Genomic DNA, 68541 nt, shown 5'->3' with positions numbered 1-68541 from the left:
CTTGCCTCAATGCAGATCAGGACTATAGTGTGGGGGGAGAGAGAGAGAGAGAAGGAGCATTTGCTCCTGCTATAATCCCAATTCATATGAAGTGTGGTGGCCTCACAGCTACTATTCACTGAGTAAAATACAAACCTGAACGCTTAATCCAATGGGTAGTTTGGCCTTGAGAGTAGTCCTATAAGGTAGGACAGTATCTTATTCACATATACCAGGTGGATAATCACTTTACAACCGAGAAAATCTTGAACTGGAGAGTTCACAGTTTATGTCCTTATTCGCTGCATATAGCAACAACTTTCAGTTTTTGTACATCACAGAATTGTTCCATAGATGAGCGACGTAAGATTTGGGAGGGATTTCCCGTATTAAATATGCAAAAGAAACAGTAAATAGCAATTGATGATTATATAAGCCTGTTTTTTTTTAAAAAAAAATGTGGACACACTTCTGCAGCTAAGCCTAAGAAGTCATTTTTGCTCCTTTCTCTTCCAAAGGCACTTAAAGCTAAGAGCCCTACTTGTAAACCGGCAATGATCAGCCTCTCCTAAGGAGGGGGGCACAGCTGTGTTTACTGGAAAGGAATACAAAGTGTTTCTAGAAGGGATCCAGCAAGCGGAACAAGAATCTGAAATCTGTTTTCCTTCTGATAAGTCTCTTCTGGACCTATTAATAGGCCTTCTGGGCTCTGAAGCCTGGGAAAGGGGGGTAATATTTGTAGTCAAAAAGAAGCGCTGTGGTTGCCAGGTAACCATGCTTCCAATGGTACCATAGCACTAGGGATGAAAGCTGGCTTTAGGAAATGGCTCACTGTGTGGCTTTGATTGCTGACTCACAGAGAAGGAAACAGTCATACGAGGGAGGCAAGGCCAACATGGAAGGAAAGACATCCATGTTTTTTAAGGGTGGGAAAGGCAATTAGTTTCCCCCAAAGTGTATAAACAATTCAAACTGAGGGAAAGAGATGACAATCTGGTCCTGAAACTGTCTGAATTGTGTTCCTTCCTAAGAGCATCCCTTACTCCCATATCCCAAGATTCCACACTGCTTATCTGTATGTCTGGAGACTAGATATTGCACTCCTTGCTCATCCCTCTGTGCATCTGACACTCATGAGTTCATTGGAACATAGGAATAGTGGTCTGTGCATGTAGATCTCAAATGCGTGTAGACTCCAATTATGCAATTTGTACCTGGTAACATTGCTGGATACAGATTGTACAATTCATGCCTGTATACATCAGAGTCCCCATGCAGACATTACAAGCAAACACAGATGTTGAGCATGCAGAGAATGTGCTGCCAAGTCATGCAACTGTGAGCCCCCTTTTGATGGATTCAGTGAATATCTGTATAGGACTTGTACAGGTTGGTTCTGGGGCTTTGGGGAGGTAACATTTTGCCTGTTGTGGCTATGCCTGGTCTTCTGCGGTTGACATCATTAGGATTAGAGATTGGAGTCTAAAGGGTGGTGCCTGGCAGATCTGGTGTAGAGCACAGTGAGGTAGGAATGTGGAGCCTAGTGGCACAGACCAGAGCCAAGAGTCACTGGGTAAGATGGCAGGTCAAAGGAAGAGCCTGGCTATGCCTTGTGCCTTGGAATGCCTCATTATCAGCATACACTTTCCACCCTGCTTTAAGTGATGAGACAGTCTGGGTCGTTGTAGAATCGAGTCGCCCCATTGTGGGGCTACTTGCTTTACCCAGGGGGGAAGGGGACAAAAGTCTCCTTCTCCCAAGGAGGTGGCGACGGCTGCCTGGGGCGCGCTGGATGCAGTGGCAGCCATTTCAGCACTGCTGCAGCCCCACGTGCCAGGCAGCTCAGGATTGGATTGCCTCAGACTCAAGGCGGTTCATTTAGGTAGGACATATTAAACTCATTTTTACAAATAAATTTTACAATAATTGTTCTATGAGTGCCCTGTAGAAACCTTCATTTCCAGACAGAAGCCTTCACGGTGTGGTCATCATATCTGGCATCTGGATATCGTTTCTGAGCTTCTGGTAGGAGCAGCTCCAGGCCAGCCAAGTTGTTAATCATTCTTTCTTGGAAGCTGACTTTTCACTCTTCCACATTCCTGCAGCATCATTTGTGAGTCCATCCCTCTCTCACAGTCAGGTCACAATAGCAACTCCTCCTTAGCTCTGTCCACTCATGAAAGCTTTGTCGGCTTCAATTGTCTATCCAGAAATGAAGCAGGACCGCTCCTGCTTAGCATTCTTAGGGCAATCTTCTGCTCAACCACCAGAACACACTTCCTGCCTCCTGTAGACAGTTAATCAAAACAGGAAATTTAAGTGACTATTCAAAGTTTGAATGTTACCTTGTGACGGTGCAATACAAACACAACAATATAAAAGTTGTGGTTTTATAAAACACAACTCCTAAACCATTTGGACTGGGTGTATATTGCACTCAAAATGTTACAGTTTTTGCAACATGATTCTTCAAAAACTGTGTTAAGAAAATGTGGAATCTTATGCAGCCTGCATAGTTTTGTTTTGGTAGTTATTATATTTGATGTTATTTTTACATCCTGATGGTTGTTGGCCATTTTGGGCCTCCCATAACTACAATGAAAAAATATGTGTGTGGTGTGGGGGGGGGGGGGAATAGTTTGAAACAAATAAATGTTTCCTTATTTTGCATAATTATTTTGCTTGTCATAAAGAGTAGCAAATAAGGGCTACTTATATTAATGAAGGCCAATCCCTGACCACTAGAAATTATTTGTTGTAAATACTGAGAAAATTTATATATTGTTTTTCAGCAAAAAGTAACTTACATTGCAAAATAAATGAAAAGATTGATCCCTGTCTCAAAAGGGCTCACAATCTGAAAAAAGATGCAGAAGAGCCATTGGAAAAGAAGCTCTGATAAGAATGAACAGGAACAGTTGCTCTCCCCTTCCCAAATAAAACATAATTGCCCCTTCAAATGTCATTTTTGTCCAGTTCGCAGGGGACACACCAGATTCAAGTCGATATTGCAAATAGAGATCTGGAATCTCGGAGGGGAGGGGGAATAGCGGGAGGTGGGTTATCAGGTGAATAAGACTTCCTCCTGAGCTTCCCCTGGCTTTGAAGAGGTCATTAGACAATGCTTACACACACTGATATTTGAGGATTTCCTACGCAGGGTTGAACTACACACGACATAGAGCTGTATTTAACAATAGCTGCTAGCCCCTTTACTTTCATAAAGCAGGTTCAGAAGGAGGCCCTTTGTAGCAGGGAAGAGGGTGCTTAACCCTTCTGCTGCCAACCATTTTTGCACAAGACGTCTTCCAAAGTATTTCCACTTCTGGAATTCTAGTCCCATTTGTGAACTAAACATGGGTCTGGGGCCCTAGTGGAGAGCTCAGTACAGGACTCAGTGCAAGGCTACTGAATTCCCCATCCTAATTCTGGCTTTTTATGGACAGATAATTATAAGAGTGTCTCCTACAAATACAGGAAAGCAAGGCTATCCGAATAGGAATACGGTGTAGGGCAACCCAATCTTTGATTTCTAAACTTCTGGGGCTGACTTACATTTCTAGTATTACATGCCCCTCCAGAGAGAAGGATGTTTGAATGCTAACTAGTCTGTGTACTTCTTCAACATGAGGCACCAATGGAGGCTTCTGCAAAGGGCATCCCCAGATCCTTTAACATCTTTGGTTAGCATCCGTGATAAAAATTCTACATATAGTGATGCCCACAACAGCTCCCCATGTCCTTAGCAGCAGCCTTTCTTTCTTCTTTGAGCTGCTGAGCATTCTTGTGACAGTGTCTGCATCACAATCTGGTCAAATATGCAATAGCAAATAAAATTAAACTGGAAAACACGCAGGGAGAAAGTGTTTCCCTTTATAGATAAGGCTGTTTGGTTGGACATCAAAGGAGAAGTGAGAGTCATACCGGGCTGAAGTCATGCTTCTTTTTGCGGTTTGCTTCTGACGAAAGAGATGCATAATGAGCTTGTCCTTGCATGAACAAAAAATGCTGCTCAATGCCAATATAAAAAAAATGTAAGGCTGTGCCGATAGGCAGAGGAAACAAGGACCTCAAAAGGTGCTCGGAAACTGTTAATTACAAAGGAAGACTGTAACCTGCCACACTGCAGGTATAAATCTTCCTTTAAGGAGCAACTCAATTCTACTGCAAAGCAACGTTACTTCTGCTGCATCTTAGAAGAGCTTTTATTTGAAATGCTTCCTGGCAATAAACTGTTCTCAGTCCTACAGACTCCTGCCTCTTAGCTTCAGCAGCTCAGGATAGTCAGGCACAGAGATAATAGTGTTGCAGTTGCTGCAGAAGGTGATCTTTCTGGAGGGTGAATTTAAGTGATCTGAGAAATGTGGTTGTCGAGTTGCGAGAAAAGTGTTGCAAGCAAACAGCCTGGATGCGACTTTTGCTTCCAGAAGTGTTTAATAAAGAGTTTCTGACACCTGAACCATCCACTCCATGGGGCATTCATACAGCACTTTTAGAAATATAAAAGACATCCTCTCAATCTTGACAGTAACTCACAAGCAATATTAGGGCTGCACCATATGTTCACCCATTCTGATTTTCTTATCAAAAGTAATGTGTTGGGAGGGACAGAAGCATTTTGTCCCCTGTTTTTAGGAGGCCCTTACACAAAAGCCCTGCGAGAGTCCTGCAGTGGTGCATTCCACCTCCCGTCTGTTTGAAAGCCTTTGTGCACACCAGCTTCAGTGGGTGAAGAATAGCACTTTGTCACCACAGCCACTATAGCTATGAGTGGCAGTGTGAAGGAGGACTCATGTCCACTTCTGTTGTTTGTTCACCTTCTGGTTCTGAGCTCCCGAGCTGGCTTACTGGTGGGGAATGGCAATGGTGGAGAATGGCATCAACAGGTTTTCTGCAGTAATGCTGGGGGTAGAAGAGGTCAGCGCACCTCTACCACTGCTCCCCAGTGTCTCCTAGTAAGTCAGCCAGGACTCAGAGCCCAGTGAGGAGGCTAACTGAAAGGCAGCGGGGAGCAGGCTGCAGAAGCCCACTATACTCTATCTTTCCCTGCTGTTTTTAACAATTCCAGGATGCCTGAGCTCTTCACACAGCATCAGAGAACAGTTGAACCTGCTTTCCCAATAAGGAATCTTTGCCTCACTAGTAGAGAGGTTGTCTTTTTGTGTAACAGGAACATAAGAACATAAGAACATAAGAACAGCCCCACTGGATCAGGCCATAGGCCCATCTAGTCCAGCTTCCTGTATCTCACAGCGGCCCACCAAATGCCCCAGGGAGCACACCAGATAACAAGAGACCTCGTCCTGGTGCTCTCCCCTACATCTGGCATTCTGATTTAACCCATTCCTAAAATCAGGAGGTTGCGCATACACATCATGGCTTGTACCCCATAATGGATTTTTCCTCCAGAAACTCGTCCAATCCCCTTTTAAAGGCGTCTAGGCTAGACGCCAGCACCACATCCTGTGGCAAGGAGTTCCACAGACCGACCACGCGCTGAGTAAAGAAATATTTTCTTTTGTCTGTCCTAACCCGCCCAACACTCAATTTTAGTGGATGTCCCCTGGTTCTGGTATTATGTGAGAGTGTAAAGAGCATCTCCCTATCCACTCTGTCCATCCCCTGCATAATTTTGTATGTCTCAATCATGTCCCCCCTCAAGCGTCTCTTTTCTAGGCTGAAGAGGCCCAAACGCTGTAGCCTTTCCTCATAAGGAAGGTGCCCCAGCCCCGTAATCATCTTAGTCGCTCTCTTTTGCACCTTTTCCATTTCCACTATGTCTTTTTTGAGATGCGGCGACCAGAACTGGACACAATACTCCAGGTGTGGCCTTACCATCGATTTGTACAACGGCATTATAATATTAGCTGTTTTGTTCTCAATACCCTTCCTAATGATCCCAAGCATAGAATTGGCCTTCTTCACTGCCGCCGCACATTGGGTCGACACTTTCATCGACCTGTCCACCACCACCCCAAGATCTCTCTCCTGATCTGTCACAGACAGCTCAGGACCCATCAGCCTATATCTAAAGGGTTCACACCCAGCAATTATGACAAGATTCCCACTGCATGAATCCTTGATGAGGAGAGGATATGACCTTTGTCTCCAGTTGTGAGTTGATTGTAAAGAAAGGTTGTGTGACACGATTTGCTATTAATTAGCAACAGCCTTTAACACAGCCTTTAACTAGCAGAGAAACTAAAGACCATGCAGAGAGAGAGAGAGCGAGCGAGCGAGCCCTTGGCTATTTCTTTGGTTTTGAGCTTTGTATGTCAGCCATTATGTAAATAATTAACATTGAGAAGGTTGGTTGACTTTGGTCCAGGGAAGTGGATGCATAAAATAAAAGGGTTAGTTCTTACTGTGCAACAAGACTTTTTGGTGGCTTTGCTGAAAGAGGTTAAGGGCCCAATCCTATCCTACTTTCCAGCACCGTGCAACTGCAATGCAGCCCTGAGGTAAGGGAACAAATGTTCCCATACCTTGAGGAGGCCTCTGTCACTGCCTCCCCACCACAATATGCAGTGCATGCCCCATTGGCACAGCTATACCGGCACTGGAAAATTGGATAGGATTTGGCCCTAACATGGCTATCCCTACCCCCTAGATGTTGTTACAATTATATAGGTACCCAAAGCTCTTGGGCAGAGGTTGGAGTTATTGTCAGCGCCATGGAGAGCAGAATGATCTCCTTCACAAGGAGAATGCTGTCAGAGATTACAAGACTATGAAAAACTCCACAGCGGGGTGCAAGCCAATGACAAAGCTGGGAGGCTCAGGGTGAAGATACGGGAAGGGTAGAATGCCATAGGTTAAGTGTAGATATCCTCTTGAGAAGGAGAGGTACAGTATTATCATTGCCTTTAGCGGGGCCAGCCACCTCCCTGTTTAGATAGTGTCTCTCCCAGGGGAGAAACTATCAGGAAAGAATGTGGCAAAGAATTTCCAAAATCTGATCCGGTTTCTATCCCTCCTCTGTGCCCACTGCCTTTTATTCCAACCTGGACAAAGTGATATTTTTGCTGTGTTAACTTCAGTTAGTGAATTCAAAGATTTGGGGAGCTTAGATAAAGATATTTTAATTTCAGATTTTAAAGACTACTAAAGGGTTAGGGCAACATGATAAAGTTTCATAAAATTAGAAATGGTGTGAAAAAATGAATAGAGATAATTTTGTTTTTAGAGTGGCAGTTTTGCTAGCTATCAAACTGTCTCTGCCCCTCTTTAGTGGCTCAATCCTATGCACCACTTAAGATGGCAGAACTCCCATGCTGCTATCCTAAGTGGCATAGCATTGTTGCAAATTGTGTGGTGCCTTTGCATGTTGTAGGACCGCCTGTACAAATATCCAGAGGTCCCGTGCACACACCAGAACCACCCAGACATTGCGTTAGAGCAGGTAGATTGGCAGCGTGAATGATCTATGGGTGGTTCAGGGGAGGTTTGGGATGGGAAGGGGGAGGGCAGGGAGTGGCTTGGTGGGTTGGAAGGGGTGGAATATAGTGGCGGCAGCACGTACAGGGATATTATCCCCTTTTTTTCCTGCCTGACATGCCCTGCCTCTCCTCAGACTTACACCAGCAAAAGTCTTGGACCCATCGTAAGTGACCAGGTGGCCTAGCAGGAGGTAAGTAAAGACATTTTTTGCTTGTGTCTCTCTGGCCGAATGGTCCTCCCCTCCAAGATAGCATGTAGTGTGTGCTCAGTTGGCCCAGCTGCATGCTACAGACCAGCAGAGGATAGGACTGGGCTATGAATGTTACATACATCTTCACCACTTGAGGGACAATAGGATTAGACACACAGCTATTGCATATGCAGGTAACAAGCACAGAAGGGAATGGGACTGTGGCAGCAAGTTACCCCCTCCCCCCCTTGACCTACATGTGTTCACTTGATGGTCTGAATGGTCCCTAATGCACAGTCAGGGATCTGGCACAAAGCAGGATCCCTTACAGATCTTATTCTATACAAATAAATCCATCAGAACAGTTGAGTGGATGCGTACAAGTGAGGGTGGGTGCTTGCTATTGTAATCCTTCCATGTGCACATGCCATAGTGCAGAAGTTGTCTGAATGGTGCTAGTAGTACCTGGACTGTGCACAATAACAGAGTAATAACTGCACACTTCTTATGTGGAAAGTTCTTAAGAAGAAGGTCACATCAGAAAGGATTTCCTACACATGTGTCTTCTCACCATTAGGAGGCAGGGGATGCTGCAGAAAAGCAGTCAATTTTGACCCTGAGTGAAGCAAACCTCAGATTAATAAGAAATTGTCTCCAACAATTTTTGGAGAAGTGACAGCATGGTTTGACTCATCCACCAAACTGAAACTGTAAAAGTCTAATGTTTTGGAAACCAGAGGCAAACTAACAAGAAGCATTATACAAGAAGCAACCCAGAAGCACTGCCAATGCTCTCCCCCCTCCCTGGCTGTGCTGTTAGAAGGCATTTTGCCTCAGAGGCATTTCCCCAGAAGACTTTGCTTCAGAAGATTTGTTATCAAGGGAAATCTTCCATAGAGGCAGTTATCAAAAGTAGCATCATTTATTATGTGAAATCAGGTTTTCAATTTAAAGCTGACAGTGCATTTTAAAGTTGGCTAGTTTTTGCATGAACTGTTTAGTATGCATGTTCAATGAATTATAAACTGGTGTGTGAAACATTTATGATGCTCATCATTTTTTTTTTTGGTTCGTAATTAATTAATCAATCCTTAACACCCTTATTACGGCCTGCTGAATTGGATTCCCTCTAATCTGTTTGCAGCCTTCTCAAAACTTGTTCCAGCAAAACTGTTATTTATTTTTCAAAATACACTGAATATACTGCATATTTTAATCTAGATTTTGGAGAGCCCTAAAGCAGCCTATAAAATTTAAAAACATAAGAAAAACAATATAAAACAAATTGTATAACACAACATATATACAAGCCAAAACAAAATCAATATAAATAAATTTTATTATTTAAGCAATATTACGTTGATTGGTACTGGTGCCCTCTGTATCCGGCCTCTCTGGTTGCACACAAGCTGTTATATTTTCCTGTTTTTATCATGGGAAAGAGGAAACTGGGAGAATGAAAGCCTGTTTACAAAAATATATGGCATTGCTTGTGCATGCGCTTTTGAAAGTTGAGCAAGCTCATCTTGATGGACCTTTGGATCAATGTAAACAATAGGAGTGGGAGCAGGGGAGGTCTAGCCTTTCCCCCTGCCTTTCCCTGTTGTCAATTCACACACACACACACACACACACACACACACACTCCAGCTAATATTAGTCAAGGAGGGGAAAACATACCAGCACTCATATTTGGCCTGTAAGTTTTCCCTTCCTGGTGACTAACAACTTCAGGGGGCAATCAGGATCAGGAAAATGGTTAGACATCCCTCCTTCCCCAGCACTATGGCCCATAGCCCTCCACTACTGTGCCACTCCCTACTGCTGTTTTTAGCAAGAGAAAAAGACATTAAGAGATCTATTCACAGACGTTCCATGTCACATCTAGTTTGACCCAAAGTAGCTACTGGCAAAGACATAGCACACAGGGCAAAGCAAGTTGGATACACTGAACTGACATGACTTACTGCAGCAAGGTTCAGCACTCTGTGTGTGTGTGTGTGTGTGTGTGTGTGTGTGTGTGTGTGTGTGTGAGAGAGAGAGAGAGAGAGAGAGAGAGATCATTTTCCCCTTTAAAGGCAGGAAAGTTCTAAATGCAACAAATATCAATAGCACAATCCTATACATATTTAGTCAGAAGTAAGTCCCATTATATTCAGTGGGTTCATTCTCAGAAAAGTGTGTATAGGATTGCACTTCAATAAATAACACTGAATTAACTGAATGATAATTATCAATATACTGTATAGATCACACAATCTTTTTAATATGATTTCCAAACAATACAGCAACCATCATCTATAGCTATAAAAACTAATTCCCAGGAATCCTTCACTCTCACAAGTCCATGGAATGGAACCCAAGATAAGGCCTGTAGTAGACTGGGATCTTGTGGTTCCAGTTCCACTTGCGAGGAAGGCCCAGACCATTTTGAGCTTCCGAATCACTAAACCTCAGTCAGGAGAACTGTCCTCCTCTCCTTTCTTGTGTGTGTGTGTGTGTGTGTGTGGAGGGAGAGAGAGAAAGAGAGAGAGAGAGAGAACTTTTCCCCCTTTAAATGCAGAAGTGTCTAATGCCTTCTTGGCTCAATTTCCTAACACCATGTGTCCTTTCCACACTTCAGATGTACAGTCCCCCAGATCAAAGAGCATCCATCCATCACCACATTCAATTTAAGTTTCTAACATATCCAGAGCATGATTCCCACACAGTGTCACTGATGGGCTGAGATGTGCCTTGACAAATTAAGCTGCCCCACAGATACATCCATCACTGTATACTTTTTGGAGTGGGGAGACTTCATTGCAGCATTGATCTCCACTTTCTGTGCAAATATATGAGCAATGACTTCATCTCAAGAGAAGGCATAACAACATACCAGCACTCCATACCATGGGATATAGCCGATGGTGTCACTGACAAGAAAGACGGAATCCCAGAAGCGTTATCATTATCCATAAAACATAGTTCTATCCCTGAGCTCCAAATGCCTGGGCAAAGGGGAGGAATGAACAAGTGCTGGCACCAGGTATTGGGGGGCCCTGGGGCAAAATCCTGCACTGGACTACCCATGGCACTCCAACCCACCCCCTGATGGCACATTAGGCCATGGCCAGCCTAGTAATGAGGCAAACTGTAGTGTCAGAAGCAAGTTGACCAGAGCAGCAAACTGATGAGTACCCTGCCTTCTGCTCCTACCCAGTGCTTGCCTCCGGCCCACTGTCCATGGAACCACTTCAGCCAGGCTTCATTCCTCTGAGAGGGAAAAGGACTGAGGCCATGGCAGCCCACGTCTTCCTCCACAGCCGCTACTGTGAGTGATTACAGTGGCAAGAGCTGCAAGCAGAGCGGCAGAGTGATCTTGTTGATTGCTCGGTTTCACAAGCACTTGAACAGGCTCCCTCAGCTCCATCTCCTTCTCTTTTTGCCCCCTCAGTAAGAAGTCCAGGTAGATGAGAAAGAGAAGAAGGTGTGTCTCCCATGCATCCTTCCTCTTACCTGAAGTTCCAGTGCTACCTCCACCTGTCTGGGAAAAAAAACACACCAGGATGAGCAGAACATTCTATTCTGCTTGGGGTACCCTTGGCAAACTCTACCCACCTGTCTCTTTCAAACAGGATCAGTAAGCGTAAGAGGGAGGTGGTGGCAATGCTCTACTTGACTGATCGCTGATGGCATCCGTGGAATGAGAGGCATCATATCCTGTATTTGCACAATGGCTGGCTGCTTGTTGTTCTAGGAGCTTACTGAAAAAGTATCAATGGATGTTAGGGTGCAGCAAAATCTGCCTCCAATTTTAATCCACACAAACAAAATCTGTGCCACAACTATTAGACATTGAGAAGCAGCCTAATTGCCTTGAATTCCCCAGCAAGCTGAAAGCTAGCAGACCTCTAAAATTATAACCACCACCTTGTTTTATCAAACAAAAAAGACTTTGTGTAGAAGCTGAATTTACATGCGAGAGAATGAACACAGAAGGCCAGTTAGATGTTAAGGAAAATGAAAAGCTAGAACCAATTCTTTGCTAAACATTGCTGGCTCATATCTATGAGTTGGACAACCAACTTGTCTTACCCAAGGCAGCTCCTCTAACCTAAACAGCTGGGATCCAGCCTTTCAGCTAATAACATGATAAAAGCTCTATAAACTGCATTGATTTCAGGTGTCAGATGGGTTTATAAATCTGTAATAGACACCTGTTTAGCTGGTCAGATATCACTGAATAGCTTTTTTCTAGTCCCAACCCCGTAGGGAGCTCCATTACTGAAAGTATTCTATTCTGTGTTCCCTGGAGGGATACTGTGTAAATGTTCACCCCAAATCACTGTGGGAAAATGTTCTCCATTCTCTTGGCCTTTTTTTGGTCATAAACTAGAGGGAGAAGGGGGCTTATGGGATTTACTCAACACCACCTCAAGTTCTGCCATCTCAAAAGAGAAAGAGAGAGAGAGAGAGAGAGAGAGAGAGAGAGAGAGAGAGAGAGAGAGAGAGCTCCAGCCCAGCACCCTTCTGGCTTAACTTCAGTCACCAAGTAGCCTTCTCATCAATAAGTTTTCCATAGTATCCTCCTTTCTCGTTGTCTTCCCTGCCCTTATATATCCCAAGTTACACTCCATACAAGGCATTATAATATCTCTCATACATTAGCCTGGCGGTTTTCAAACTCTCCTGGAGTTTGAAACCAGCAGTAAGTCCTTGCAGGGGTGGGGGGAGGCAGTGGGGGTGGGATGAAGGCAGCGATGCAATCCCCAGGATCGTGCTGCTCAGGGGGGCTGCAGGGACTGGGGTGCACTCACCAGTCCCTGCAATAGCGTCATGGGGGTTTGGGGAGCCCTGCACAAGCCTCTGCAGGGCTCCCCAGGTCAGCAGCAGTGATAGTGAGCAACTGCACTCTGCCTCCGCAAAATTGGAAGTGGAGTGCGATCGCTCCACTTTCACTGCAGCTGACCTGGGGAGCCCTGCAGAGGTTCACGCAGGGCTCCCGGGACGCTGCAGGAGGCTGTGGTAAGTGCAGCCAAGCCCCTGCAGCCCCCTGAGTGGCGTGATCCTAGGGATTGCACTGCTGCCTCCTCCCTGCCTCCTGGCTGCCCTTGCCCCTTAAGGGCAAAGAGGCCAGCGCCTTCAGGCTGGGGAGTCATGACTGGAGTCAGCCCCAGTCTGAAAACCTCTGCATTAGCCCTTTCCGTTCTTCCACTTGCATCAGGGGTCGAAGACAGATGTAATAGAAACATAACTCACATCACCTCCTTTAGTCTGGAAGTGAGTCTGGTTTCCTCCCACATTGCAAATGAAATGACAGACCTGTATACAAGCAAATCAAATGTTGGCTTCTATGTCCTTCTTGCTCTTCCTCCCATTCTTCACATGAGTTATTCCCTAATTTTTGCACCTTTCAGTTATAGGTTTCAGGATGCCCTTCTTCTCTAACAATTAGGTAAATCATGTCATGTATCTTCCAACATATTGGCTAGAAACAGTGAACCTAGCATATCCAAAATGCTACAAAGATCTGCGTATTTGAGATCAGTAGACACTTCAGCCTCAGTGTCTCTTCAACTGCACATTAACAAGCTTCAGAACAAACTGCAACAAAAATTCAAAAACAGTGGCTCAACTGAAATGACACACAGCCATTCAGCAGTTTATTGGCTGGTCTTCTCACACCACAAGAGTGCTGCTGTAACAGGACAGCATGAGGGATGGTGAGTAGGACTTCAGATGTACACAGTAGGAAGATAACACATGAATTTCAGAAAGATAAAGTAGCCATAATACTCATTACAGTTTAAGAAGGTCTAGAGTCTAAGAAAATCCAGGTGTTATTGCACAAGTGAGATTACAAATGATTTCCTATCTGTTGAAGAGAACAGTGAAATCACATTGACGTATTTCTCGAAAGCAATTGAATTCTGCCACTCAGGGCATTTTGTCTCTCATCTAAAAGAAAAACCTGAATACCATCAATGATAAAAAGTAAATTCTCTGACAAAGACATAGTTATTAACAGTGATAAACTCTTTTGAAGGCTTCTGTTTCTAGGCCAAAGCAGATAAATACACCTGAGAGAAATTTTGTCCTATGCTTTTGGACTTGTCACATTCTTTTTATTACTGCTGATGGTAAAAACATACAGGTCAGATATCCTTGATCTTTTTCTGTCCAAATGTAAAAACTGTCTTGTTGATAACGTCAAAAAAAATGATGGAATAATCACTGATGATGAATTCATCAAAGAATTGCATGATGTTCCTTAAATTTTTGGTGAGCTTGGAAACACAAGCGCCACAGCACACTTTAAGTGTATTCCTTTGGGTTTTTGTCACACATGAGACATTTGTTAATGTTAGGATAAAAAATGTGGAATGGTTCAGCAATGTGGTTCCCACCTATAATACCGCTTGGAAAGGACCACTCTGTGGAAAAAGTTTGTGACAGTAAAAATGAAGCACCTTCAGAAATTCTTGCATGCTTTTTGGAAGAATGTAGGTTTTCAAGCCACAGGCAATGGCATCAGCCTCTACACAGCGCATGAAGAGGAATGTTCCTGCCTTGGCTGTGCAGGAGGGATCAGTGACAGCTGGTAGTATTGATGAACTAATATGTGACCATGAAGAATGTGACAAAAGGCTAATTCCTCACACACAGCATGCTGCCAAGAGCTACCAGCATTAGATAATACAGAGTCTGGATACAGATGTTGCAATCGTAGGTATCTGCTTAAAGTAACAACAATCAATTTATCCTTTTCACTATACAGCCATTGTGAAAAATGAGTATTCACTATAAGCATCATCAGTGCCACATTGTTGATTTGCAAATTGTTCCTTCTGCTCTTGGACAAAAGGTACACTCCTATGTTATTGGATTCCACACTCATGGAGAAGTGAGTGTCTTTGTGAGAAGTGATTTTATTATTGTCTTCTATGGGAAAGAAAAAAGAAAAGTATTTGCTGTGGCATCCAAAAAGTGAAGCATTCCTTGATTATTTCATTATTTCATTATTTCATTGGTCCTGGGAAAGTTCTAGTGCTTGAGAAATAGTGAATAGTTATATTCACTATTGAATAGTGAATTCACTATTATGGAATTCACTATAGTGAATTCACTTATATTGAATAGTGCTTTATTCTAGTGCTTGAGAAATTTGTCAGCCGTCTCTTCTATATGGTCAGACGGGGCTGTCAATGATGTCAAGTATCACCTGCGCTGCCTGAGAAGAAGATTCCACCAGTGCATAATGCTCTACACAGACACAGCAAAAGAACAAATTACCAGGCTGCTACAATAAGGCGCTCTCTGGTTAACATGATGAGTGCTCCTTTTCTAGTTGGCCATGGCTGGCACTTAGAGGAAAATACATTTACCAGCACAAGATAGCTTACTGCAGGGAGTCTACTATATCTACAAACAGACAAAATATCAAGTAGGGAATGTGGCTTTCCTGTCATGCTGCTGCTGAGCTGCCCTACACAGACTGCTGTAAATGTGAGAAATGCAGTGCCAAAGATAAAAAGAAGATAATTTTGTAACACACTGCGAGGACACGTCGGATGAAAGCGAATAGAATTTGGGAAAAGGACATTTAAAATAGATTGTCCTTTGAACAGAATTATTGAAATATTAACAATTAAATATGTTGGTAGGATACTGCGGTGATTGTTCATGGCAATATTTTAAAATAACTTTATCAAGTCTTACTTGGTTGCAAATTCAAACAAACCTTTCCCTGAGTCATTAATACATCATCTGTGAAACTATTGTGCATTGCATTTTGGTATGGGCAAGCACTATGTGTGCTGTTTCCTGAGAATGCACAAACCAACACATTTCCTCTTGTATATTTTCCACATGGAAAATATACAAGTCATTGCTATTTTTAAATGTAAAATGTAAAATTTTATTATTATTATTATTATTATTATTATTATTATTATTATTATTATTATTATTATTATTATTATTATTAACAGTATTTATATATCGCTTTTCAACTAAAAGTTCACAAAGCGGTTTACAGAGAAAAATCAAATAACTAAATGGCTCCCTGTCCCAAAAGGGCTCACAATCTAAAAAGATGCAAATGAATACCAGCAGACAGCCACTAGAACAGACAGTGCTGGGGTGAGGTGGGCCAGTTACTCTCCCCCTGCTAAAAAACGGAGCACCCACTTGAAAAAGTGCCTCTTACCCAATTAGCAGGGGTAAATTTAAATGTAAATGTACCCTGTTAACTGGACAGGGAGGTACCTTCTAAAGCGGTGGCTCTCTTGAACAAGAATAGAAAATAGAAATCCAAAGATCATGGTGCAAACCAGCAGTGATTATCTCAGTTGTGATTCATACACTGGGTGCAGTCCCAAAAAATGTTTGAACTACATTTAAAACATCTGAACATTGACAATTTACTACCGGTCACATTAAAAAACTACCGTACTTGGTTTGACACACATTCGTAAATATATTATGATGTCCTAGGCCCCTGGGTGGGGCCTGACTAGTAATTAAAACCAAGTCCAGCTAAAGAACTGGCAGCTGTGATATGAGAAATAATAATAATAATAATGTAAGGTCAGTGAATTTTTATGTAATATTTATAATAATATTATAGTCTGGGATAATTCAGTAAAGTCCCAGCCTCAGGCTGTGAGGTTCCTTGCTGAAGACTCAGGTAGCAGCAGTGAACTGCCAGCTGGTCACACTGTGAAAACTGAGGGCGGTGGGGAGGAGGCTGTAAGCAGGTTTGGCCGCTCTGAGGGGGAGAGACTCAAGGTCAAGGCTGACCTCCCTGCTGCTGTCCTACCCAATCTTGTACCTTTGCCTCTGTTACAATCAGTTCTGCCTTTGTTGAGGTTTCCTAAATAACACTGCTGGCCATTAAAGTCAGCTATCCAAATGCTGAGCTCACTAGAACAGTGCAAAAGACAGCTCAGCTCTTCAGCTGGCTTAAAGAAAACAAGAATGTCAGAAGGATTTGGCTTGCTAGATAAAAGACAAAGCCAATTTCCTTGCAGCCTCAGCTCCTTTGCAAAGCAAGTACAAAAACTGTTAAGTGGGAACTGTTAAGCTCATATTCAAGAAATAAATCACCCTTCTTTTGAGTTTTATTTGTTGTTGTTATGGTTTTTAGTATGTAAACCTTGCAGGACCACAGACAATTGTGAGAAAACCACTAGACTCAGGAGTGCTAAGATCCAGTCAATGATGGCTATGATAATCTGGGAGAAGTCTTTGCTCAGTGACAGCACGCAGGCTTTGCATTCCAAAGGTTCCAGGTTGAACCCTCTTATTAAAAGGATAAAAGGATAGAAATGAGCAAGCCTAGAAAGAAAGATCCATACTGCTGTCAGTTGGAGTAGACCGAACAACCCATGTTCTGACTCGATATAAAAAATGTAGCTTCATATGTGACATCTTTTCAGTAAGAGCAATGAGGCTGGTGCTGTCAGCACCCATTGCTCCAGAGTTTAGGCTGACCTAATTCACCCCCCCCACACCATCATAAAGAGGAGTAAGGTCAGTGATGATTCCTCCCTCCATCTGGAAAGAAACAGGAAATAAAACTACCTCCATATGTGGCTCTTATTCCCCTTTTGCTTTTCTGGTGAAAATACAATGAAACACCAGCAAACAGGAAGGTGGTTTCCAGCTCAGCCACGCTCTGCTACAGTTCCCTTAATCCAGTGATCCCAGTGGGATCAACCACCTTGCCTTTTCTTTACCCTTTTACGCTTGAAACAGCTGGATTGGAGGAAGAGTGCCAGGGGCAGAAGCCAGTGTGCTGGAATAATGAGAACAAGCCAGGCAGTGAGGCTGTGCTCTCTTGCCCAAGCCTCTGTGCATTTCACTTCTCTGTGCACACATCCAAGGGAGCATTCTCACTCTGTCGCTTCTCCCTCTCCTCTCTCTTCCATTCCCCCTCCCTCCTTTTCCACCAGCTCTTCTTTTCATGAGCCGCAGAGCTCAGAAGCCAGGCTCAGCAGCATGTTAGTGAGGCTGTTCTAGACAGATCACTCTGGTCAGCCTGGCTACTCTTCAAGCTTTCCGATGCACCAAGAGGTCGCAGTCTCTGTCACTCAGGGCCTCAACGAACCGTGCCAATCCAGCACTGGTCAAACCCAAGCAGCCTCTGCTGTGCGGACAGCAAAGAGACAGGTAAGAACTGGGCGTTTGCCATTATGACAGGAATGCTGCCTAGCATGGCCTTTGTGACGGGCTACAGGCCTCTCAGTCCTCCGATCCAACAAAATCTCCTCAGTGGTGGCCTTTTGGGTTTTAGCCTATCCTCATTTTCTGTGGGGCACAGCAAACTTGAATGGGGTGAGTAGAGAGGGGAGGTGCAACTGTCAACCCATATTAGCATCTCTCTAGTGTTTTCCACTCAATATGTTAGTTAATGGATCTGTAGCCTCTCCGGAGGACTGAAGGCAGGAAGAGAGGTTTATTTCCTACCATTCACCTCCAAATCTTCTCACCCTCTTCCTCAGAGCTGAGAGCACAACCCAGAATTATTCTGCCTCTTGTGGAAGTATTTGTTGTCATGAGATTAACCCTCGGCTTTTCGAGAAATAAGAGGGCTAGATTACCCCTGCTTGTAATGACACTGGTGATGAGCTCTATGTGTCACAGACGCAAGGCCGCATTTCCTGTATTTAGCAGCTTCATTCATATTTTGCATGAAGAGTTGCTTGCTATTTGTGTCTTTTTGGTTGGCATTCAACTTGTCACTCCACTGTGGTAAACAGCAGTGATTAGCAGCTTCATATGCTTGGCTTACAAAAAATAGTTTAATTGGAATAGATAGTGAGTGGGCTCTAGAAAGTGGATGTTTAGTGAGGGACAGGGAGAAAGCTTGCAGACAACAAAAGGAAAGTAAGAAGAGATGAAAAGGTACCAGCTACAGTGTCCAACAAGCTTCTTCTTTCTTAAGATCCTTGATTGACTGACCCACATGGCAGGTGCTCCCAAATTCCATGCCTGCCTCATACCTAGAGTTGCTAACTTTTCCATTAGGGCTTATGTGTCTTTCACACCTGCAAGAACAAATAGACATTCAGCAAGTGAAGCTTGTTGTTTCGCTTTCGTTTGCATGCTTCCCCTTCTGAATTTGACTTTTCATGGAGCTATTAAAGGCAGGGGGAAGAGCTGGAGTGGCCCTGCTCAGTCCCTCACTCAAGACTTCTGCAGTTTGTTTGATTGTTAAATCAATTATGCTTCTCGATAAAAAGTCAGTTGGTGCACCTGACCAAGAAATGGAACTCAGGGCAGGACTATACAGATGAAGGGGTGGAGCTATGCAAATGAAGGCTTGATTAATTCTCCATTCCTCCCATTTTCCTAGAATAGTGTTTCCCAAACTGTGGGTTGCAACTCACCCGTAGGTTAAGACTTGATTGTTGGTGGGCCATGAAACTGACAAGCTGATTACTAACAAGGAAAATGTACTGAGCCCTATGGAAAGTGAAACTGAGCTGCAGGCCTACGTTTACTCACAAGTTGGCAGACGTGCCTCAGACCACTTCAAAGAGCATGCCAAAGGATACATAATACGTTAACTTTTTTATTAGAGAATGTTTCAGTTTCATGAGCAGAAAACAACTGGGTAGCAAATATAAGATCCCAGAACACGGCTATGTACAGTGAGAGAGTATTGTCAGTCATAAACAGAGCATTCAAGTCTGGTATGTAGGTCTGTTACAGGGGGTAAGTTGGAAGTCCATAAGTCATTATATTCAAGGCTAGAGTAAGATGTGCTCACTCCCGCCTTGCACATGGCCAGCAGTGCCAGGCCAGGCTTCTTCTGCGGAGGGCAGCCTCTGGTCGCAGGTCCTGGATCTAGGGGGTCCTCCGTGGGTGGCGTCCACGGTTGTTGTCGGCGTGTCTGGCTTCTGGGTGGGTTGTTCATGCATTGCAATAGTGAGGCACAAATCAGCACCAATCTGATGAAAGCAGCCCCCCCCAAAACACTCAAGAAGGAAGCCCCCCCTCCAAGATGACAAGGAAAATGTATTGAGCTCTATGGAAAGCAAAATGGAGCCATACATCTGTATTTACTCCTGAGTAGGCAAACATATCTCAGTTCCTATCAAGGGCCAGGTGAAAGGGAACACAAAGTCATCAAAATGGTCCCAGTTTAAAGAACATGGAGTTCAACAAATGCTCCAGGAAGTGTCCCATCCATCATAGTAAAAAGGATAAAAACAGAGATTTGAGCAACTGGTAAGGTGAAACACTTTTTTTTTTTTTTAGTCTTGTAAAGCTAGGTGGGTCCCAACAGGGAACCATTTTAAAAAGTGGGTCCTGGTGCTAAAAAGTTTGGGAACCAATGTCTTAGATAAATTAAACAGGTAATAAATGTTTCCTTGGGTGTTGCTTTGGGTGAACATCTATCTCTGCCACACAAAAAAACAAGCGTCATTGAAAGCCCAATCCTAAATAGTGTGTGCTGGCTCACTACCGGCATACAGTATGTATGCCTAGTGTATGTATGTATTCACTAGCCTAGTGCTGGGCTAGTGAAGGTGGAAAGCCGGTGCTCTACTCCTTGGCTGTCACCTGAACCGCCGGGTGGGGGAGAGGTAGGTGGGAACATGGGGGGAGGAGGGGAAGAGGCATTCCAGGGTGGGGGGAGGTGGGGAGGAAGCGTTCTGGGGTGGGGAGAGGTGGGGGAGGTAGGGGAGAGGGCTGGGAGGAGGTGTGATCAGGGAAGGGAGCGGGGTGGGAGGAGGGTGGTACCAGTGGAGCTCAGCTCCACCAGAGCCTGAGCTTCGTGTCAGGCCCAGCGGCCCAACACTGAGCTCTCCAATTCTGCGGCAGTTCCAGAGCTGCCATAGAATTGAGTGATGCCTTTGTGGGGCTACTTCCTTTACTTGGAGAAAGGGGATGAATGTCCCCTTCTCCTGAGGAAGCGGCAGTGGCTTCCCAGGGTGCACTGGGTTCCCCGGCAGCTGTTTTTGCTGCTGCTGCAGCCCCGTGCTCTGGCAGCTTAGGACTGGGCTGTTACTCATGAAAAACAGCAGTATGTACTGCAGGAACAAATCGTGGGGGGCAGGATCATGAATTTGTTTGGTCTGTCCAAATCCCTTTCCTACCCATAATCCATGATGGTCAAACATACCTTGGCTTAATTTGGGCTCAGCAAACCAAGCAAAGCTGTGTCCCCTTCCAAATACCAGAAAATAAGTCAAGTTTTCTTTTTGCACAACCAGTTCAGGAACCTATTTCACTACTAATGCTGTCATCAGGAGTATGGTAGGGTCCAAACACCTCCCCCAAACCCTTCCCCATCTCTTACCTGGCAGTAATGGGAAGAGAGTGGTGGTGGTGGTGGTGATGATGACAGAGACCTCCTCCCTCCCTCCTGATGCCTAGAGTACTGCCATGGCAGTGTTCTAAACCAGCATGTCAAACATAAGAATGGAGGGGGGGCAGATGCAGCCCGTGGAAGCTTTTTATTTGGCTCTCGGGATTGCCCAGCACCACCATCAGCTGCTCTCAGCTGCTGAGCTGTGCTGAAGTGTCACTGTTGAAAGGGCAAGCCCAGTTATCATCTCCAATATCTTGGAAATATGATTTGCATATTTTCCCTTCTGTCATTTGCAGCTAATGAGTTCACTTCCTGTTTAATGACATCACTTCTGGCCCTCAGCAGGCATCATGAATGCTATCTGGCCCATTGTATGAAATATGTTTGACACCCCTGTTCTGGACACCAGGGAAATGTAGCTGTATAAGGTGCCATGGGTCAGCTGCCTTGGAAACTACATGATCCCCAGGACTGGCCCATTCATGAGGCCAACTAACCTGATGACGTGGCGCAGATCTGAGCAGAACAGAGCAGCCCGGAGCTGTGCTGCACTACCCGGGAACAGGGTTAGGATTCCACATAACTGCCAGGTCCTGGTTCCGCCTCCCACTCCCCACCCACCTGCCCGTCCCTAGGATCACCTGTTCCCCATCCTCCCCCCTCCCTAGAACACCTCCCTCCCTGCCCTCCCCACACCCTCACAGACTCCCTTGCTGCTGCCACTGCAGAAGCTGGATCTGGCCTCCGTGGGCTCGCACACCTCTGTGCACTGGCACAGCTTACTCCCTTGGAGGTGCAGACAGCTTTACAGCACGTTTGCGACCCTCCCGGGCTGGCGCAAGGAACTTAGGAATGGATTGTACCCTAAGGCGGTCACCGCAGGCAGTAGACTGGAGAGGGGAAACAACCTCTGTCTTCCTTCTTGCCCCCACTGTTCCTCCTTCTCCTTCCACTACCTGGAAAGGAAAAGGAAGAAGGTGACAGAAAAGAAGAATAAATGTGGAGGGGAGGGGAATAGTGAACTAGAACATTGGTTCCCAAAAACCTTCAGGGGAGTTGGGAACCTTGTAAGTCTTTGAGGGGGCAGTGGCGACGGCACTGCAGCAATCATGCTGCTGATGTGAAGAAGGAACTTTTTAATTTTCCTGAGGGTAGTGCCAGCCATTTGGATGCCCCTCTCTGCAGGTTTCCCCACTGCTCAGAAAGGCTCTTATGTCTGATCATGATCTACTTCTGATTTCTGATCACGAACCCGGAAGTGGGTCGCAATCAGAGATAAGAGCCTTTCTGAGCGGCAAGGAGGCCCGCAGAGGGGGCTATGAGCCTCCCGCACCCTCCAGATGACGAGTGCTACTGCCAGGTAGAAAGTCTCTTCATTGCATGGCAGTATTATTGCTGCAGTGCCATCACAACAATCATTTCGTGGCCTCTCCCCTTAAGGGGGAAGCATTGGAGAATGAGAGGAGCAGAGGTGGGAATATCATCAGGTAAGTGGGGCACCATTTGGCATGCTGCCTCAAGATCCAATCCTATCCAACTTTCCAGCACCGGTGCAGCTGCAATGCAGCCTGGAGGTAAGGGGGGGACGGGACACAAATGTTCCCATACCTTGAGGAAGCCTCTGTGACTGCCTTCCCACCACAGGATGCAGTGCACACCCCATTGGCATGGCTGCACTGGCACTGGAAAGTTGGATAGGATTGGGCCCTCAGGTGTCAGGAAGGCTTGAGCTGGCCCTTCCTGTCCCAGTGCTCCTTTGCCTGGGACATAGCATCCCAGACAGAAGAAGCAACTGGCACATGTTGTTCTCAAGATGCTTGATATACAGAGCATGGATTCAAGCACCAGGGAAACATCATTTTCAAGGTTCTGTGGAGCCTGTGATGCTGACAGCATTTTAAGTATCAGGTAGGGAGGTAAGCCTTGCACAAAGGCTTCTGGCAGTATCCCTGCCCCCTACTCTGGTAAGCTGCAGCCGCTAGGTAAGTGGGAAAGGAAGGGGGCAGCTATGGCAGCAGGGAGTGGCAGCTCAAGCTTTTTACTGTCTTTGACTTTTGCATAGCTTGTATAAACCTCAAGGGGAATGTAAGTAAATTTGTAAGTTCATCAACATGTGCCTCCTTATTCTAAAATTTTACACCGACTGACTGTAAGCTGTAGAATAATTTACCCCATTTTATGATGCCATTATGCTGTGTGTTTCTCTGCCTGTGCTAACTAATGAAGTGGAGTGGGGGCTGGGAAACACACACAACACAATCACACTAGGATATGGGATAGGACAATATCCTATCAGTGACAGTAACAAAAAATCCCATTCCATTATTTCCATCTGAAAAGGACTGTGGCTTGTAGGCTTCCTGTATGTTAGGGGTTTGACAGTTTTGTTCTTCTGCTATACAGGCCCCAATTTAAGATCTTTTGGATGTTTCACAACAAGCTCCCTTTTTCTCCCAAGGAGGCTGCATTTAAGACACTGATCTATTGACAGCAGCAACAACAAAGCTGAAAGCTGCAGGGAGAGGCCAATATTGTGCTGAGCATGTCAACATCAGGCTAAGTCTTTACCCTGCAGCTTGCTGTTTCGCTCACACCCTGTCAGTTCCAAACATACACATCAATTCACCTGTCCCCATGAAGTCTTTTGCCACCCTCCCTGAATGGGGCATCCCTGAAAAGCAGTTATCAAAGTGAAATCCACTTACTTTAAAAAAAAAAAAAAGATTCAATTTTTAGCCTTTCAATTTGCCATCCATCTGCATTATTTCTATTTCCTGGGTTTGAGATAGGCTAGCAAAGGCAGAAAACAAAAGATCCTGATTTTGCTCCCCATTGAAACTGAGCAAGGCATCTCTGAACATATGAGCAGAGAAACTAGGAAACCATTTTATAGCTGGGAAGATCTGTTCTGCTGCTGTATATAGATCACAAGGCTCAGAACTCAGGCATCACATCAAGAGACACTTTTACAATGAAAGGATTTAAAGGGGCTGCTGCCGCCCAGGAATGCAACACTGCATAGGATACTCTGCTATCCTTATAACCCTTGAATCCGCAACTCAAGGGATGTAGCTCATCTCTAATTTAATGAAACTGCCTTGCTACTCAGATCATAGCCCAGTCATGAGGCATATGCCCCTGGTCAGCAAGTAATTTTTAGAGAGGGGCACTTTAAAGAGAAAGTCATAGATGATTGGTCAAGGCCCCTATTTAGCCCCTTCTCCCTAGTGGCCTGCTGTCAAGTTTTCCAAAGAAATTCAGGCCTTATCCTCAGGCCATCTCCTATGCACAATTTCCAGAAAGCCCCAGTGAAGACAATGGAACTTACTTCTGAGAACACAAGCATAGGATTGTGCTCTCAATCCTTTTCACCTCACTTTCATACAGCAAAATGGGGCAATGGGATGGGCATGTGGAATCATATTTGCTCCATCTTCCTGTGTGATCTTCCTTTATGATCTTCCTGGACGTGCCTGGAGACGTCCCTGAAATTGCCTCCATCAGCCAGAGCTGGGCAATGCTGTACAGGTTGAATCCCCCCCATGCCTCTTAGTAACCCCCATTGTTTTTAGTAACAAGACCTGCAGGACTGTGTGTTTAAGCCCTGGCAGCTGGGGCCTCCAGCTGCAGAGCCCTACCATACACTTCTATGTCTAAAGGGTTGATCTTTGGCACTGCTCCTCAAAGACCAATGATATCAAAAGTGCATGCCTAGAAAAAAAAAGTGGCAAAGAAAGGCGAATGACAGGTTGACAGCCCAAACCTATAATCCTGCTGTACCACCAGAACTCACATTCCAGCATTGCAACATGCTTTACAGTGATAATGAAATGCAAGCTGCCATTCTGCATGGCTTGGCCACAGCCACAAGCAGAGAAATGCCACTCACCAGCAGCCTACTGAGCAGTCCCTGCACCAGTACATCAGCATGGAGTTGATGGTGGGCGGAACAGGAAGGGAGAATGGGGTGGAGACGGGGGTGGGGAGGAGGCCAGGAAGGGGATGGTTTTGGCAGCATCAGCTCTACAGATATCCTATCCCCCTTCCCAGGCTACCTTCCCTAGTCCACTTGGACTTGCAACAGGAAAATTGCTGGCACAGGTCTGAGTAGGCTCATTGTAGAGTCATTGCAGCAGTAAAGGCTTAGCGCCGAAGAAGGGGACAAATGTTTCCTTGCCTGGAGGATACAGGTAAGTACAAGGAACACCCCTCCCCCCCAAGATACAGCATGCGCTCCAGTGGCATGGCTGCATTGGCAGGGGCGGGGTTTAGATAGGATTGGGCTGTGAGAGGAAAAAGAAAGCAGAAAGAGAAGAAGTGGAGTGGGAAAACCTTTTGTTGTTTAGAGGGTAGGGTAGCATACCCTGTAAGGGGTCTGTGCTTGTGTGGACCCATCCCACAGCTGTGTGGCGTCATGACTTGTTGCGATGTCAGCTTTGCACAGAGGTGTGCTTTGGCAGGGATGTCAGCTTTGCACAGAGGTGTCAGCTTTGGCAGGGAGGTGTGCACCTTAATGGGAACAATGGTGGGGAAAGGGGAAAGATGATTAAAGGAGCCGGGGCTGGATAAATGAAGATGAAATCAGATTCCTGATCTCAAAAGGTTCTTCTTTTCCTATCCTTTGAATTTCACTGTGACATCCTCATTCCGGTGCCTTGCCTATTTATGATTTGTGCATTTGGTTGTTTACTAGGTCATGAGGAAATTACTTTAAAATGGTTTCTTAAAGAGATTTAAAAATTTTTGGATTACGTTCAAACCTAATATCAAAATGACAGTTTTATTAAAAGCTATTAAATAGAAACCAGCATCATAAAGTCTGCTTTAAAAAAAAAAAAAGAGCGCACAGGGGCCATTTGATCAGGAATTTTCCATGAACATCTCCTTCTGCCTCAAAAGAGGCTTTCCAGAGTATTGGCCCTTGTGAAATGCAATTCTCTTTATTGTCCATTTAATTATATTTGCCACAGTGCTTATGTCAACATGTGAGCATTATTTTGTGCCTGACTTAACGTAACCTTGATCTGGGAAAATACAAAACAAGAAAATAAAATAATAGTTCATAGTCAGTCTTGGGCTATGAGATGAGTTACCTTCCTCATTAACTGCTTACAGTCAGAGAATCAAAAGGACAAAGTTATGGGCATGATGAGCCAACAGAACTTTTAAAATAAATAGTAATAATGCGGGCTTATTGAACTTTGACGTAGCAATTCTCAGACTGTGGGTCGCAACCCACCAGTGAGTATTGAACTCAGGGCACAACTATAAAGATGAAGGGCTGGAGCTATGTAAGTTGGGGCTTGCTTAATTCTCAATTCCTCCCATTCTCTTAGAACAGTGTTTTCCAAACTGTGGATTGCAACCCACCAGCTTGATTGTTGGTGGGTCACGAGTTACGACACTGAGAAGCTGATAACTGACAAGGAAAATGTATTGAGACCTGTGGAAAGTGAAACTAAGTCACAGCTACATCTTTATTCATGAGTGGGTGACTGTGCTTCAGTCCACTTCACAGGGTAGGCCAAAAGGAATACTACACCACCAGAATAGCCCCAATCCGATGAACACAGGCTCCCAAAAACACTCAAGAAGTCCCCCTGCAGCTGACAAAGAAAATGTATTGTACCCTATGAATCTGCAGAATTTGCAAGTGACTTCAGATACCATTTGGCTCAAAATAAGCCTGAATATGCCTCTGGAAAATCAAATTAAGGCTGCCTTCCTAGGCACACTTATTGGGGCAGTAAGCTCCATAGAACTTAATGAGACTGACTTATCGGGATATTTGCACAGGTGTGCTTTGTACATACAGTTTGATTCTCAACCTAATATCTTAGTATGAACCCCCTGCAGGAATTCAACAAGAACAACAAGGTGCTTGCCATCTTTTTACCCTGCTTTTAAGAGGCTACATAAAAATCTGCCTTTTCAGTTTCAGTTTTAGATAAACTACAGATTGTAACTTGGCTTATTTATGGCTGGGAGTGCTATGCACTGAGCTAAGGAACATTGAAACCTTGTCCTTCAATATTGCTGGGTTGCTACAGCTGCCGCAGCTTAAAGCTATGACAAACAGGGCTGCCTGACAGTATCTATTCTGCTAGAAACAAAGTAGGTTATGCTGATGTCTTTTGACATATCCTCTTCTCTTGGATTGACTACACTACACAAACTATTTAAATGTTTCTCATCAGTTAGAAATGAAAAAAGTACACCCAGGGCTCTTATTTCAGCTAGGATGAACACTGTTGTTGTTGTTGTTGTTGTTGTTTTAAACTGGTTCTACTAAGAGATGGAAAGTCCTGGCTTTAAGTTCCAGTAAAACAGATTTAAACTTGGAAGGCAAGAAGGAATGAAATTTTGGGAGTGGCAAATACTATTTGATAGTACCTTAAAACAGCAAAATATTTTCCCAGTCCAGGGGCAAGCACTAACTGGTTCTGCAGGTTTTTAACCTGATCCAGAAAAACTCAAAACAAAAACAAGCAAAAAACAAACATTTCTTCCTAAGGTACTGTGATGGTGCTGTGATTGTAATAGGTGCCTATTACCAAATATCATCATGGACTGACTGATGACTTGAGCACATTGGAAAGCAAACATATTTAGCTTGATTTCAGAGCTTGCTAGGAACCCTGTATCTGACTGCCAGGAACTCCAAGGCTTTTACTGCCTCTGCTAACTGGGCAAAGAGGTGCTTTTTCAATTGGTGCTCTTTTTATATTTCGGAGAGGGAGAGTAACTGTTCCTCTTCACCCCAGCACAATGTCTTTTCCACTGGCTGCATTATGGTGTTTCTTCTTTTGGGACTGGAGCCATTTAGGGTCCAGCCCTATCCAATTTTCCAGTGCTGGTGCAATGGTGCCAGTGGGGTGTGCACTGCATCCCAGTGCATCCATCACAGGATGGAGGGGCAGACACTGGGGCCTTCTTAAGGTATGGAAACATGTGTTCCCTTACCACAGGACTGCATTGTGGCTACACTGGAGCTGGAAAGCTGTATAGGATTGGGCCCTTAGTTGTTTGATTTTCCCTGTAAATTGCTCTGTGAACTTTTTGTTTAAAAGCGAAATACTGTACATAATATCATCATCGTAGGAATCTCAAGGGAAGGTCTGAGTCTGGGCCCTAGTTCAGGATTGTGGGTGCTCCTGACTCAGAGTCAATCTCATACATCTAAAGCAGGGGTGCTCACACTTTTTTGGCTCGAGAGCTACTTTGAAACCCAGCAAGGCCCGGAGATCTACCAGAGTTTTTTTTACAATGTTTGTGCCATCATAACATATAACATTTATGTGTACATTGTATGTTGGTGTACCTTGAGCCCCACTGAGTATAACAGGACTTACTCCTGAGTAGACATGCCTAGGATTAGGCTGTGAGGCTGCAATCCTAGCCACACTTACCTGGGGGTAAGCCCATTGAGTACAATGGGCCTTACTCCCGGCGTTTCCTCCCAGAGGCACCTGAAGGGGGGGGTCGGCACTCCGCGATCTACTCATTTTGCCTCGCAATCTACAGGTAGATCGCGATCCACCTATTGAGCACCCCTGATCTAAAGGAATGCTGTTGTAGCAATTGCAACATTGGCCCCTGTGATTAGCTGACAGTATGAGGCTTCCACATTGGTGTCAGTGCTGGCTATAGGCAACCAACTCAGAGCCAAAGAAGTACCTAAAGAATGAGGAAGCTCCAAGAACTGATTAGGCTGAGGTTTTAGATAATGTACAAAAAAGGGCTGTTCAACAGATGATTGCACACTAGCCAGAAAGGCACATTTCCAAAGGGATCAGCAGGCAGGCAAGGAGATAAGCAGGCTGGAAGCAAATGCAGGAAAGCTGTGAGCAAACTAGGCAAGACCCATGTTACACTGTTGGCCAGGCCTGACCTGATGGAAGCTTTAACAGCTAGGTCAGGTCAGGGAGAACCAATTGGGCTGCCTAGGGGTGAAGGCATGATGGTTTTTACTGTATTGGACTATGATGACCCATCACTCTGCAACCGGGAGGGAGTTAATTTATATCCCACCTTTCCCATGCCGAAGCAAATGCCCAAGATGGCTTACAAAATTGTATGATAAATGCACAAAGTCAATGTTGGTAACCTTCAGTCTTGGTATCACGCTCTGAATGGTGGTTCTGGCACAGCGTCTAGTGTGGCTGAAAAGGCCGATTCAGAAGTGACAATCCCTTCCACACTGGGAGCAAGTGCAGTCTGTCCCTGGTCTGTCTCCCTGGCTATGGGCCTTCCTTCTTTGCCTCTTAGCCTCAGACTGTTGGCAAAGTGTCTCTTCAAACTGGGAAAGGCCATGCTGCACAGCCTGCCTCCAAGCGGGCCGCTCAGAGGCCAGGGTTTCCCACCTGTTGAGGTCCATCCCTAAGGCCTTCAGATCCCTCTTGCAGATGTCCTTGTATCGCAGCTGTGGTCTACCTGTAGGGTGCTTTCCTTGCACGAGTTCTCCATAGAGGAGATCCTTTGGGATCCGGCCATCATCCATTCTCACGACATGACCGAGCCAACGCAGGCGTCTCTGTTTCAGCAGTGCATACATGCTAGGGATTCCAGCACGTTCCAGGACTGTGTTGTTTGGAACTTTGTCCTGCCAGGTGATGCCGAGAATGCGTCAGAGGCAGCGCATGTGGAAAGCGTTCAGTTTCTTCTCCTGTTGTGAGCAAAGAGTCCATGACTTGCTGCAGTACAGAAGTGTACTCAGGACGCAAACTCTGTAGACCTGGATGTTCCATCAGCTTCTTGTTGGACCAGACTGTCTTTGTGAGTCTGGAAAACGTGGTAGCTGCTTTACCAATGCGTTTGTTTAGCTCGGTATCGAGAGAAAGAGTGTCGGAGATCGTTGAGCCAAGGTACACAAAGTCATGGACAACCTCCAGTTCATGTGCAGAGATTGTAATGCAGGGAGGTGAGTCCAGATCCTGAACCATGATCTGTGTTTTCTTAAGGCTGATCGTCAGTCCAAAATCTTGGCAGGCCTTGCTAAAACGATCCATGAGCTGCTGCATGCACAAAGTATCACAGTAGATAAAAAGAAAACAACAACAACAAAACGAATCAAACAAAACACTAAAAACATTAATTCTAACAGTAAAACTGAAACATGGAAACAACAAAGTAAAACATAACATCTCTCATTGAGCCATTGGGGGGTACAAATTAGTCCAGGAAGCAGTCAAACCATATCGGTATTTTAGAGGGTGAATGTTCACTCAGTAATCAAATGCCAGATGAAACATGTATGTTTTGAGTCCTCACGGAAAAGTCATGAGGGAAGGAGTAGTTCTTAATATCCTTGGAAGAGAATTCCATAGCTGTGACACCACTACAGAGAATGCTTGCTCCTGAGCTGCCACCCCTCTCCCTTGGGGCAGAGGTGGCACTTGTAGAAGAGCCCCCTCAGATGACCTAAGAGTCATGTGGAATGTATAGAACGAGGTGGTCATTCAGATAGCCTGGACCCAAGTCATGGAGGGCCTTAAAGGTTAATACTAGCACCTTGAATTGGAAGCAGAAGCAAAAGGGCAGCCATTATAGCTGCTAAAGCAGTGGTCCAGCAGAGTCATATTGTCTAGTCCCCACCGACCACTGCATTCTGCACTAATTGCAGTTCACCATAAGGGGCATGAGTGTTGAAGCTAGGAGGTCCTGGCTGCTGAATGTGGGTGTTGGTGGTGTGAATACCAGTGCCCTGCTCTTCTGCCTTGCCCAGTCAAAAATCTTCTATCTGTTACACTTCCATCCCTGGCTATGTCCTCACAACAACCCTGTGAGGTAGGTGAGGCTAAGAGAAAGTGACTGGCCCAAGGTCACCCAGGAAGCTTTGTGACTGAGGGGGAATTTGAACATGGATCTTCCAGGCCTAAGTCCACCTCCCAAACCACTACACCACCCTGGCTCTCAAAATGGTTCAAAATACAACCACCCTTGCCCTGGTCTGTTTGTGACACCCATCGACTGAGAGAGTGATTGTGCTAATTGGGCCTGGATACATGTTGAGAATGGTCTAAAATCTAGGGAAATCTTATTGCAAGGGGTAAGAATGGATAGGCTTCAGAGTGCTGCCCCCCCCAATCTCTAGAATTCACCTAGGTGAAGGAGAGAAAAGAAGAAAGAGAAATTGAGATAAAAGTGTGTCTGAGCTAATGAGATGTGGACTGATGATGGTAGGCAGGTGAGAGGAAGCATGAGGAAATGTGAGATAACACCAAGCCCGGATGAGTCGTGGTAGGGAGGAATTCACACATCTCTATTTAGTTGAATCTCTGCCTTAAAAAAAAAAGCAAAAAAAAAGCAGGGCTATACATTTATCACACAATTGCACCCAATAAGAAACTTGCCTTGCCGTTTAAGAGACGCAATTTGACTTTGAGGGCATTAGTGCTCTTTAATTAAGCTCGCTGATGTTATTCTTCCCAACCCAATCCACTGGTCGACTGCACAGAGATCTCTGTGGATTTACCACTCTATTCTAAACCCATCAAGAACTTATTTAAAATTATGCAGGTTGCTGCTTTGTTCTAACTAGGGCTACAGCCACATGGAATGTTTGCAGGGAAGGGGGAATCCTGTTCGAATTCTGTCTGCAAATGTTTGCCACATTTATTGCATACTGTGAGCAGTGGATTACTTTAATTCAGTAGAAGCAAAGGGATTTGCCATCAGGTTAACAAGGAGGAGCAGGATGAAGGAGGATGCTTCCAACTGCTCCGATCAGGTGGGCACTTCTCAGATCCCACCAATGGGAACATGTGAGCTGGCTCTGCAGTGTTAGCCAAACCTCAAGCCTGCTCAGTGAGACTGCTTTAGTGTTTACTGGATGTGATATGCGGAGGGGATAAGAGCATTCAGCTGAGCTGTTGCTTAGGGAAATTGGGGGAGGGGGAGAAAGGGAGGTGTGTCTCTGTGTGTGGCTTTTGCCCCCCTCTTAAGAGATTGCTCTATTCTCTCCATAGAGCCTCTCTGACCACACAATTGGCAAAGACCTCCAGAGCGTGAGGACAGGTCAAAGGCAGTGAGTATCTTTTCTCAGTCTATGTTTGTCTGCCTGTCTGTCTGAGATGCACAATCCATGTTTAATTTGCCTGCACTCTCTATGTGTCTGTATTTGATGGGCATTCTTCTAGTCTATGTCTTTTTTCTCTCTCTCTTTAAAAAAAAAAAAAGCATTTCTTTTTCTTCCATTTTATCCTTTGCTGTTGGTTTTTTCCCCCACGGAACAAGGACCCTCCAAATATATTGGTGATTGTACAATAAGCATCTAGCTCAAGTTGGGTGCCTCATTATGGGCAAACTTCTGCCCCCCCCCCCCACTTTCCTCACCTCAAAATCTGGAACTGAAAGCACAGAAAGAGTTTTACTTGCACCTGTTCTGTTTATGATAAAATGAAATGGAGATTGCTTATGTGAAGGAAAATTGGTGTCAGAGAGATGAGATCTCCTTTTTATAGTTACAGATCTCTCTTTTATAAAACCTCTTTGTGCCTGCTGATGTAAGAATGAGGAAGAGGGGCATTCACCAGGGCTTGGGTTTGTTCTTATGGTAGCAAAATGTGAAATCCTAAAACTCCTTTTGGAACCAAGAAAAGAAGGGGGGGGGAGAGGAAAAAACCTGGAGTTGTTTCCACAAGAGATTCTGTAGCAGAGATAAGTGGAATGGGAAGGATGGAGATGGTCTATGGGGAAAAGAATGAACTTGTGGAAGATCAGTCTAAGGCCAGATGACACCTGAGCAAAACTTTGAGGTGTATGTAAGTTTATGGCTGCAGAGAACAACCTTGCTTTGCCCTCTCCTTTTTTTCCCAACCAGCATCATAGAGATTGTCAAATTCTTGGTCAGCCACAGAACCTTCTGTCTGCAGGGAGGTGAACAAGAGTGGTGAGCCCAGTTTCTCCAGTTATTAAGGAAATTCTGGGGAGTGGAGTCCCAGGAAAGCAGCATCATGTGCTGTAGCCTCATGTGGGGATGGGGTGAGGGGTGGGCTGAGATTGTGTTATGGAGGAAATTCAGCTGGGTTTAAGGAATTAGAGGGATTGATTTCAACTAAAATGTAGCACAAGGCAGACGGTTGGGATACGGATTAAAAGAAATGCATGTAATGCATTCCCTGTTCCATTAGTTAGAAGAGAGAAGGCTTTGTGTGTGTGTGTGTGTGTGTGTGTGTGAACTTAATCAGATTTTTAAATGGATGCTGGGACTGGCCACTGGTAGCCTACTTTGGAATTCTGAGGGCCTTCAGTCATCTTCCTGCTTCTGAGCTGCCAGTCTTTTCTGTTTCCTTCATCTTTTGTCTTTTTGCTAATGCAGTCTCTGTTGAGGGGTGAGGAAAGGTTGGGAGCAGGTTTTGCAGATGATTTTACTTGTAACATTAAATAGAATATCCAAATAACGGCATCCATTTTTACAAACATTTTGTTCTATTTCCTTTGCTCTCTGTTTCCTCATAAATAACATCACTTAGTATTTCTGGGCTACATTTTAAGGCAACATAAGGGTGTTCAACTTATGTTGTCTCAATAATCTTTATATAAGCCCTGTAAAGCTGGCCAGTAAGACAGGCCGAGATTCAGATAACAGTGGCTTGCCTTAAGGCCATCTAGTGAGTGTGAGGTGAAGGCAAGGTTTGATCTTCCCAGGTTACTCCTAGCCCCTATTTTAAATCACCTCTTATTATTAGCCCCAATCACAAAGACTTGGATGAGATTGAGAGAGTGGTGGTTTCCCCAAGATCAGTCACAAAGTAGTCTTCTACTTTTTCAAATTTGAACCTTAGCCTGCAACATAGGGTCCACTTTAAATGCTTTAGGGAGCAATCCTAACCCCTTATGTCAGTGCTTTCCAGCACTGACATAAGGGCAATGCAGCTCTGAGGGAAGGGAACAAACATTCCCTTACTTTGAGGAGGCCTCTGTGAGTGACACCCAACTGCAGGATGCAGCACATGTCCCATGGGTACCGCTATCCCAGTGCTGGAAAGCACAGACATAAGGGGTTAGGATTGTGCTCTCTGAGCATAAGGATGAACAGATGCAAAATAGGGCATGGCTCCTGCACTTAATAGCTGCATATGAAGAGAATTTTGACAGATGCTAAATGTTATACAAAGATTAGAAAAACTGCACACCACAACTATGAACAGTAAAGGAGCTCTATCCTGTGCATCTGTCCATGCCCCTTTACTTAAAAAGAAAATGAATGGGTGGGTACCATATCCTTTAGGTCAATCCTGATCCATTAAAGATGAATGCAGAATTTGTGGCTAAAGCAAAATTTCAATGGGGGGAGAACAGGAGAACTCCTGCTGGACTGGACTAGAGGTCCATCTAGTCCAGTATTCTGTTTCCAACTGACAAACCAGATACCTCCCGCACTAACCATTTACACTCCATCCCAGCTGAGACCTGAAGAAAGTCCAGCTGGAGAAAAGAAATGGCCTGTAAGGGGTTTAGGGTCATTGTGTGCAGGGGTTAATAGGTGAGCACTGGCAGAATTAAGTGCCCCCCTCCCATCTGGGATACTCCCCCCCCCATGTACTTCTGAAGTCATATTTTCCCTTAGCCAGTCTTCAGTTTCTGTGGTTTTAAAAAACTGCCTGGGAGGGGCATTTGTAAGGGAACAGTGGGGAAAGATTAAGATCTTGCCTGCCAAGCCCACCTCTCAAATACCTTTCTCATTACCTCTGCAAACACAAGTTTGGGAAAACATGGTTCAGGTATGTGTGTCATGGTTACTACACTACACTGGTTTCCTGCTTATTCTGTCTTGAGTTCAGGGCTAATTTCCCTTGACAGCCAGACACTGGACTCCAGCAGGCCTTCAAAGTCCCTGGTGGCCACTGCTTTTGCCCCTTTCTCCTTCCCCTTGGCCTGCCCAAATTTCACTCCTGCGAACCTGCTGACAGGTACCACAGACCCAAGAGGCCAGATGCTGCAGGAACAGTGTTTTTGTGCATGTGTGTGTCTGTGTGAGTGAACATTTGAACATATTATGCAGGCAGCATTTACAGCCACATGAAGTCCTCCTGTTATTTCATTTACAGAAATGACAGTTTCAATGCCAGCTTTTCCTTGATGTCTACCCATCAACCTCAGCTTTGACATGAATGGATAACAGGGTGCAAGAGTAGCGTGTGCTCCTTAAGCAGTGCAGTCCTGATCCAAGCCTTCCTCCTTTGCTGAAGGATATTGTGCTGTTCCTTTCTACGCCTGCTCTTCCATTGGTGACCTGAAAGCTGGAACTTAACTTCAGTGCCAGGGGGCGGGATAATTATTGCATGTCCTGCTAGAGCCAAGCCTCTGTTCTGAACAAGGAAAGTCAAGTACTGCTTCCAGGGGGCAAGATAATTCACTGGGTTGAGGACAATTGCCCTCCTTTTGTAAAAGGATTCTTTGGTTCCAGGCAATAGGACAGTGTTGCTCCTCCTTCCCTAAAGTCTTGACTCCTGGAAACCATGCTGGTCACTCCGTGAAAGCATTAAGTAACTGGGATGCCTGCATGGCAACACTACTGATGCCACAGAGGTAACTCTTGAAACCATAAGCTATTTCAAGGAACACCTGTCTTGAATGCTCTCCATCACCCCAGTTTCATCTCTGAGGAGACAGCCAGGCTGCATGCCTATTTCCCCCATTCTTTGCACTGTCATAGCATGCAGCCATGCCAAGGCAGACCGTGCTGCATGCTATGGTGAGGGGAGGGTGATTGGGAGGCGTGGGAGAGGTAAGAGAAAACAAGAGAAATATTTTCCCGTACCCCTCTATCAGCCCCTCAATCACCAATAGGTCTCCTCGGACCTATGCCAACTGGTGCAAGCTGGTGCAAGTCTGAGCAGACAAAAGGAGCACATTGGGAGGCTATGGAGAGATAGCATCCTGGCACCAATTGCTTTTGCCAGGATACACACCTTCTCACCTCTGACATGCTCCTTTCCTTCCCCCAATCCACCCAGCCCCCACCCAATTCTATCCACTCTGCCAACTTACCAATGTCGATGGGGCCTCTCTTGGCCATTGCTGCAGTGCACAGGGTGCTCCTTGGCATCTCTGGAGGCAGCCCAGAAGCACATGGCTTGTCATGCTTCTGTAATAGCATTTACAACACTGTGAAGCACACCCTACCACCAGAACACTAGTTCTAGAAGCGGAGCCAAAACATAGGATCAGGCTGCTAGTACACTAATTTAGAGTGCAGTCCTAACCAATTTTCCAGCACTGGCTTAGCTGTGCCAGTGGAGCATGTACTGCATCCTGCAGTTGGGGGGCATTCATGGAGGCCTCCTCAAGGTTAGGCAATGTTTGTTCCCTTACCTTGGAGTTGCATTGCCCTTATGTCAGTGCTGGAAAGTGGGTTAGGACTGCGCCTTAAAAGGAATTCCTGTCAATTTCAACAGGACCGAGGAAGTTGGGGGATGTGGTTCATGCCTAAGAATGAAGTGGTGGCATGAACCTCATTACAGGTGAGAGAATACCATATTGAAATGCTCCCTATATTTAAAAGAAAACAAATACCTCCCTGCAAGCAAAGAATGAACAGTTGTAGTCCAGCTCTCAACGTGATGCACTAGTTTATTACTTGCAGAGAGCTTTAAAAAATGCAATTTCTATCATTCTGTCACCTCATGAGTCTGCCACCATTCTGCCCAAAAGTTAAGGTTATTTCCATTTCTGGAATAGAGTGTGGAAAGCTCATCCACACTTTATATTCATTTTCTCCTGCCTCATTCCTTTGCCTTTTTACATCCCCCATCTCCCACTTTGAACTGCACTAGCCATGTTCCACCTCTGATGAGGTCCCACCATGCTGGGTTTTGCCGCAGTCTCTCTGCCTTCTGTGTATTGTCATTCCCTTCTGCAATCCCTTGCTCTCAGACACCAGAAGTGTTTAACTAGCATTATAGTGATGCAAGTCATGTGCCTGAATGGAACAAACTGTGACTTTCTCACAGTTTTTGCAGGTCAGGCACTGTGAGCAGCAGTGGTGGTTAGGCAGCCTTGTGTAGAAGATACTGAATGCAACACAAATAGCTTGGAGAAAACTGCATGAAGATCTCTGGGCATTTTCCATAATAGGAACATGATATTTTTATTTGATGTGCTTGCATCAATCGTTAGGGCATTTTGCATTTTGGTGGCATTTTACCATTTGGCTTTGAGTAACATATCCATATTTGATATTTAAAAACATTCCTCTTACAAAGTGTATGCCAGCTGTACCTAGCTATTTTATAGATACAGAAATCTGTTTTCTTGCTAAGTACATAGGTCGCATCCGTACTGTTAGCCTCAGTACTGCTGCTCCTCTGCCATATATTGGCTGGCAAAATACAATCTGCTGTGCAATGGTGTCACTATGGTTTGTGTCACCCAGTGAGCACATCGCCTCCATGGTGGACCTCTTCCTATGCAGTGGGCAGGGTAACACGCCGGCCCGTGGGTGTAGTGATGCACCATTGCCCCAACCCATTGGTTTTTTGGCTATAACTTTTGATAGAACAGTGTTTCTCAACGTTTGTCCTTCACTGTACCACTTCACATGGTTCACCTGCCAGTACCACCAGAAGTAACTGGCAACGACATCATTGCCAGTTACTTCTGGGTTGGGAGACCGGCTGTGACACAACAAACACCAGTAAGAGGCTTATGAGCATGGAAAAGCATGTTTTGGATCTCTGCCCAAACCTCCTACTACTGTTTGTTGCATCATGCTCCTGGTCTCACCATTGAGCAGCAGGTGTCCAAGGGTCCTGTGGGTACCACCAGACATCACCTCAAGTACCACTGGTGGTACATGTACCTCTGGTTGAGAAACACTGGAATAGAGGTATTTCAACGTGGTTTGTTTCACTGCATTCTGCATGAAATTACACATCAAATGATATATAACATGATGGTATTATTTGAAAGCACCAAGATTTGACAAATTTTGGCCAGTAGTGATGTCACCCCACTGTGCGCATCTCCTGGTGCGGCCCACACCCCCTAGCAGCGCCACTGCTGCCATGCTTGGCGATGAGATCCCTTGATTTTGCTGTTATTTACATTCTTTAAAATGTTGAAATTCTGCAAATGTTTGTAGCATTTTGCAGGATGCTATTCCTCAGCAAGAAACAGAAATCCTTGAAATATCTCTGTGTGAAGAATATAAGGACTGTGTAGTTTAATCAATTATTAGATTAATTCACTAAAGCTTTCGTTAATTGGGGAGCCCTTTTTAAATGGTGGCAGGAAATTTTAATTAGTGGTATTTTGAGTTAAGGGCCCACTCATTTATTTTTTGAAGCTATTTTTGGTTCTGGTGTATTATAGTTACAGGGAATAAAAATATAATGGTCTTTCATTTGCAAAACAAATGGTGGCTTTTGTTTATTAGATTATAAATTACCTTTCAAAGTTACATGACCTTCAGCATCACAGAAAGGCAACTGTATTGGTATATTGATACTATAAGAATTTCCTTACATTTAATTGGTTAAAGGCAGATGTTCAATCAACTGAAATTCTGTAATTTTGATACCCCTTAAAATATGCTTTCATAATAGTAGAAAAATCAATTCCTTACTAGTTTGAAAATCTTTGGTTGGAAATGGGACCAGATTGTCTTGCTTAGTCATAATTTGGTTTGTCATCTACCTGTACCAGAATACTTTGTGCATAACTTGTAAAATATAGGTATTTATTTATCAACATCAAATACTAGAGAGCATGCTAATGTCTCCCCCACCTTTTTTCTTGCAGTACCTACATGGTCCTTGGAAGATAATCATCTTATTCAGCTAACATTTAGATGTGCTCTAAAATTACATTAAAAATACTCAATAAATAGAATCCATCCAAGAGCAATTAAAACAGAAGGGAGAAGTGGGCACAGTGCAAATTATCTCGGGGACAGTGCCAAAGCCTTCTGCAAAGGCTTCCCATATGGCATCGGGAAATGTCACTTTATATTTAACTATGCTGTGATAAAAAGCTCCTGGCAGTGCTTAGGGGAAAGATATCTTCCAGGATTGCTCCTCTTCTATCCCCAACAGGGACTGTTGGCAGTGGCAACAAAATTTAGGTATCTTGTCTTGTAGGCTCCCTAAGGCACCTGATGGACCACTGTGAGATACAGGGAGCTGAACTAGGTGGGTCTTTGGCCTGATCCAACAGGGCTCATGTTCTTATGACTGGTCCAGGAGCACTTGGGGGATGCCCTTTCCTCAGTGCTCTGGCAGTGCTGAGGAAGAGGCACCCACAGAGCCTCCTCTTTTGCCTTTTCCATCCGCAAATGGGCATCCTTGCAGGTGTATCTGAGGAAGGTCAGTTTTGGATAGGGAGGGCAGGGTAGAGTTGTTCAGTTAGGCAATGTATTGCTGCTGCCTGCCTTAGGCTCCAGGGGTCAACCATTTGGGCTCTTGGGAGTCCATGGACCCCTGACCTGGTTGATCACTGTCGTGCTCTTGCTTATTGCCTTGCATTGTGAAGTCTTGATGGGGGGCGCAGTAGGGTATGTCGACTGTCAGGTTGATTAAAGAAGTGATGGAGACTACATCCCATGTGGTTTGTAGTTCTTTAATAAGCTCAGTCTGGCAGACAACTACTGTAAGTGCAAAGTGTTGAGGCATTTTGAGAGACAAGCGCCGTGCTTGTCCCACTTGTCTTGCTGCTTAGCAGTTGTGGCAAAAGTCTTTACTTGTATCTACTAGTTCAAGTGGAAAATGGATTGAGCCCATGGAACAGTTTGAGAGCACAAGCCTCTGCTTGTCTACACAGAAGTAAGTAAGTACTGAGAGTGGCTTACTCCCATGTGCAGTAGATTGCAGATGGGCAGCCCAATCCTATCCAACACTGGTGCGGTGGGACCACTGGGCCTTTGCTATATCCAGTGTTGAATGAGAGCTGGTAAAATGTCTCCTGTGTGGCACTCCAGCCTGCTCAATGGGTCTACTTGGATCTATACCAGCTATTTAGGTATTTAGCTAGTGCAGAACCAGGTAGCCCCATGTAGGGCTTTCAGGCCTGGGACAGAGGTTAGAATGTGGCAGAGGCCTGGGGCAGACAATTTGGAAACTGTGAATGAAAACATGTTTTCAAAGAAAAGAAAAGCAATTTTGTTCACAGACTAACTTTGAGGAAGTGAAAAATTGATGTTAACCACAGGCTTTTCTAGTTTTGTCTGCCCAAAGAATGGCCTTATGTACTCCAGAAAGTCACCTTAAAATTTTGGAGAAAAAACCATATCCAGACCAAAACCTAAAAACAAAACAAAAAAACTCATATCCAGAAACTGGTTTTAATTAGTTTGAATTAGTTAGAAATAGACACAGGTTTAAATTAGCTCTCTCATTTCATACTTCATTTCATAGCTCTCATATTTCATACTGAACTGTTGCGGTTTCACGCTTTTCTCTGCAGTCATGGGGACTAAAGAGAGACATGTATTAAACCTGAAATTCTCATGAAATCATTTCAAGTCAATATGTAAGATTCTATAAGCCACTTCTATTTTATGAACTGGGGGTCTTGCAATTCATCTATTATGAACATTTTAATCTCACCTTTCAATAGAAACATGCCAAGACAGTTCATAGTAAAAAGAAGCAAACATAAAGTACAGAACTAGTTAAAAACAAACAACAGTAGAGCTATCAAAAGCCATCATTGTCCAGGGGTGTTAATTTTCTAAGTGCCCAGTTCTAGGTGTAGTTCTAGGTGCACAAAATTCCGGATGGAATTAAGCGTTTGGGCCAGAGAGTTTAGATCTGGAAAAATATCTCAAAAAAAATATTTGTCACATTTTAATAAGTGAATGCTTCTCGTACAGCACAATCCTAGGCATCTCTATTTAAAGGTGAACATTATGTTCAATGGGACTTACTCCCAGGAATAGGGCTATAGCCCAATTTATTGTAAAATATTCTGCTGAGGAAAACCCTAGGAGCATCACCATGTGTCTGGGTCTAAGATGCAGCTGTCTTTTTCCATTTCAATTTTCCTGACTGTTGGCTCTTCCCTCCCCTCTTGCTCTATACAAATAGATATTCTCCCAAATTATAGCTTGCATCTGGCAATCAGAGGCAGCCTGCCTCTAAAACCAAGAGCTTTCACATACCAGCTATGACTTGTAACCCGTAATGAACTTTTTCTCCAGAAATTTTTCCAATCCCCAAGCTTGTCTCCTGTTTCCTTCCATGTTTCTTCCAATTCTCCTACTCCAATATAGTCTGTATTGTGCCACAAAACACAATGCATAGCTAGTCAATGGCATTTGCTGTCCCTGGATGAGCTGATGGCTTTAAGATGGAGTTAGGCAAATTCATGGAGGATTTCAACAGCCAACAGCATCTCCATGTGCAGAGGCAATATAATGCTAAGTATCAGATGCTGGAGGCAAACAGGGCAGTGCTGCTGCTGGCCTCATGCCTTGCTTATGGACTGGAGGCATTGCTCTGGCCAGCGCTGGAAAGAGGATGGTTGCACTAAATGGTTGGAACCAGCTGGACATGATGATGCAATGTTGTTAATTGTAATCCCTTCTCCTTCTCCCCCATTTGCTCCCCTACCTTGTATGACTGACTGCAGAAACAGAGGGATGAGGACTCGCCTAGGCTGTCTGTCTCACAAATCGGACTCATGCAGCGATTTCACAGCTATACTTCCAGATAAACCCAACAGGGCTCTGAAGTGAGTAAAAGAAGCAACCCATCTTCTCTTTTTTGTAATAATTTCCTCCTCCGTTTCTGCACTACAGAGTGCAAGCTAAAATCTTACAATAATAACAATAATTTCAGTTTTGTGGCTTAATGTTCTAGTTGTGAGCTCGAATTTTTATTGAGGACTTACAACCAAAAACGTAACCTATACAGTGTGCAACAATATTGGCAACTGTTTTATGAAATAACTGGTGTGCTGATACAGCAGGATCTCTTCCAATTTGAAAAAACTATAAATGAGAGAAAATGAAACAGTGAAATAAACCAGACTCTGGAACCTTTCTCAGAAGATGATAGCAGCTCTCCAAAGCCTAGGTGTATCTCCAGGTATCTTCCATTGAAGAAAACAATTTGGTTTTCTCTGTACCTGTGACTCTGAGCCGGTGTTAGTGCCAGATCGCTGGAGGCCTTGGAGCAAAGCCACGTGCTACCTGCCAACCCCCACCAAACCTATGAGCAATAGTCAATAGCTGCAGCTCCTCCTTCACCTGTTCCACTGGTGAATTTGAGAGGGGGCAGTTCTGCTGCAGCTGACTCATACTGGAGCTTTCAGGATGTTAGCCTGGCTGTGTGGGCCCTTCAAAGGAGACGGTCCCTCAACTAGTGTTTAAATAAAGTGTTTAAAGGACCCTCCCCCTGTTCTTTACTTGCGCAAAATGCCTTTGCCCTGCCGCATAGTCACAGGCTCTGCAGCAGCACTTAGGTGGAAATGGAGGGGATGGGCAGAGATAAGACTACTGGACCCAGGACCGCAGTTTCTGTGATGTCAGAGTTCAACTGGATACATACAACACAGCTAGACAGGCCAGAGAACTGACCAAGAGAAAGGGGCAGGATGGAGACAAGGGAACAGTCTGGAAGCATAGCATATTGGTTGATTGGCAACCTTCAGTCTCGAAAGACTATGGTATAAGCCTACAGCACCTGGTATTCCCAGGCAGTCTCCCATCCAAGTACTAACCAGGCCTGACCCTGCTTAGCTTCCGAGATCAGATATGTGCAGGGTAACAGTTGCTGCCATAGCATATTGGGACCATGGTTGTGGAGCAAGAAGGGCATATACTTTCCTCCTCATGTTGGTTCTCTGATTATAACTTCCCATCATCCCAGTTGCTCTTTGTCTAGTAGGGGATACCTTAAAGGTCACAGAGCAAAAAGCAGCTTATGGAAAGGAGCTCAATCAGGAAAACACTGTGGGGGGAAAGGAAAGATAGGGAGTGAAAACTTGTAGAGTCAGACCACTTAGTCTTCACTGTAATTTTGCTGCTCTCAGCTGTCCATGAAATCTGACTCTTGCAAGAGGTTTCTAAGCCCAATAAGCTCATGTCTGTTATTACCCAGGCTTGAAAAATCTGTCTGCCACAGGGGCTGCCACAGGCAGATGACTTTGAGAGCACAATCCTACGTGCTTTTTGATCTGGTGCAAGCCCCCTGTGCTGGCCCAGGAGTGTTGCAAATGTGCTTCCACCTTCTTGTGAGTTCAGGAGGCAGTTGCAAGGATGCATGCTGGCCTCCCTGCACTGGAGCAAGCACCAGGCCTGGTGAGTTCGCACTGGCTGACTCAGGCCAATGCAGGTATCTGGGGCGGAAGGGCAGAACCGGGGCATTCTGGGGCAGAGGGCGGGTGGGTGGCTAGTCAGACCTGGGAAGGCGGTGGTGCCATGATCTGACATTTAGGCCAGATTCTATCCCCACCCCTGGGTGATCCAGTGAAGTGCCAGTCTGTTCGAATCTGTACCACCTCTTTAGGTGGCGCAGTTCTGAGTAGCCCCATTGGGGTTGCTGCCGTGTTACCCAGGGTAAGGGGAATCAATTCTTCTTGCCCCAGACTGAGCTGCAGCCAGCCCCAATCCCACTCTGGGTATAGGGCAGGCCAGCTGGCCTGCTTGTTCCAGCATGGGTTAGGATTGGGCTGTAAGTCATCACCTCAAAGATGAGGATACACCTCCTGTCAGTAGTACGTGAAGGTGACATTGGGCTGCAATCACCAACTGCATCAAGAGCCACTTCAAAGAACTGGAATGAAATCTGATGCAGAGAGCAGATTCTATGCAGGCAAACATGTGACCAGAGAACACAGAACCAAGCAGTTCCATTCATAGGTTACTAACAGCCTCAGCTGATAGGAAGACCAGATGAAATAATAAGTATGAGTAACTGTGAAGTAATCATATTTCATACCACTTGTCTAAATAAGTAGGCAAGTCACTATGTAATCCATTAACTTTTGAAACAAAGGCCAGATGATCTGCAGTTGGCTTTGCAGAGCTTACACAACTGTCCTACCCACAAAACCTATATGGCCTCATTCCTTAAGCCACACCCTTCCAGGCTGGATGAAAATAATATGGGAGAGTCATGCCCATTCGTGATGGGTTTTCACTTTATGCATTACATGTGGGCTGATACATTAAGTTACCAAGCCTTTGATCAGCACCCATTTTATTACCCAAATGACAAACTCTGAATGAAGACAATCACCATTGACTTCATTCAATGGGAAGGAAGAGGGAGAAAGGTTCACCCTTCAGATCATGCTTGGCTCTGCTAGCTATTTCGCACTTCAGTACTGTGGCTGAGTAGTACTGCCACAAAATGCCTGCTTTGCAAAGTATTGTGAAGAGACTTTATCTCACGAACTACTGCTCTTCTAACTTGAAGAGCTCTGAGCGCAGCCCTGTTTCCCCCAATCAGGACCCCTTATTCAGGACCAGGGGCAATCTGAAGGATGGTCCATGTGCCTGGCTGATCCATAGTGTTTGAGCTCTGTCTCAGCCTTGTTCCTAGTGCAACAGGACTGGAACTAGAAGTATCTTGAGCACAGAAGAATTTTGACTGACAGGCACTGTCTGTCAGGCCTGATGGGAAGAGCAACACAATTCCAGATATCCTCCCCCGATGTGAGAGAATGAAGTATTAACTGGACTAATTTTGTGCAATATTTTGTTAACCTAGATCTTCTTCCCTCTCCCCCATTGGTGCAGCAGTGCTGAAAAGGAGCACATTGTATCCAGTGGAAGGAGGAGCATGAGGCTTCTGAGGGTAAAGGAGATTTAAATCCCCTTACCACTCTGTAAATCTCCCACTCTGCAATGAGTTTTCCTGGACCTGTGCCAGCTCTGTAGCTAGCGCAACACCAAGGAGAAAAAGGGGGTGGGGAAGCTAGTGATGGAGGGGATAGGATCTGATTTGTGCCATCACTGCTGGATCCACCCCCACAACCTCCCCCATCCCTCCTCCCTCTCCACCTAGTTTTGCCCCCTCCCCATCTCTGCCACTGCCTTATCTGGTCCAGCAGTGAGCACTGCCACCTGCTGTGGCATCACTCTCAAAATGGCCACCAATGGAATGCTGTGCACACTATTGGTAGCCAATATGTGACAGTAGTACTCTGTTCCACAAAGCGCTCCAACCAGTAGCCCAATCCTACATAGGATTGGGCTGTTAGCCCTAGAATTTGACCTGACAACAGAATTTGGCTTGCTTATTATACAGTTCCCAGTCCCCCTGTTCATCTCCATGAGTATGATTGCTCTTGACCAACACTTGCTTTCTTGTAGAAGATTATCAACAGAAGAAGCTTCAAGATGGGCAGACTCTTTTGATGTCCTCCTCTCCCATAAATGTGAGTAGAAGTGCATTTCTCTTACAATATATACTTTGCCTTCCAGTTGAAATAAATTGAATAATGGTCTATGATAAGGCGTATTTGTTAACTGCTTTGTACGGGCCTCAAGAGAGAGTGGAATCTTGTTCCTCTCTGAGGTATACTGGATTTTATGCTTGTTGGTATTTTCACATGTGAGACTTCAGTGAACTTTGCCTTAAATCAAATCATTGTTGTGAATTCAGTCATGAGAAAGTGTGATCAATTTCTCTTTTGCATTCTGTTCTGCAATGGCAAAGTGGCAAAAATCAGGTGTCTCAAAGGAGCTTTGGATACCCATTCAAACACTCCCAGGTCTAGGGTCCAAACTAAATATGAGAGGAGTAACCATGTTCAGAAGTCTGCCCCATAACTTCAAAGTGTTATTCAAAGCCTAGTTCAAAGTGTTGCTCCCGAAGTGACATCACAACCAGAAGTGACATCACGCCCGGGCTTTTAAAAAAGTGAAAATTGGAAGGAATTCACCTCCTCCCCCCAGCAGCTCACCACCCACTTGCTCTGCTGTCTCCCCCGCGTCAGTGGCATAGCTTAGGCTTGTATCTGCTACCTGGGGTCAAAGAAGATTTTGTAGCCCCCCTGCATGACAAAATCAAATTTAATTAAGTAAATAAATAAAAAGCTATTGGTTCCATGCTGTATCATAACATCTCATTGGCACTCAGAACAATCAGTCTCATAGGTCAGTTTGGAGTTAAGCAAATTCACTTTTTATTCCACAAGGCAGTTGTGTTTTCATTTTCTGGTTAATTGGCCATACTGTTTGCTAGAATACAGATATTCCAGTGCAGTTTGTTGCATTGCATTCTGCATTAAACTACCTTACCAGTGATATATAACATGCTGGCATTATTCATACATACCAAGATTTTCACAATTTTAGTCACTAGTGTCAAGCTCAGCTTGTCGCTCCCCTAAAAGCTTGATGCCCAGTGAAACTGCTACCCCCTGCACCGCCTTAGCTATGCCACTGCACTTCCAGAATTTGAGCTGGAAAAAGGGTGCTTGAAAGCAACAGAATGTGGGAAGGCAAAACAGGACAGGGTTCAGCTCTCCTGACCAGCATGGCCTTGTTTGCCACAGAAATCAGACCCCTCCCAGTCCCAATTTATACACAAAAAGGGTGGACACAGGAACAATAAATATGGAGTTCTCATCACATCTAACTTGGCCCAAGTTCTCTCTCTCCTCCACTAACACCTAAACTACTCACTCTGGAAGTGTCAGACTCCAATGGGATCAGACTTGCAAGAGGTTGGTTGGAGGGGTCAGAGGGCAAGCATATGTCACTTTTGGACACTACAGTCAAAGACAGGGGTGTCCAAAGTTTTTGGCAGGAGGGCCATATCATCTCTCTGACACTGTGTCGGGGGCTGGGGAAAAAAATTAATTTACATTTAAAATTTGAACAAATTTACATGTTTATATAAATGAATATATTAAAGATGAACTTACATGAATGAATGAAGGTCTTGCAATAGCTCAAGGCCTATAAAAAGCCTTGCACAAAACAAGTGCTAGTGCCGGCTCCAAGTCTCCGAAGGGCCACAGGCTCATTGGAGACTGGGGGCTCCCTGAGGGCCTCACTGGGAGTCCTCATGGGCCACAAGTGGCCCCAGGGCCGGGGTTTGGGCACCCATGGTCAAAGAGGCCAGAGGCAAGTGGTGTGGTTCATGGCAGGCTAGAGATCAAATCCCAAGGGCAGTAATTATAAGTTTGCTGCTGTTTGTTATTGTTGGCTATTTCAGGTCCTTTTGGAGGAAAATAGGTTGTAGTATTTTTTTTAAATAATAAGTAAATCTGAAGGGCCAAGGGCAGAAGACAACCAGGTGGCCTGATTTCCAGAAAAGAAGGGAAGTCTATTCCATAACCACACTCAGTGGCCAACCGCTCCAACTAGGCCTGAGTCAGCAGCTGTGGGGCAGCCTTATCCTCCCTGGCAGCGCTGGGTACAGCAGTACTGAAATAGCTACCACTATATCCAGTGGGGCCAGAGAGGCTGCCAGAGGTATCCTTGTGGGAAGGGGACCCCCCCCCCCCGAAAGTGCTGGCCTCCACAATGGGGCTACTTGAGGCTGTGCCAGCTATTTTGCTGGTGCAGACTTGAGATACTCCATGTTGACTATCTGAGCAGTTGCGTGTCTCTCACGGAGGCCTCCTCAGAGTAAGGGAATGTTTGCTCCCTTACCTCAGAGCTGCATTGCCCTTATGTCAAAGGCTGGAAAGCACTGACATAAGGGGTTAGGATTGTGCCCCTAGTTAATTAAAATGAAATTTTGATTCAATTAAATTAGAATTCAGACTTTAAAGTAAGCCGAAGATCTCCGTCCATAGAACTGTTCAGTAAAAAAAAAAAATACTTACTGAAATAGTTACACAATATAATGTATAGTAGGAATGAAAAACACGCAAACATTGTAATTTCCATATGAAGGGTTTATATAAATCTCTAACACCATATAATCAACATGCTTTTTGTCACTCATAAGCAATCAATTATCCCAGCACAATTCATGAAAATAATATTTTGTTCCACTGACAGATCACACCGGGGATGCCCAGATTTCTGCTGTTAGATAATATAACCTGTAACTATGATCTTTCACAACCCTCAATATGTTTTAGCTAGCAGTGGGTATTGTCTCTAAGTAACAACACTGACAAAAAACACAGCACAGATGGTGGGGAACCTTGCTGTGAGTGATTAGTCATAATGTATGTTTAAAACACAAGTAGTATACACCTTGTGACACAAAAGAAGGGTCTCCAGCCCTATTCCTCTCACCAACTCCATGGCTAATCTCAGTCAAGGAGTCCACATTAATGAAGCAGAGTTAATGACTTCCAGAGTTTATCACAAGTTCTTTGTTGCACCCTGGTAAGGTTCAGAACTAAAGCAGCGCCCCTTTAGGACTGGGGATGAGCAATCAGAGGCCATCAAGTCACAAAAGAAGGTCTCTTGGCTCATCCAGCATGGGTTCCTGTAGGACTCTATGAAAAAAAAAATAGAACCAAGGCCTGAATCAGTACAAAAAGTGCTGGTGTCAGGTTGTTAGGGAGCATAGGGCCAAGCCCAGAACTGGGCTCCCCATGGTACTCCCAACAATCTTCCAAAAGTGCACTGGACATTGGTAGTAGGACTGAAGGGTGAAGGAGCTGGTCTGACAGGTGAACCTCAGTCTAGTGCCTGACCTGGCTGACCTCTGGTGCCACCTCTTGGTATGTCAATCCTATAGGCTGTACCGCCAGCTCTGTGTGTCACAAACGTGCCGTAAAACATGTTTGTGGCACCTGGAGAGCAAGGAGTGCCGGAGCAGGAAAATTGCCAGTTGGTGCTGGGCCTTGGTGCCAGAAGGACGACAGTGTGGAGCAGCCAACAGCATTACCAGTTTAGTTTAGAAGCATTCTCACCATGCTGGCCAGTGGAATGGCCTTTCGGGGCAGGGGGAAGGCAGAATTGGGCAGGGGGAGGGGAGGATCAGGCCCAGGAGAGGGTTGGAGACTGTAACAGCTGCTGTCACTGTATCCTGTGCTCCCTCCCTGCCTGGAAAGCCCAACATGGTGCCTCCTTGATTCTGTGCCCACTTAATAGGAGGCGCAGATCCAAGGATATCCATTCCCACCGGCTGCATTCTTCCCAGAGTAAGGGAGCAAACACTCCTTTATCCCAAGGAGACTCCGGCAGCTGCCTTGGCACCCATAGGATATAGCAGTGGCCATTTTGATGACACTGTTCCTCTGGGTGCCAGGGTAGATTGGATTGGGCTGTTAGTCTTCTTCAATAGGAAATATGAGCACCCCTGCATTGGACTTGTATAGTGGAAAGCGGTCAGTATCTGAAAATGACCAAAAAAAAAAAAAATTAAAAATGTTCATAAAATCCCAGCAAGGAGTGGTTGGCTGGTTATCAGCAGTGATGTCACAGCAGTATGAGCCTGTGACACTTGCACAACTCTACTGAACTTTGTAAAAATTATTTCCTAAGAGAGAGTCCCATGATGCGGCAACATTCTTGGGAACAACATCAGGGGACTGGTATGATTCAAGCAGTGTTTGAAATGCTGCCAAAATGAGGCAGCATTCTACGGAGCAATAGTTCAAGCGTTAATTTTAAAATGCAGCTATTTTTGTAGAAATAAAATGGGAAGTAGTGGAAAAACCCATTCTCCCAATAATGAAAAGAGAGCTCTGGGACAGGCGCAGAAATCATTGACAGTTCTACTTTGCTTTCTTCCTTTCAAGCAAGCTGCTTTTTATCCTAGCTAGAGCTAAAGGTAGATAAAACGTCTCTAAATTCAGCACTGTTTGATAGTTCCATAACAAAGCACCTCAAATGCAATCTATTCTTTTGCTATTTATTATAGAACAGACAAAACTAATTTTGGGACAATGCCTCCTTCCCCCCAACAAACTCCAAATGAGATTAGGTTTTACCCCAAACGAGATTAGGCCAGGTTTTATTTTTTAACTCTTTTGGACCTATAAATATTGGAACACTGTCCTCAAACCATAGTCAAATATTCCCCATGTCTGGTAGCCACTTTTATCAGACGTATACACTAATTTATGGCATTCACCACCATGAGATGCACTAGCTTAGAGTGAAGACAGATATAATATTTTAGGACAGTGGGCCCAGTTTAGGAGCATCCTCACCATATTCAGTTCAATCATACATTTACCACTCCTGGGGAAAACTGAAAAAGCGGTCCAACAAGATTGCAGTACTGTTCAGTTTCAATAGTGAGTGGGGATAAAAGTCAGTGATGAAGGGCTCCAACTGACCAGCACCTGTGGCATCACCAAACTCTTCTCCCCCAATTTCTTAAAGTTTTGCAACTTGTTTGTGTTATATATAAGATATATAAAAATAAAAATATTTTGTGTTATTTTTTTATATCTTATATATATATATAAGATTTATTTAAATATAAATAAATAAATAAATAAATAATATATATATATATATATATATATATATATATATATATTTATTTATTTATTTATTTATCTCCTTCTAAATAAGGAGATTGATATATTTAATAATGAAAAAGTGGCATAAATGTGTTGCTTTAAAAATAATTTTTAAAAGGCAGACAGTCTGAAGCAGCAGTTTTCAATCATCTCACTCTGAGAAGACACAAAAATTGTCAAGGCGCGCCATCAGTTTTTTGACAATTGAGAAGGCACGCCATGCTGTCAGCGGGGAGCTCACATCTCCCAATGGGCCTACCAATAAATCTGCCCCAAACTCACATGGCATACCTGCAGAGCCATGGCAAAGAGGTTGCAAATTGCTGGTCTGAAGCATGGGGAGGGCCAGATGGACAGCTGAACCATCATTTGACTTGCTAGTATGTCTGTTATGTCAAGCTGGGTTCACACTGGAGATGAAGAGCCCATCCTGCTTTTTCAAATGCTATGTCTTCACCATTAGATGGCTTGATGTGACTGTTAAAGAAAACAGGTGTCACTTACCAATAGCTAGGTAAGAACCCAGAAAGAAAATGTTATGTCTTTGCTTGGTTCAACTGAATAGCATGACCTGTAACAGTATTAGAGGGCCAAAATGATGATAAAGCTCTGTCTCTGGTGACTGACTTGTTACACACATGCTAGCCATTACTTGACATTGCAACAGTCCAGAGGTAAACGTGTATATTTGAACTCATCTTTGCTTGACGTAGTCTAGTATCTTTCCTGCGTTCATACCACTGAGGATGAATGATGACTTCTGAGAGCTACTAAATCTTGATCTGGAGGGCAGAGGAAAGGAGTGTGAGAAAGAGAGAGGGACGTGACCGTGGAATGACAGAGAGGACTCATTCTCCCTGTTTATTTCATGCCCAGGAGAGATGGTTTGGCTAGACAAAGATTCCTTTTGACAGGTTGCTGGAAGAGACAGAAAACAACCGCATATCCTGCACTGCATCTCTCACAGGGCTGGCGGCTGGCTCACCATTTGTCTAACAGGACAGTCTGTCCTCAAATCCTCAGCCTGACTGCAGCTGTCAGATATGGAAAAAACCATGTTTGCAACTGCCTGTGCAAGCTTTGGGAAGATTTTTTCCTCTTGTGCGCTCTCTCTCTCTCTCTCTCTCTCTCTCTCTCTCTCTCTCTCTTTGTGTGTGTGACCTCTCTACGCTTCTGACAATTCCACTTGTTCCCCAAACTCAACAGTCATTACTGACAACTCCTTACAAAAAAAAGTTGGAAATTCCAATTATCCCCATGGTTCTATGAAGTTGGAACTGTGTCAAATTTATGTGGTTGCCAGGATTCAAAAGATATGAGTGAAACAATGCTAGCGTCATTGGAAAGGTAATTACCTGGCCCATGTAAGCAGCAGCTGCCATTCCAAGTCAGAGCTCTCAGCACTTGAATCTGGACTGGCTAATGGCCAGACTAGATGTGCAATAATGGGGGCAGTCATGTTTTTATTTGCGTGTACGTTTTAATCGCCTGGGTGTACGCACCTAATTTTTATATCAAAAGGTTGATGCAGGTGTGGGTACTCTCTTGCTTGAAGCTAAGGAGAAAAGCTTAAAGTCACAGAATGAAGGAGGTAAGATGGGAGAGAGGAAGCATTCAGTTCCCCTTGCATATGAACCTTTTGGGATTAAAAAAAACCCACTCTTTCATATGAGGAGACATGCGAACAATGAAAGCCACTGCCTCCGTTATCGCTAGTTTGGCTCTTAAGCTGTGATCTCTCTGTCCTCCTCCTAGGAGTGCAGCTCCACCTCCAGGGGTCTCTGGAAGGCCATGGGTGCCACTAATGAGATAACAAAGGGGGAAAGGGTTGGCAAGTTGACAATCGCTTTATGAACTTTTTGTTGAAAAGCGGTATATAAATACTGTTAATAATAATAAGTTATTAGGCAATAGGTTTAACAAGAGGCAATAGGTTTAATTAGGCAATAGGTTTTTTTAAAAAGAGCAGGGGCCATCTTGGCTAGCAGATGGTATTCTGTCCAGAAATCATCTGTGGATGCAGCCCTGCCAGTAATCATGAAAAGGCTTCCTGGGGTATCTTGGCACCCAAGACACTTGCTGCCTTATCATCCTCTTGGATCTGTAGCAGCCAGGACTGCAAGCTCCCTCTTTTGGGGTTTCTCTCTGACTTGTGCACAGTTGTGAAGCAGCTTAGGGTGGCAACTTCCCCCAACTCCACTGGCAAGACCTCAATCAAGGAATTATGAAGCTTTTGTCAGAGCTGCTGGCTAGTTGCCAACTCCTCCTGGGTATTTCTCTTCACCCTCTTATTTTTGATTCTATACCTGGCCCTTCCTTGGTCCTTCCAGTAGCATAGCTAGCCTGAGGCTGGGGGGTGCATTGCCCTCCCCCATGGTTGAGTGGTGGTTTTCTGCTGCCTCTGCTGGGGAGAAAGGGATGACAGCGCTAACTATTCTTGCATGGCAAACATTGTGAAATGGGTCCTCCCCCCCCCCAACCTTGGCCCTGTATGGCTCCAAAAGGAACCATTTCTGGGGCCAGGGATGTGCATGCGCAGGTGCAGGGGTGTCTGGGCAAGTGCGGGGGTGTCATTGGGTCACCAGGCCCTGGGTATCTGCCCCCCAATTATGCTACTGGGTCCTTCCTTTCATGTTTTCCACTCATTTGATCCTACACATCTCTTTCCTGCCTTCCCCAGTCTCCTCCACTCCTCTCTTCCCCACTTTGTCCTTTCCTTTTCTATCCCCCTTTCGAGTTCTGCTTCTTCCTCTCTCTCTCCTTCTCCCTCCGTTCCTTTGCTTTTTCCTCATTCACTCATGTCCCTTCTGCCTTTCCCCCTCTTCTGTCTCCCTCTTTCCCTCTTCCTCTCTTCAGGGTCGTTGATTGTCTCCCCCTTCCCAAATGCATTGGGGTAACAGCAGTGCACTGAAAGTGGATTGAAGCTGTAGTGGAAAGGCAGCCCTGGATAGGTTGAGATTGAGATACCAAAATTTATTTTGTAATACATTTCTTTTGCACTGTATGGTTTGCTTTGTCATAACCCAGACCCCCTAGAAGCCTGGGCCCCTTGGATTTTCCCCCCTGCCTCCCTCAGGCCTGCCTCTCTTGACCCAAAGCTTACCTTTAAGGGTCAAGGGTGCCAGCCCCACCTCCTGTCCCCAACTGATCTTTGTCAGGTGTCCTTTGTTAAAGCTGGAAGTGTGACAGCCAATAGTGTCATTGGTTGGCGCATTTATCCCAGTTGAACAGCAGCACATCCTGTTCAGCACAGTGGGGAGCTATAGGGCATTAGCTGCTACCCGCTAAAACTAGACTTTATCAAATTTTGAGGCTGCCATGAACAGCAGCAGCTCTCCAATCACATCTTTTTTTTCCCCATTAGCTCGAGTAAAGGTCAAATTGGTTGGATTTATTTATTTTATATTCCACCCTTCTATTTCAGTATGAGTCACTCATGGCAGCTCACGACTGATCAACCTAAAAGCAAATAATTAAGGGGGAAAAAATGTCAATAAACATTACCTATTGCAGCAGATAAAATGCAGCTAAAACTACAGAGCCAGAATAGAATAATCAAATTTCTAGCATCAAAGATCAAAAGCTTGCCAGAATGAAAATGTCTTCAATGTGGCATGAAATGCCATTAGGGAAGGAGCCAACCTGATCTCCCAGGGTACACCATTTTGCAGGTGGCGTTATGGTTGACAGAAAAGGTCCTCTCTTGTGTTTTTCCCAGCCATATCTTTGATATTGGAGGGAAAAATCAGGGATTTCCACCACAGTTTGTTTGACCGGGGTGAAAGTAGAGCAAGAGGATTATATCTTTCTGTGTGTGCGTGCCTCGTGGGAAATGATGCCACTCCCAAATCACATTCAGCTTCAGCTTTCTTAAAAACTATAACCTGTCTCCAGCCTGAAAAACTACTGTGTATTATGGCACATCACTGTACTTTGGAAGGATATTCAAACTTGAAGCAATATTCCTGTTTTTACTGATGTGAAAAAAAGGAATATACGGATGTTACTCTCTACTTTTATTTTGTCATATTGTATTTTTATTTTTACCTATATTTGTAACTATAAAATACTTTAATAAAAACAAAGTTACACACCCACAGTTACACACCTTTGACATGAAGGTTACATTCCATGGAACTTGTAGGTAGCTGTACTCATTACTACTCCTGATGGTAACTTCTGCCCATTCTCACATACTTGCTGGGAGTATTCCTGATCATGTGATTGAGAGCCCAATCCTATCCAATTTTCCAGGGCCGTTGCAACTATATCAGTGGGGCATGCTCGGCATCCTGCAGTGGGGGGATAGTCACAGATGCCTCCTCAAGGTATGGGAGCATTGCGGCTGCACCAGAGCTGGAAAGTTGGATAGCATTGGACCCTGATTGGACTCCTCCCATTGTTGGTGAGGTGGACAGAGGTTATGAGGAGGAAGATAGAGAACAATCATCTGAAAAGACTAGTCGGGTGTGAGGAAAAGAGATTGACTGAGAACAGAGGAAAATGCTACAGGAGGCACATGGCTACCAGTGAAAACGGCAGCTCCATGACTTGGTAATGTCTTGTAATACAAAACAAGTGGTGTGACAGCACCATGCTACAAGTTTCCTAACTGTTACTTTACTGGCAGTCACTTGTGCAAGAGAGTAAGGGCCCGATCTTAAAGAATGCGTGCCGGCTTACTACCAGCGCACACTGTCGCAAACATGCCATAAGGCACATTTGCAGGCTCTAGTGCCGGTTAAGTGCCAGTGCTGGCCAGCACTAGGCTAGTGCTGGTGGAGCACCAGAACTCCACCACTCAGTGGTCACACGGACCACCAGGCAGCGGAGAGGTAGGTGGGAGTGTGGGGGGAGGCGGGGAGGAGGCATTCCGGGGTGGGGGGAGGTGGAGGGAGGGTGGGGAGGAGGTGTGCCAGGGTGAGGGAGCGGGGCAGAGGGAGGCGGAACAGTGGAGCTTTGCTCCACCAGATCCTGAGCCTCCAAGTCGGGCTGTCCGCCCAACATGGAGGCTCTAAATTCTTCACCAACCCTTGGGTCATCATAGAATTGAATAGCTACTCGCTTTACCTGGGGGAAGGGGATGAAAGTTCCCTTCTCCCAAGGACATGGTGGCAGCTGCCTGGGGCGCACTGGATGCAGCGCCAGGCAGCTCAGGATTGGGCTGTAATTCAGCACATCGAAGGGTGGGGAAATTCAGAGCAGTAACATCACCTCACACATTTTGTATCACTAGTGACATATGTGACTGCGGGAAAGGGGAGATGAGGCTGTTGTGTGAAGTTAAGGCCACCATATCCTGCAATGGCTTGTTTTAGCTTGTGTGGAAATGCAGTACATGGAAGTTAAACAGGGGGAGACTGGGAGGCAGAGGGGTAGTGGTGCAGGGAGTGAGAAGTGGGAAGCTCAGTGAAAACACTAAAGCCATCAGCTCCTCTTTCCACAATTTATTTTTTTTATATATATAGCCGCCAAATAAACTGAGAGCAGGAGACCAGGCAGAGGTCTGGATGGGATCTCCTGCTTCCAGCTGTTGATGCCGCCCTCTGACACCTCCAGTCTTTTTTCTGGAGTCAAGTTTGAGGCAAATGTTTTGCTTAGTGTATCAATCATGAGATGGATTTCCTTTCATGATACTCTCCGCTGTGTTCCTCACGTCCGCTGGCAAGCTTTCTGTTTTCGGAAAATCCAGGATGTTGGAAAGCAGGGAGCAGGCAACAGTGTGCACATGATGAAAAACTGTTTACAATAACCATAAATTTTTTAAAAAAAAATACACACAGAGGCAGCCAGTAAAGAATTTGTGGGATCAGAAAGCCTGCAACCTTGTGCATGTAGCTCAGTAAGCAGTGCCTTCCATTACTTGACCTCTTGTTCCCTTCTGAAATCTTTGTTTGCCTAAATGTTTCTATTTTCTTGGTTGTAAGAGTTTGGAATTTTGGAAGGGTACAACTAAGTACTCATAAACTGAGGGTGTTACCAAGATCCTCTCCAGAGACGCATGTCTTGGGATACACAAGTTATTCCAACTCCCATGGAAGATTCGACTGTTGGCTTGTGGTGCATCCCTATGGTGCACTGGCATGCGAGGGGTTAACAGAAGAAACAGAAGCCAGGACCAACTGAAAGGAACCAATACCAGTTTATTGAAGGGTTATCTACAGTTTTGGGGAGAGGAGAAAAATACTCAAGAGTAGACAGTAGATATCACTGGGGTTTTACAATTGACCATGTGGAGGCAATAGAATTCACTATTTCCTGCAGCTGACCAGAGTCACATAGAGGAGAGGAAGATCACAGGTAGATGCTGTGTGTATGGAAATTAGTCTGTTTACCCAGAATGCTACTAGATTGCATGAAGAAAAGGGGTTTGGTCTCATTAAGGTTCACACCCAAACTGTGGGGGAATAGAAAGGATGTCCCAGTGAAGCTGCAGAGGCGTGATTGTGGCTAACGTCCAGGAGAATCATTATAATGGAAGAGAGAGACTAATTGCACTCTGAAGGCACAACAAGGATCACTCACAGCCACCCATCTTGCTGAAGAAGATGGCTTTCCATAGTTTGGTAGCCTTGATTGACATTCATGAACCCTCAAAAGATTGTTCCTCTTCTTTCCTTTCCTTGTACTCTCCGATTGAAGTGTCACAAAAGAAACTGATAAAATGCTTGACGAGCAAACTAGGAAACTCAAAAGCCTAAGGACCATGGTCTCAGAGTGACTGAGGCTGGTGGGGTCAGGCCAAATACAGCAAACGGGTAACAACATAAGAACAGCTGCACTGGATCAGACCTTAGGCCCATCTAGTCCAGCTTCCTGTATCTCACAGCGGCCCACCAAATGCCCCAGGGAGCACACCAGATAACAAGAGACCTGCATCCTGGTGCCCTCCCTTGCATTGGCATTCTGACATAGCCCATTTCTAAAATCAGGAGGTTGCACATACACATCATGGCTTGTAACCCATAATGGATTTTTCCTCCAGAAACTTGTCTAATCCCCTTTTAAAGGTGTCCAGGCCAGATGCCAGCACCACATCCTGTGGCAAGGAGTTCCTCAGACCAACCACACGCTGAGTAAAGAAATATTTTCTTTTGTCTGTCCTAACCCTCCCAACACTCAATTTTAGTGGATGTCCCCTGGTTCTGGTGTTATGTGAGAGTGTAAAGAGCATCTCCCTATCCACTCTGTCCATCCCCTGCATAATTTTGTATGTCTCAATCATGTCCCCCCTCAGGCGTCTCTTTTCTAGGGTGAAGAGGCCCAAACGCCGTAGCCTTTCCTCATAAGGAAGGTGCCCCAGCCCAGTGATCATCTTAGGGTAGGTGACAGGTGTGCAAGAGCAGCTCGTAGCACTGCTTTTCTTGAAGGGCAGCTGCATGGTTCAAGCTTAAAGCAACCAGCTGAGTTACAGACATGTGCAGGAAGTGTTTTAATGAGTACAGGAGGAACTTCACTAACACCAGCACAGGGAAGTTCAGGTGAAATAAGAACTCCAAATGAGGCTCCCAAACGACGGCAATTATCTTTGAAAGTGTATGAGAGGGTTCAAAGTACAGAGTTTCAGGTCTGCTGTTCTATATGTTTTGAAAATCTTCCAAAGTCCTGATTGACTCTACTTCTTTACCGGTTCTTAGAGGAAGTGTTAATTGCTGCAGCCACTGGAACGGAGAACCTAGTGTGCTGCAGTATCAGGTCTCAGATTGGCAGAGGCACCCCTGGGGCCAGGATCCTTTGCTTGTCCAAGCAGACTCACTTAAATTTGATGGCACGATGTTCTAATGTTCTTGTCATGCCCATCAGGTACAGACAGGGCATCAGCATAAGCTGTAACCACCTTTGGAAAATTCCATCCTCCGTGTGGCTTGCACAGGGAGGGGAGGAAGAATGAGGATAAGGAAAAATAGTTCTGTAACCATGCAAGGCTCTCATGACATTAATCCTGAGCTAAAACAACATGTGTCTAAGTGCCACATGAAAACAGAGGTGTTCTGCAACACGCGAACAGTCTACTTTTCTCACATTCAAAGATCTGTTTGGAACTGGACAAAATGAGCCCAGATGGATATTTCAGTAATATATGAACACCCTTACTTCATTATCACATAGGCTAGGTCAAGGGTGTCAAACCTGTTTCATATAGTGGGCTAAACAGCTTTCATGGTGCCTGCTGAAGGCCAGAAGTGACATCATTAAGCAGGAAGTGATATCATTAAGCTGATGATGGCCAGAAATAAACCCTCACGTAGAAGCTCATTAGCTGCAAATGACGGAAGATAAAATGTGCACACCTTGATCATATTTGCAAAGATGAGAGCCCAATTATCACACGAGTCCCCCTTCCAGCAGTGCCTCTGGAAAAGTGCCTCAGCAGAAGAGGTGCTGCAAAGGGACAACCTGTGTAATAATTGGGCTCTTTCAGCACCTTGGCAGTATATTCTTCTCAGTATATTCTTCTTCCTACAGCCAATCCTGAGCTGTCCGTTGTGCAGGGACTGCAGTGGCACCGAAATGGCTGCTGCGGCATACTATGCACTACGGCGCATCTGCCGACGGCTCCCCACAGGAAGGGGACTTTTGTAGGGGTAAGGGAAGTAGCCCCGCAATGGGGCTACTCAATTCTGCAGCAGACAATTCTGCAGCAGAATCAACAGCTTCTGTGTCGGGCCTGCAGCCCAACATGGAGGCTCTGGATGTGGCGGAGCAGAGGGAGGTCCTGCCTCCCTCTCACCTTGCTTCCTTCCCCAGCATGCCATCTCCCTGCCCTCCTCCCACCCCAGAACCCTGCCTCCCCTCACACCCCACCCACCTCTCTGCCACCCTGCAGTCTGCGTGATCGCCAAGCGGCAGACACCATCAATAATGCTGGCTTGAGCTGAGCTACCTGGGGCTGGGCTGGCGTTGAGGGCTGCGAATGTGCTTTTACAGCACATTTGCAACACTCACCACCTGCGGAGCGCTGGCCTACAAGCTCAGTCCGCACCTTTCCCCATAGTGTTCCTTATCTTCTGAGGCCTCCTTCTATCTCCTTCTATCTCTCTTCCCATAGCCTTGACAGAAGCAGTGCTGCTGAAAGAGTGTGTTGGAAGTGCCCAATTATCACAGGGACTGGATTAAGTGCTCATTTAGCCCATGGGCCTTATGTTTGACACCCCTAGCCTAAGTGATTAAAGCTTAGAACCTGCTACTGGAAAAGAGCTTCTCTATGGGCCAGAGTTACACTTGCTCCAAACCCCAAAAAGGACAATTCTCACTGAAACCAATTCATCTGGTTTAGTGAAGGTACAAGTTAGTTACAACAATTAACTTGTTCAGTTGGCTTCAGTGGGTAGTAGGCCTCAATGAAACAGTTAACCTGTGTCTCAGTTGTATCACTGCAGCTTCCAGGTGAGCACTGAGCCAGCCCATCCAAGAGGCCAACAGAAGTGCTTGCCTCAGAGAGCAGATTGATGGGAGGTCTCCTTCTGTCTACCTGCTTGCCTCCACTATTCCTCCTTATGTGGAGACTGCCGAGCAAGAACATTGGTGAACGGTTTTCTCTGTAAACTGCTTTGGGCTCAATCCAAACCCCTTATGTTAGTGCTTTCCAGCACTGACATAAGGGCAATGCAGCTCTGAGGTAAGGGAACAAACATTCCCTTACTTTGAGGAGGCCTCTGTGAGTGACACCCAACTGCAGGATGCTGAAAAGCGGTATATAAATACTGGTGTTGATAATAATAATAATAATAATAATAATAATAATAATACAGAGGCTGACACATTGTCAGTTGAGGTGCAGTTTCCAAGCAGTTTTTAAAAACAGTGCCATGCACAGCATGTTGCAATAGTCCAGTCAAGATGTGACTAAGGCATGCATGACTGAGGCCAAGGTCTGCTATTGCCAAGAATGGACACAGCTGATACACTAGCCTAAAGCAGAGCAAACACACTCCTGGTCACTGTGGTTACCTGGACATCCAGGAGCAGTGCCAAGGGCAAGAGCATTCCCAGACTGCAACCAAATTCTTCAAGGGCCTTAATTACAATTAGATCAAGGCCATTAAGTCCTGTGACTATTGTACCTGGAGAGTGTAACATTTTTGCAAGGGCATCCTATAGTCCTGGCAAGCCAATGGTCAATTTTTGCCTCTATAATATCAATGCAACTATGATTCTGATGTAACTGGGAGTCAGGAACTATGCACAGAGAAGTTAAGAACACAAAAGCCCTCCAAAATGCAGAGACTATACAGCAAAGACAAAGAAAAGAAGTCAGATAGAGAGTTCCCCCCTTTGCCCCCAAAAACAAACTGTTGTGGTTTTTTTTCAGATGGAGTGGCTGCATTTCGCTCCTTCCTGAAGACAGAGTTCAGTGAGGAAAATCTTGAATTCTGGTTGGCCTGCGAGGAGTTCAAAAAGACACGGTCCACTGCCAAACTGGCTTCCAAGGCCCAGAGGATTTTTGAAGAATTTGTTGATGTTCAAGCGCCACGAGAAGTGAGTAGATGCAAGGCAGATTTATTTTGGCAGGATGAGTTATGAAAGCAGGGATGGTGGAAGCTGGGGTACTTCATGTTTGTCATTCACCGTTCTCTGAGACTGCAGGCCACTTCAGTGGAATTTATGGGGTTTGACTGAAACAACTGAAGAACCTATGATTCCTCTCATGATCCTACTGTCACCCATTATAGGACTGCATATGGAGCAGATCCTAAAATCATGTAGTAGTAGTAGTAAATATCCTATACTTACTCCAAGAAGGACGGGGCAACAGACATGCTGTTTCACACACACTCCTTTTATATTCACAACAACCCTATGAGGTAGGTTAGGTGACAAATAGCTTTGGCCCAAAGTTGCCAAATCAGCGTCAAGGCTGAACAGGGATTTGAATCCAGGTCATTCAGTTTAAGTCCAAAACTTTATTCACTGCACTACACTGGCACAGCAGAAAGAGCTGAAATGTTGTTTATAGATCTGAGGACTGATAGCTTAAACTGCTAAGTCTCCAAGTAAAAGGCTATCCTAGTCTTAGGAGCCATAATCTGTTTTGCACAGGTGGACAGCTGCAAGAATTTTTCCCATATTCCAATGCAGTGGAATGCATTTGGATTAGAGAGATGGGTTCAGATTCCCACTCAAACATAAAGCTCCCTGAGGATCTGTGATGTCCATCCTGGGGGCGGACTCAAAGGGTACAGTGTCTGCTGTGTGGTTCAGGCCTGCCCAGTCTCTCCCTGACCGGCAGGAAGAACGGGGAGCCACAAAAAGGGGTTTGTTGACCTTTTTTACATTCATCTGTGGGGCCCTGTTTCATCACAGGAACCCTCGGGGCATTCCCCATACAGTACCATTTAAAGTCCATAACAATCCCCCAGAAAGGGGGCCAGTTACCTCACGGGTCCCCACTCCAGTAATCCTCACCACGAGTTGTGCTGGGTAAGTTGTGCTCCCTGCTGGAAGGTGCGTACGCCAGGGCAGTCTCCTTGGAACGGGAGTTGTCTGGGGAGGGGTCGGGATTGCGTGCTCATCCCCTTCTCAATTCCCCAGGTAGTTTCTGACCCAGTGGTCATCGGGTACCTGGTCCAGCCAGATGGGGAATAGTCCTCCCCCCAGGTAAGTGGGGTCAGGCTAGATATGTTCCTGGGGTCCCCTCCTGTTGGAGTTCTCCAGTTGCCATGGGGAGGCTCTCCCCTCTTTGGGCCGTAGTCCCTGGCCTCGGTCGGCCTGTGTCTGCCTCCAAGTTGGAAGGGGCCCGGCCTTCCTCCTCTCCTCTGTCTCTTCCCTCTCCTTCCTGCTGGAGCTCAGGAAGGTGCATCCTCCCCCTGTGGCTGCCTGGTCTCTTCTTATCCTCCTGGGCAGCCCTTCCAGCCTCCCTCTTCCAGGTCTTGCCTGGGCCTGAGATCCCCTGAGATCTCAGGTCCTCCTATTGCAGGCCCTGCCCTACTTGTTAAAAGGGGTAGCTGCAGCTGGGCTGCCCTGTCTCTTGGGAAGCTTCTGCCCTGACCAATGGGTGAGTAGGCTGGCTGCATTCGTGGTCCTAGAGCCTTACCCTCCCTGGGTGGCTCCCCCCCCAGTCCTCTGGGTGTTCCCTTGGGCTGGACTTCTTCTCCCTCAGCTCGACTTTGCTCCTCCTCCTCCTTCCCTGCTGTGGATCGCTGCCCAGGGTAAGTCCCTGGGTGACAGGCTCCTTGGGGAATCCTGCCTAGCCCATGTCACAGGGTCATCATGAACATTTCTTGACTCCCACAATTTAACCTTTGACCTTCTTTTAGCTTCTACATTTGCTCTTCCCCCTTATACGATCCTAGCTCCATCCTTTGGTTATGCCCAGATGAATAGAATTTATTAAATCCATAGTTGGCAACAGTTGCTAAAACATGATCCCAAATATATTGCAAATACTTTAGAGCTGACCCAGATGTACTCTGTTTGTTTTTCAACTCAAAAGTAGCATGGGAGTGGAGGGTGAGCCCTTGGAGGAGAAAAAAACTTTTTCATGCTTGTTCCCAGTTGCTCGCTGTCCCTCATCCATTTACTGCTGCTTCAGCAGCCATCTTGCTTCACTATTTCATTGCTCTTCAGTCATGAATCATGTTCTGGACATGAAGACTTCATGTAGACAATCTGATTTGTTAGTCGTTAACTGCAAACAAAACCCAGTCAAAGTGGGAGCAGTGCTTTCTGTGCAGGTCACATGAACTATCTTTGCCAATCAAAGATGACAAAATGAACATTTTTCTCATCCTTTTCCAAGGATCTGTAAGAATAGCCAAAAGAGGGCACATCTTTTGATCCTGACAAAGATTTTAGAGAGTAGGTGTGGACGTATTGCCACAGCACAGACTGTTCAGTATGAAAAGGAACAGCTACACGGCCACAGTACATAAAGCTATAATGAAGATGGTAATTGTTTAGCAGTCCCCCTAATACTACATACCACCTTTCACTTTTTCGGGCATAGCAAGACCATTTTTTAAGTGAGCCATGTGAACTTGTAGGTGTGTAATATCAGCCTTACTCTAGATATTCCAGATCTGTGTTGATTTTTATGATATTTTGAAGATTTAGGAATTCTGCTGTATCCTAATGAAACAGTGCTCAAATTACATTGATGCCCCCTTAACTGCTCTTTTTTGAAGGGATGGATAAATGTGGATAAATTTGGGGAGAGGAGAGCTTGTGGGTTTCATTATGTGCCTCTCTCCCCCCCCCCACAATAATTTGCATGAGTTTTCTGACTTAACATGTAAGCAGCACTCATATACAAAGGATTTCCACTTCCTGATTCCAGTGCAACCTTTGAAGAGTATTGAGACTGTCTAAGGTGCAGTACTGGCTAACTTGCTTATATGGGAATCACTGAGAACCAATTCATAATTACAGCCACATAAACTATCTTGTTGTTTCTTTCTCAGGTGAATATAGATTTCCAGACACGGGAGGTAACAAGAAGGAATATACAAGAGCCCTCACCATCATGCTTTGACCAGGCCCAAGGGAAAATTCACAGCCTTATGGAAAAAGACTCTTACCCCAGATTCCTGAGGTCTAAAATTTACACAGACCTGCTGTCTCAAACCCAGAGGAGACTCAGTTAGAGTGGGGAAGAGGGTCCTTCAGACACCGTGAGCTTCCTGCACCAGCCAAATCCATTTCCATATGTGAAATCACATTCATTGGTGTTAACAGCAGTAGAATGAGAAGGGGAATGGAAGAAGCATGGAGAGATGGGGGAAAAACTGTGTGTATGTGAAAAACATGTCACAGCATGAATCTATACTCAGTTTGGATCCTAGTTTGTGGGTGGACATGTCTATGTTTTGAACTAAAGCACGTGCACTTACACAGTATTAAAACCCCTTGCAGTTGATGTTCTTCTAAGTAGCATAAAATCTGCCCTACATTTTATGCTGAATTCACTTGTCACAAAGCCAAGCTTCCTAAAATGTTCCCATACCAAACTAATCTGTAAATAATTGTTTGGTCCAGAGCACAGGCAGCCAATACAGATCCAGACTAGGTACTTGCAGGATCAGGGGCGGAGAACCTTGACTGGCTTACCAAAACAGGTGCCAGTCTAAGAAGAACATTCTAGATTTAACTCCAGGCCAAGCTTGACAGGAGTTTCCAGCACCTTTTTGTAATACATTTAGATAGTTACCAGGATATTGAGGTAGTAAGACAAGGTGAAGATCAGGTGTCCACTTAGGCAGTGTCCTAGAGGGGTGCTGGAATCTGGGCATATGAGAGAGCACACTGTGGTGCAGTTTGTAGCACTTGCACAACTCCTACTTTAAAAAAACCAGCTACTTTTTAAAAAACTGCTTTTAAAAAACACAGCCAGCAACACTTTCCATAGATTTGTCATTCATTTGATCTTGATGCAGTTACTGCCTCTTAATAGTGTTCTTCCTTCTTCCTCTGTATAAATCCGTTTAAATTACATTCAGTTTCAACCTTTCAGCTCAAACCTTTGCATGTTTACTCAGAAGTATGTCCTACTCTGTTCAATTGGGCTTACTTCCCGGTAAGTATGCATAGCGGTGCAGTCATTTCAATCAGTGAAAATTGTGTGCATGCCTATCCTGCTTTTTTCCTGTGGATCAGTATTGTTTAATGGCATGCACAGATGGAAAGAGAAAAAAAAATGGCACCCCTCTCTGGAACCTGTTGCCTGAAGTGACTACCTGGTGTTGCTTCATGGTAAAGTCACCCCTTTATCTGATCAGGAGCTCTTTTCATGTTGCAGTGGAAAGAGGTGAAGTTCTTTCTCCAAGAAATCAGACTAAAATTTGCTTCAAATGCCAGTTGGACTTTTTCCTTGATTTAATATGGCAGGCTCTGAACAAATAGAATGATTCTTTAGACTACTAAAAGCACAATCCTCTTTACGTTTACTCAGAAGTCCCACTGTGTTCAATGGGGCTTACTCCCCGGTGTGTATAGGATTACAGCCTAAGTGCCTGGTGACCAGGTACATCACCATCCATGCCAAAGTTTGAGACACTGAATACAAGAGAAAAGGAAGCAGGGGCTGGAGATGGTAAACTGTATTTTTATCCAAGGACATCAATTGATTCCACTAATTGGACTTTCGGAAAATTGTCTGTCAGCTGGGGGTTGAATTTGTTATAGTAATTATTAACTTACTATAAGGAAGGAGAACATGGAATAGGCCCATCACCCAAGTACATTTTTTCTTAGGTTAGATGTGGGACAAAGTGGTCAACTGGTTGCACTTCAGAAGTCATGCTTGACTCTTCAACAGTTCCACAGCAGTAAAAATTGCTACAGCCATGGCTCCTCCCATCCTGCTCTTCCTTTGCCTATCTCCTCTACCTGCTGGAGCACGTTTGGCTCTCATTTTATCCCACAGAACAGTGCATCTTAAAGTGTGGTTGTTGGATCAGTTGCCAGGCTGTGAGCCATCAGTTGCTGGTCCATGATATGTGTCCTGGCGCTTTCTTCTTCCAACTTCTCAGAGTTTCCCAAGGCTTGCTGCACAACCTGGATGCACATCAAGCCTCACAAGAGGCTTAGAACCTGGAATAAGGAAGCAGGAAAGACCAGGTAAGCTGATATGTCACAGACCAGCACTATATACAGTGCCAGTAAGGGTCGTGGGGAGGCACAGCTTTCCCGCCATAGTCCTTCAAAAAGTGCCGCTGCATGAGGTGTGCAAGCACTCACAGCACATGGGTTGTGAGTGCTTGCACACCTCACACGGTGGCGGCGGCACTTTTTGAAGGACTACAGTAGGGAGGCTCTGCCTCATCTACCTTCCCACTCACCCACTGCATGTCCCTGCTGCCAGTCCATGGCAGATCAGGAAAAAAAATTGCCAGTCCATGACAACTGATTCTTTGAGTAGCACTGGTGTAGAAGACATGAAAGGAAGAGTGGGTGGAAGGACTGGAGGAAAAGGGGTCAGGAGAAACCATTTACTGCTGCATTAGTTTTAAAGAGACTGGTCTGGCTGCAAGTCAGCCTGGCAATCTAAAGGGTGTTTGTACAGGACTGGGTACTGTAATTCTGTGAAGATGGTTAAGGATAACTAACAGAAAATTCTCAGCATACCGACCCTGACCAAACTGCATCCTCCAGGTTCTCCCAGGGAAAGATGTGATAACTGAACTGGTAGAAAACCAATGTACTCCCCTAATGGTAACAAAGAGGGAACAGAGAAAAGGAAGAAAGTGATGGCTACTCTTCTGGCAAAATTGTTTTCTCCATATACAGGCTGGATTTCCATTCCTTGAAAAGCTCCAGAGTTCAGCTGAAGGACAGATTCAGAGCACCAGCTGTGTTTCCTCATTTCTCTAGTCACATGCCCTCTCTTCCACTAACTGCACATGAAGTCCCATGCATTCAAGTGGATGAGGAAGAGGACAGAAGGGCAAACTGGTGTAGCATGTAGCATTGTGGATGTGAGAAGCTGAACCTGTTATCCTTCTGTTTAATGCTGAAGCTCTTAAAGGAACAGCAGGCCCCACCCATATCTAGAAACGGCAACTAGCCAACATGCCAGACATGAACTGAAATTCCCATTTTCCTGCTTTCCTGCACCAATGGGGAAAAATGGCACTGAACTCTCGCATTGTACTGTTTATGATCATCACTGACTGTTATTTGTTACTCATTGACTGATGTTGGTGCTCTCAAAACATATAGGTACATATGGAGCCTGCCCTAAGTGACTTGCTTAGGGAGGAAGCAAACCTAGATGCAAATCCAAGTCTTGAAGCTATTGGAGTGTGTGAATATATATAGATATTAGATATGCAGCACACATCTGTCTGTCTCCTCCAAATACAGCCGCATGCCCACTTATATATGTATATGCATATGTTGTATTTTATTAGGTAAGATACACCACTTAAAATAGCCCTGGCACAGACGTGCTGTGTCATCATGCTACCAGAGTCTTAAGAAAACAAATATTTCAGAACAGACTTTGTACTGTGGGTAAGGTTTTCTTTTTGGTTTGAAGAAAAATTACATATATGCAATAAAGAGAGTGAGGAACTGGAGTTCTAAAGATAAAAGACAGCAAGGTAGGAGAAATACATACTTTGCGGTGATATCATAGGATGGAATGTCTCCCAAACATCAGGCAGAGAAAGTAACCACTTACAAGCTTTGGTGTGATGCTAGGGAGTATGATTTTGCCGCGGTTTCTGGATTCCAAAATCTGTATTCTCCTGGCATCTCAAGATCTGCACCGATTCACCTGATTGTGTAACTGTAAAGCATACGCTCTGTTTCAGCAGTGAATACATGCTAGGGATTCCAGCACATTCCAGGACTGTGTTGTTTGGAACTTTGTCCTGCCAGGTGATGCCGAGGATGCGTCGGAGGCAGCGCATGTGGAAAGCGCTCAGTTTCCTCTCCTGTTGTGAGCGAAGAGTCCATGACTCACTGCAGTACAGAAGTGTACTCAGGACGCAAGCTCTGTAGACCTGGATCTTGGTATGTTCCGTCAGCTTCTTGTTGGACCAGACTCTCTTTGTGAGTCTGGAAAACGTGGTAGCTGCTTTACCGATGCGCTTGTTTAGCTCGGTATCGAGAGAAAGAGTGTCGGAGATCGTTGAGCCAAGGTACACAAAGTCATGGACAACCTCCAGTTCATGCTCAGAGATTGTAATGCAGGGAGGTGAGTCCACATCCTGAACCATTACCTGAAACAGACGCCTGCGTTGGCTTGGTCATGTCGTGAGAATGGATGATGGCCGGATCCCAAAGGATCTCCTCTATGGAGAACTCGTGCAAGGAAAGCTCCCTACAGGTAGACCACAGCTGCGATACAAGGACATCTGCAAGAGGGATCTGAAGGCCTTAGGGATGGACCTCAACAAGTGGGAAACCCTGGCCTCTGAGCGGCCTGCTTGGAGGCAGGCTGTGCAGCATGGCCTTTCCCAGTTTGAAGAGACACTTTGCCAACAGTCTGAGGCTAAGAGGCAAAGAAGGAAGGCCCATAGCCAGGGAGACAGACCAGGGACAGACTGCACTTGCTCCCGGTGTGGAAGGGATTGTCACTCCCGGATTGGCCTTTTCAGCCACACTAGACGCTGTGCCAGAACCACCTTTCAGAGCGCGATACCATAGTCTTTCGAGACTGAAGGTTGCCAATACAAATACAAAAAAGCATACGCTGCATTCAAACGGCATCGGCAAGGAATATGAAAGCAGCTGAACCACAATGCAGAATGGCCTTCAGTGACATGGCAAATCACCCACCAGAGAGGCTAAGACATGTCTGCAATTGAGCTTCCCAGGCTTTCAATTGAGCTCAGGCACACTA

The 68541-nt window shown here is 45.1% G+C and overlaps 1 protein-coding gene across 2 annotated transcripts; it reads left to right on the top strand.

The window, feature by feature from the left end:
* The first annotated feature begins 17656 nt into the window (after nt 1–17656).
* On the top strand, nt 17657–63838 carry RGS8 (regulator of G protein signaling 8). 2 transcript variants are annotated; one of them, XM_066624253.1, is made up of 6 exons: nt 17657–17764; nt 31883–31941; nt 41487–41588; nt 45178–45242; nt 60568–60734; nt 63656–63838. In XM_066624253.1, exons 1-6 carry the CDS (start codon nt 17657–17659, stop codon nt 63836–63838), a joined length of 684 nt encoding a protein of 227 aa, XP_066480350.1. The 2 variants fall into 2 exon arrangements, with proteins under 2 accessions (XP_066480350.1, XP_066480351.1); XM_066624254.1 differs by lacking the exons at nt 17657–17764; nt 31883–31941 and adding an exon at nt 35422–35447.
* The last annotated feature ends 4703 nt before the right edge of the window (nt 63839–68541 follow it).

The sequence above is a fragment of the Tiliqua scincoides genome, chromosome 4, assembly GCF_035046505.1.
Source record: "Tiliqua scincoides isolate rTilSci1 chromosome 4, rTilSci1.hap2, whole genome shotgun sequence".
NCBI lineage: Eukaryota > Metazoa > Chordata > Lepidosauria > Squamata > Scincidae > Tiliqua > Tiliqua scincoides.
This window is presented reverse-complemented; position numbering and strand designations above follow the sequence as displayed.

Excerpts from the sequence above, each read along its gene's own strand:
- RGS8 (XM_066624253.1), top strand. The coding sequence starts at position 17,657 with ATGCACCAAGAGGTCGCAGTCTCTGTCACTCAGGGCCTCAACGAACCG. Across the intron at positions 45,243-60,567 it reads TGTCCTCCTCTCCCATAAAT|ATGGAGTGGCTGCATTTCGC; the intron begins GTGAGTAGAAGT and ends GTTTTTTTTCAG. Across the intron at positions 60,735-63,655 it reads ATGTTCAAGCGCCACGAGAA|GTGAATATAGATTTCCAGAC; the intron begins GTGAGTAGATGC and ends TTTCTTTCTCAG.